This window comes from Arachis stenosperma, chromosome 3 (assembly GCF_014773155.1).
Source record: "Arachis stenosperma cultivar V10309 chromosome 3, arast.V10309.gnm1.PFL2, whole genome shotgun sequence".
Classification (NCBI taxonomy): Eukaryota; Viridiplantae; Streptophyta; class Magnoliopsida; order Fabales; family Fabaceae; genus Arachis; species Arachis stenosperma.
In genome coordinates, this window is record NC_080379.1 from 17,903,183 (window position 1) to 17,975,271 (window position 72,089).

Below are 72,089 nucleotides of genomic sequence, written 5' to 3' on the forward strand. Positions count from 1 at the left end.
TGGTGCACGAAATTGCAATAACACTTTTGCAATCCCGCACAACTAACCAGCAAGTGCACTGGGTCGTCCAAGTAATACCTTGTGTGAGCAAGGGTCGATCCCACGGAGATTGTCGGCTTGAAGCAAGCTATGGTTATCTTGTAAATCTTAGTCAGGAGATCAGAAATTATCAGGATTGATTGTAAAAAGTAAAAGAACATGAAATGGTTACTTGTTTTGCAGTAATGGAGAATAGGTTGAGGTTTGGAGATGCTCCATCTTCCGAATCTCTGCTTTCTTACTGTCTTCTTCATCAAACACGCAAGTCTCATTCTATGGCAAGCTCGTATAGGGTTTCACCGTTGTCAATGGCTACCTCCCATCCTCGCAGTGAAAGCTAATGCACGCACTCTGTCACAGTACTGCCAATCACCGGTTTGGTTCCCTCCCCTACCGGAATAGAATCCCTCTTTTGCGTCTGTCACTAACGCCCAGTAGGTTACAGGTTTGAAGCACGTCACAGTCATTCAATCATTGAATCCTACTCAGAATACCACAGACAAGGTTTAGACCTTCCGGATTCTCTTGAATGCTGCCATCAGGTCCTGCCTATACCACGAAGATTCCGATTAAAGAACCCAAGAGATAACTACTCAATCTAAGATAGAACAGAGGTGGTTGTCAGGCACGTGTTCATGGTTGAGAATGATGATGATTGTCACGGATCATCACATTCATCCGGATTAGGAACAAGTGTTATCTTGGAATCGAAACAAGCATGATTGAATAAGAAACAGTAGTAATTGCATTAATCCATCAAGACACAGCAGAGCTCCTCACCCCCAACCATGGGGTTTAGAGACTCATACTGTGGAGAGAAACGTGTACAAAATGTTATGGGGTCATTAGGTCCGGATACAATGTCAAAAGATCCTATAAGTAGTAAACTAGTGTCCTAAGGTTTACAGAATTGAGTAAATGACAGAAAAATCTACTTCCGGGCCCACTTGGTGTGTGCTTGGGCTGAGCAATGAAGGAATTTCGTGTAGAGACCTTTTCTGGAGTTAAACGCCAGCTTCCATGCCAGTTTGGGCGTTTAACTCCAAATTTTATGCCAGTTCCGGCGTTTAACGCTGGAATTTCTGTAGGTGACTTTGAGCACCGGTTTGGGCCATCAAATCTTGGGCAAAGTATGAACTATTATATATTGCTGGAAAGCCCAGGATGTCTACTTTCCAATGCCGTTGAGAGCGCGCCAATTGGGCTTCTGTAGCTCCAGAAAATCCACTTCGAGTGCAGGGAGGTCAGAATCCAACAGCATCTGCAGTCCTTTTCAGTCTCTGGATCAGATTTTTGCTCAGGACCCTCAATTTCAGCCAGAAAATACCTGAAATCACAGAAAAACACACAAACTCATAGTAAAGTCCAGAAAAGTGAATTTTAATTAAAAACTAATAAAAATATACTAAAAACTAACTAAAAGATACCAAAAACATACTAAAAACAATGCCAAAAAGCATACAAATTATCCGCTCATCACAACACCAAACTTAAATTGTTGCTTGTCCCCAAGCAACTGAAAATCAAAATAGGATAAAAAGAAGAGAATATACTATAGACTCCAAAATATCAAAGAAACATAGCTCCAATTAGATGAGCGGGACTAGTAGCTTTTTGCCTCCGAACAGTTTTGGCATCTCACTCTATCCTTTGAAGTTCAGAATGATTAGCATCTATAAGAACTCAGAACTCAAATAGTGTTATTGATTCTCCTAGTTAAGTATGTTGATTCTTGAACATAGCCAGTGTATGAGTCTTGGCTGTGGCCCAAAGCACTCTGTCTTCCAGTATTACCACCGGATACATACATGCCACAGACACATAATTGGGTGAACCTTTTTAGATTGTGACTCAGCTTTGCTAAAGTCCCCAATTAGAGGTGTCCAGGGTTCTTAAGCACACTCTTATTGCTTTGGATCACCACTTTATTTCTTTCTTTTTCTTTTCTTCCTCTCTTTTTTTTTTTGTATTCACTGCTTTTTCTTGCTTCAAGAATCAATTTGATGATTTTTCAGATCCTCAATAACAGTTCTCTTTCTCCTCATCCTTTCAAGAGCCAACAAATTTAACATTCTTAAAAACAACAAATTCAAAAGACATATGCACTGTTCAAGCATTCATTCAGAAAACAAAAAGTATTGTCACCACATCAAACTAATTCAACTAGTTTCAGAGATAAATTTCGAAACCCTGTACTTCTTGTTTTTTTTTGTGATTAAAGCATTTTTCTTTTAAGAGAGGTGATGGATTCATAGGACATTCATAGCTTTAAGGCATAGATTTTATTAATTATGAACTAAGAACAAGACTCAAATATAGATATAAAACAAAAAAAAATAGGCTCCTAATGATAGAGGTGTTCACAGAGTTAGGACTCAACAACCTTGATTTTGAGAAGTGGATGCTCCCTCAGCTTGAGAGGAGGGCTTTTTGGCGTTTCATCTCTTGAAGTTCACGCCCCTGCTTCTCTTGCTCCTTCCATTGTCTTCTTGGTGATTGGATGTTCAATGGGTATGAATTCATCTTCTTCTATCTTCACCCCAGCCTCTTTACAGAGCAAGGAGATCAAGCTTGGGTAAGCCAATTTGGTTACAGTGGAATTCCTATTTGCAATTGTGTAGATCTCACAGGCAATCAGGTGATGAACCTCCACTTCTTTTCCAAGCATAATGCAATGAATCATCACTGCTCTCTTGATGGTGACCTCAGAACGGTTGCTAGTGGGCAATATGGAACGCCCAATAAAGTCTAGCCAACCTCTTGCAATTGGTTTGAGGTCTCCCCTCTTGAGTTGGTTTGGGATACCCTTAGAATTGGTTATCCACTTAGTTCCAGGGAGGCATATGTCCTCTAGAACTTGATCCAACCCCTTATCTACTCTCACCATCCTCCTATTAAAGGAATCAGGATCATCTTGCAGTTGAGGCAACTTGAAGATTTCTCTTATTTTGTCCAGATGGAAGTATATAACTTTCCTTCTGACCATGGTTCTGTAGGTATGGTAAGCGGTTCCAGTCATTCTCTGCTTATCTGTCAGCCACAGATTAGAGTAGAATTCCTGAACCATGTTCCTTCCAACCTTTGTTTCAGGATTGGTTAGAACTTCCCATCCTCTGTTTCGAATTTGCTCTTGGATCCCCGGATATTCATCTTCTTTCAGATCAAATTTAACTTCCGGGATCACTGACCTCAGACCCATTATTTTATGATAATGGTCTTCATGTTCTTTGGTTAAGAACTTCTCTTCATTCCAAAGATTCTTTGGATTATTCTCTTTCTTGCCTCTTAAATTGGTTTGCTTTCCCTTAGGAGCCATGATATTGATGAACTTTGGCTTAGTGATCACGGAAAAGCACACCAAACTTAGAGGTTTGCTTGTCCTCAAGCAAAAGAGAAGAGAGAAGAGAGGGGGAGGAAAAGAAAATTCGAATGGTGTGGTTGGAAGAGGGGAACAAACGTGTATTTATAAGGTGGGGAGGGGAGTTTTCGAAAAAAAAAGAGGAATTTGAAAGGAGATTTGAGAAAATATGAGAAGAAATTGAGAAAAGGGTGAAATTTTTAAACAATGTTTGTAATTGATTTGAAATAAATTTGAAAAAAAGGTTTTGATTTTTGAAGATTTGAAAGTGAATGATGAATGATTGAAGTGTGATTTTGTAGAAAAGTATGGGTGAGAAAAGGAAAGTTTGAAAAAATCTGATTTGAAAACAAAATTGTGGTCCCCCCACCAAGCTGGCGTTAAACGCCCAGAATGGCACCCATTCTGGCGTTTAACGCCCATTTGTTGCCCCATTTGGGCGTTTAACGCCCAGCCAGGTACTCTGCCTGGCGTTAAACGCCAGAAATTCTTCCTCACTGGGCGTTTTTCTAAAACGCCCAGGATGCTGCACACCTGGCGTTAAACGCCCAGAATGGTGCCCATTCTGGCGTTTAACGCCCAAAATGGCACCATTCCTGGCGTTAAACGCCCAGAATGGTACCCATTCTGGCGTTTAACGCCCAAAATGCCCCTTACTGGCGTTTTTTCGCCAGTAAGCTCATTTTCTCTGCTTTTTTAGCTGAATCCTTCTGTAACTCTGTGAACTCCTTCATTTTTGATACTTGCCTCTGTAAGAACTAATCATACACCTTTCTAATGACTGGGTTGCCTCCCAGCAAGCGCTTCTTTACTGTCTTTAGCTGGACTTTCACTGAGAATCACTCAAGTCTCAGTTTTGAGCATTCCTGCTCAAAATTTCCTTCAAGATAGTGCTTGATTCTCTGTCCATTAACAATGAACTTCTTGTCAGAATCAATATCCCGAAGCTCAACATATCCATATGGTGATACTCCTGTAATCACATACGGACCCCTCCACCGGGATTTGAGTTTTCCTGGAAACAGTCTGAGCCTAGAGTTGAAGAGCAGAACTTTCTGTCCTGGCTCAAAGACTCTGGTTGACAATCTCTTGTCATGCCATTTCTTTGCCTTTTCCTTATAAATTTTTGCATTTTCAAAGGCATTGAGTCTGAACTCCTCTAGCTCATTTAGCTGGAGCAGTCTTTTCTCACCAGCTAACTGTGCATCCATGTTTAGGAATCTGGTTGCCCAGTAGGCTTTGTGTTCCAGTTCCACAGGCAAATGACAGGCCTTCCCATACACCAGTTGGTATGGAGAGGTGCCTATAGGAGTCTTGAATGCTGTTCTGTATGCCCACAGAGCATCATCCAAGCTCTTTGCCCAATCCTTTCTTCGGGCCATCGCAGTCCGTTCTAGGATTCTTTTTAGCTCTCTGTTAGAGACTTCAGCTTGCCCATTTGTCTGTGGATGATACGGAGTTGCCACTTTATGGCTGATTCCATATCTAACCATAGCAGAGTATAGCTGTTTATTGCAGAAATGAGTGCCCCCATCACTGATTAGCACTCTGGGGACGCCAAACCTGCTGAAAATGTTTTTCTGGAGGAATTTCAGCACGGTCTTGGTATCATTAGTGGGTGTAGCAATTGCTTCTACCCACTTAGATACATAGTCCACTGCCACCAGAATGTAAGTGTTTGAGTATGATGGTGGGAATGGCCCCATGAAGTCAATTCCCCATACATCAAACAATTCTATCTCTAATATCCCTTGTTGAGGCATGGCATATCCGTGAGGCAGGTTACCAGCTCTTTGGCAACTGTCACAGTTACGCACAAACTCTCGGGAATCTTTATAGAGAGTAGGCCAGTAGAATCCGCACTGGAGGACTTTAGTGGCTGTTCGCTCACTTCCAAAATGTCCCCCATACTGTGATCCATGGCAGTGCCATAGGATCCTTCGTGCTTCCTCTCTGGGTACACACCTGCGGATCACTCCGTCAGCACATCTCTTAAAGAGATATGGTTCATCCCAAAGGTAGTACTTGGCATCTGAAATTAATTTCTTTCTTTGCACATTGCTGTACTCCTTGGGTATGAACCTCACAGCTTTGTAATTTGCCATATCTGCAAACCATGGAGCTTCCTGGATGGAAAAGAGTTGCTCATCTGGGAACGTCTCAGAGATCTCAGTAGAAGGGAGGGACGCCCCAGCTACTGGTTCTATCCGGGACAGATGATCCGCCACTTGGTTCTCTGTCCCTTTTCTGTCTCTTATTTCTATATCAAACTCTTGCAGAAGCAACACCCATCTTATAAGTCTGGGTTTTGAATCCTGCTTTGTGAGTAAGTATTTAAGAGCAGCATGGTCAGTGTACACAATCACCTTTGATCCCACTAGGTAGGATCTAAACTTGTCAATGGCATAGACCACTGCAAGCAACTCTTTCTCAGTGGTTGTGTAATTCTTCTGTGCATCATTTAAAACACGGCTAGCATAATAAATGACATGCAGAAGTTTGTTATGCCTCTGTCCCAACACTGCACCAATGGCATGATCACTGGCATCACACATTAATTCGAATGGCAATGCCCAATCTGGTGCAGAGATGACTGGTGCTGTGACCAGTTTAGCCTTCAGGGTCTCAAATGCCTGCAGACACTCATTGTCAAAAATGAATGGAGTGTCAGCAGCTAGCAGGTTACTCAGAGGTTTAGCAATTTTCGAAAAATCCTTGATAAACCTTCTATAGAATCCTGCATGCCCAAGAAAGCTTCTGATTGCCTTAACATTGGCAGGTGGTGGTAATTTTTCAATTACCTCTACCTTTGCCTTATCCACCTCTATCCCCCTGCTTGAAATTTTGTGCCCAAGGACAATTCCTTCAGTCACCATAAAGTGACATTTCTCCCAGTTTAAAACCAGGTTAGTCTCTTGGCATCTTTTCAGGACAAGTGATAGGTGGTTAAGACAGGAGCTAAATGAGTCTCCATATACTGAAAAGTCATCCATGAAGACTTCCAGAAATTTCTCTACCATATCTGAGAAGATAGAGAGCATGCACCTTTGAAAGGTTGCAGGTGCATTGCACAGACCAAAAGGCATTCTCCTATAGGCAAACACGCCAGAAGGGCATGTGAATGCTGTTTTCTCTTGGTCTTGAGGATCTACTGCAATTTGGTTGTAGCCTGAGTAGCCATCCAGAAAGCAGTAGTAATCATGACCAGCTAGTCTTTCTAGCATTTGGTCTATGAATGGTAAAGGAAAATGATCCTTTCTGGTGGCTGTATTGAGCCTTCTGTAGTCAATACACATGCGCCACCCTGTGACTGTCCTTGTAGGGACCAGTTCATTTTTTTCATTATGAACCACTGTCATGCCTCCCTTTTTGGGAACAACTTGGACAGGGCTCACCCAGGGGCTATCAGAAATAGGATAAATAATCCCAGCCTCCAGTAATTTAGTGACCTCTTTCTGCACCACCTCCTTCATGGCAGGATTTAGCCTCCTCTGTGGTTGGATCACTGGTTTGGCATTATCCTCCAACAGGATCTTGTGCATGCATCTAGCTGGGCTAATACCCTTGAGATCACTTATGGACCACCCAAGAGCTGTCTTGTGTGTCCTTAGCACTTTAATCAGTGCTTCCTCTTCCTGTGGATTTAAAGCAGAGCTTATAATCACTGGAAAAGTGTCACCCTCTCCCAGAAATGCATATTTCAGGGATGATGGTAGTGGTTTGAGTTCAGGCTTAGGAGGCTTATCCTCCTCCTGAGGGATTTTCGAAAATTCCTTTGCCTCCTCTGGCTCTTCCTGATCAGTTTGAGCATCTTTGAAGATGTCCTCAAGCTCTGATTCTAGGCTTTCAGCCATATTGATCTCTTCTACCAGAGAGTCAATAATGTCAGCGTCCATGCAGTCCTCTGGTGTGTCTGGATGCTGCATAGCTTTTACAGCATTCAACTTGAACTCATCCTCATTGACTCTCAGGGTTACTTCCCCTTTTTGTACATCAATGAGAGTTCGTCCAGTTGCTAGGAAAGGTCTTCCTAGAATGAGGGTTGCACTTTTGTGCTCCTCCATTTCCAGCACCACAAAGTCAGTTGGAAAGGCAAATGGCCCAACCTTTACAATCATGTCCTCTATTATGCCTGATGGGTGTTTAATGGAGCCATCAGCAAGTTGGAGGCATATCCTGGTTGGTTTGACTTCTCCAATCAACCCAAGCTTTCTGATAGTGGATGCAGGTATTAGATTGATGCTTGCTCCAAGATCACATAAAGCTATCTTGGTGCAAGTGCCTTCTAATGTGCATGGTATCAGAAAGCTTCCAGGATCTTGAAGCTTTTCTGGTAAGCTTTTTAGAATGACTGCACTGCATTCTTCAGTGAGAAACACTTTTTCAGTTTCTCTCCAGTCCTTCTTATGACTTAAGATTTCCTTCATGAACTTAGCATAAGAAGGTATTTGCTCAAGTGCCTCTGCAAATGGAATCTTTATTTCAAGAGTCCTTAAATAATCTGCAAAGCGGGCAAATTGCTTATCCTGTTCCGCCTTGCGGAGTTTCTGAGGATAAGGCATCTTGGCTTGATATTCTTCAACCTTAGATGCTGCAGGTTTATTCCTTACAGAAGTGGTTGAAGAAGCCTTGTTGGAGGGATTACTGTCAGCACTCTCAGGTGTCTGATTTTCCCTTGGCGTTTGGACGCCAGGAATGGGTGGAAAATGGGCGTTTAACGCCAAATTTTCCCCCTTTTCTGGCGTTTGAACGCCAGAACTGGGCAAGGAATGGGCGTTTAACGCCAGTTTTCCTTCCCTTTCTGGCGTTTGAACGCCAATATTCCTCTCTGGGCTCTTACTGTCCTCAGAGGGATTTTGAACAGTGGGTTGGTTGTCCTCTGTCATTTGTTCCTTATTTGGCTTTTTGCTCTTTTGAACAGTGTTATTCAAGGTCTTTCCACTCCTCAATTGAACTGCTTGGCACTCTTCTGTTATCTGTTTAGATATTTGCTGTTTTGCTTGATTCAACTGTAGTTCTATGCTCTTATTAGCAACTTTAGTTTCATGGAGCATCTCTTTAAATTCTGCTAACTGTTCTGTCATCAGGAGCAGTTGTTGATTAAGCTCCATCATCTGTTCTTGAGGATTAGAGTCAGTGACTACTGTCATGACTTCCTCTTCTGGAGAGAACTCATTGCTAGAGTACAAATATTGGTTTCTAGCAACAGTGTCTATAAGCTCTTGAGCTTCTTCAATTGTCTTCCTCATGTGTATAGATCCACCAGCTGAGTGGTCTAAAGACATCTGAGCTTTTTCTGTAAGCCCATAGTAGAAAATGTCTAACTGGACCTACTCTGAAAACATTTCAGAGGGACATTTTCTTAGCATACCTCTATACCTCTCCCAGGCATTGTAAAGGGATTCATTATCCTCTTGTTTAAAGCCTTGGATGTCCAGCCTTAGCTGTGTCATCCTCTTTGGAGGGTAAAAATGATTCAGGAATTTGTCTGACAACTGTTTCCATGTCTTTATGCTTGCTGTAGGTTGGTTGTTCAGCCACCTTTTAGCTTGATCTTTTACAGCAAATGGAAACAGTAATAGTCTGTAGACATCCTGATCTACCTCTTTATCATGTACTGTGTCAGCAATTTGTAAAAATTGTGCCAGAAACTCAGTAGGTTCTTCCTGTGGAAGACCGGAATACTGGCAATTTTGCTGCACTATGATAATGAGTTGAGGATTTAGCTCAAAGCTGCTTGCTTTGATGGGAGGTATACAGATGCTACTCCCATATGCAGCTGTAATGGGGTTGGCATAAGACCCCAGAGTCCTCTTGGACTGATTAATTCCACTTAAGTCCATAATGGACAAAAGGGAAATGAGAATGATTGCAAAGAGATAAATTTTGTTTATTATTATTATTATTTTATTATTTTTATTTTTTTTTTGAAATAACCGAAAAAAAAAACAAAATACAATAGAATAAAATAAAAAGAAAATAAAATAGAATTCGAAAATTAAAAATAAAATAAGATCAAAGCAAATTGAGAACTGAATCAATTAGTGAAAAAAAGATTTTGAAAACAGCAATTAAGAAGATATGATTGAAAAATTTTTATGAAAAAGATTTGATTTTTAAAAAGAGGAAAGAGAAAAACAGCAAAAAGACACCAAACTTAAAATTTTTAGGAAATCAAACACTAAATTTTCGAAAATTTTAAGAGAAAAAACACAAAGAGGACACCAAACTTAGAATTTTTATGAATCAAAAAGGGACTAAGATTATAAAAAAAACGAAAATTTTAAAAGAAAAACAAAAGCATGCAATTGACACCAAACTTAGAATATAAAACTAGACTCAACTAAAAGACTCTAAACCAACAAAAAAAAAAGAAAACAGTCCTAATCTAAGCAACAAGATAAGCCGTCAGTTGTCCAAACTCGAACAATCCCCGGCAACGGCGCCAAAAACTTGGTGCACGAAATTGCAATAACACTTTTGCAATCCCGCACAACTAACCAGCAAGTGCACTGGGTCGTCCAAGTAATACCTTGTGTGAGCAAGGGTCGATCCCACGGAGATTGTCGGCTTGAAGCAAGCTATGGTTATCTTGTAAATCTTAGTCAGGAGATCAGAAATTATCAGGATTGATTGTAAAAAGTAAAAGAACATGAAATGGTTACTTGTTTTGCAGTAATGGAGAATAGGTTGAGGTTTGGAGATGCTCCATCTTCCGAATCTCTGCTTTCTTACTGTCTTCTTCATCAAACACGCAAGTCTCATTCTATGGCAAGCTCGTATAGGGTTTCACCGTTGTCAATGGCTACCTCCCATCCTCGCAGTGAAAGCTAATGCACGCACTCTGTCACAGTACTGCCAATCACCGGTTTGGTTCCCTCCCCTACCGGAATAGAATCCCTCTTTTGCGTCTGTCACTAACGCCCAGTAGGTTACAGGTTTGAAGCACGTCACAGTCATTCAATCATTGAATCCTACTCAGAATACCACAGACAAGGTTTAGACCTTCCGGATTCTCTTGAATGCTGCCATCAGGTCCTGCCTATACCACGAAGATTCCGATTAAAGAACCCAAGAGATAACTACTCAATCTAAGATAGAACAGAGGTGGTTGTCAGGCACGTGTTCATGGTTGAGAATGATGATGATTGTCACGGATCATCACATTCATCCGGATTAGGAACAAGTGTTATCTTGGAATCGAAACAAGCATGATTGAATAAGAAACAGTAGTAATTGCATTAATCCATCAAGACACAGCAGAGCTCCTCACCCCCAACCATGGGGTTTAGAGACTCATACTGTGGAGAGAAACGTGTACAAAATGTTATGGGGTCATTAGGTCCGGATACAATGTCAAAAGATCCTATAAGTAGTAAACTAGTGTCCTAAGGTTTACAGAATTGAGTAAATGACAGAAAAATCCACTTCCGGGCCCACTTGGTGTGTGCTTGGGCTGAGCAATGAAGGAATTTCGTGTAGAGACCTTTTCTGGAGTTAAACGCCAGCTTCCATGCCAGTTTGGGCGTTTAACTCCAAATTTTATGCCAGTTCCGGCGTTTAACGCTGGAATTTCTGTAGGTGACTTTGAGCGCCGGTTTGGGCCATCAAATCTTGGGCAAAGTATGGACTATTATATATTGCTGGAAAGCCCAGGATGTCTACTTTCCAATGCCGTTGAGAGCGCGCCAATTGAGCTTCTGTAGCTCCAGAAAATCCACTTCGAGTGCAGGGAGGTCAGAATCCAACAGCATCTGCAGTCCTTTTCAGTCTCTGGATCAGATTTTTGCTCAGGACCCTCAATTTCAGCCAGAAAATACCTGAAATCACAGAAAAACACACAAACTCATAGTAAAGTCCAGAAAAGTGAATTTTAATTAAAAACTAATAAAAATATACTAAAAACTAACTAAAAGATACCAAAAACATACTAAAAACAATGCCAAAAAGCATACAAATTATCCGCTCATCAGTTAGTTCTTTAAGACGTGTTTGTGGATATGGAAGGTTAAGCGGTAGGTGTACAATGTTATGAGAAGTTGTGAAAGTTTCATTTCTCGCGAAAGAGTTTGCAAATGTTAGGCTTGTGACCAGTTATGGAGTTGTGAAGTGATTGATGGAGTTGGAAAGTTGAAGTTTTGAAGTGGGTAAGAGATCTGTGAGCGAACGTTATATCTATTGTTAGATACCAACTTGCTCTGTAGCCTTTTTGCCATGTTAATTACCGCTTTACTTTGTGGACGCCTATCTTGACTTGCACCCTATTTTGTTCCTTCAAGTTTGGTAAAGCCTTGAAACCATATAACTTTTTGCATCGAGCCTATCTTGTATCTTCTGCCTTACACCATACTTTACTCTTATATTTAAATCTTATAGTTATTCGGTATTTAAATATTTATGTGTATATGCCATGATTTCTTACTTTTCTAAAAAGTATTGAAAAAGTAGAGCACTGAGACTATGTACTATCTTATGTATTCCTTTAATTTTCGAGGACGAGAATTTTTCTAAGGTGGGTAGAGTGTTAGACCTAGAACTTTTGAAAAGTCTTATTATGCACTAATTTCAGATTATATAATTATTTACCATTTTAGTTTTAAAAAAATATTTTATTAAAGATAATTAAAGTCAGTTTTGATTAAATGGATTTGAAATAAATTAAGGTTTTTATCCAAATTCTATAATTATGAATTATTTTCATATTTACAATTTAAAGTTTTAGAAATTCAAAAATAGTGAGGTTTAGCTATTCAAATTATAATTTTATCTAATTCTATAATTATTGAATTATTTTTATATAATTAAATACTTTAAGTTTTGTTAATAGAGAAAATTAATTATATTGTATTATATTTTAAATTAGAGTACGTGAATGAAAACTAACTAGTATTTTAATACAATAAATAATATTTTTAAAGTAATTTTAAGGATTCAATTAGTTTTCAGATTAAACCCAAAATTTCAAATTGAAACCCTAACCCTAATTAGCACACATTTTTCCCTTTACCCCAAAAGAAACCCTAGCAACCCTTTCTTATTCAGTAATACACATACATACAACACAACAGCTGCTATTGGAAAAAGAATGAAAGAAAGAAAGAAGGAAAGGGGGAGGAAGAGAGGGAGATCCGAGGGTGAGGGAGCGCCGGTGGAAGGGCGTTGGAGCTGGTGGGTCGCGCCGTTACGTCGCCTTGGCCGCCGTCGGGGAGCAAAGGCACGCGTACGGGAGGAGCGACTGCCACTGCTTCGCGTTCGTCGTTGTCTTCGTGGGATCCTTGTTGCCGCTGTCATCGTCGCCATGAAGCACGTCGCCGCTGCTGCCACTGATCGTGCCGTCGTCGTCGCTGTTCGTCTTTATGATGTCGCCATCATCCTTGAGTTCACGAAGAGAGAGAGAGAGAGAGATAGAGAGAAGCGAGCATGAGCCGGACAGGAAGAAGGTGCCGCCATGCCTTCTGTCGCCGTCGCCGATTAAGGGACGGAGGAGGACGTGCGCAAGGGAGTTGTTGGTGTTGGGTTGATGTCGTCGCTGCTGCTGGGAAATGCGCTGCCGTGGCGGAGAAACCCTGCTGCTGCTACTGAGATCCACTTCCGGTAAGAATTTTAAGTTGGTTTTCCTTTCCGTTGAATTTTCGGGAACTTCATTGCCGCTGCATGTTGTTCAGGTTGCAGCTGTCGCTTGGGTGGCTGCCAAGGCTGCCGCTAGATCTGTTCAAAGATCGTTGCTACTTATTTTTCTTATTTCAGTAAGTGTTTATGTTTCAAAAACCCCTGCATTAGTATTCTGTTATATTGGGTTATAAACTTTGAGGTTCTGGTAACGTAGGATCGTGTTCTTAGCATTGCATGTCGCTTTTAAGTTACTGTGAGTGCTACGAAAGTGATCAGGGACTGAGTTTGCGGTTGTTGTTGGTTTCGGGTTGAGATAAAAGAGTTCTGTTCATGCGTTTGGGTTATGGTTTCAACGAGTCGAGGTAGGGACTTTTCTAAAAACTAATTTATTTTAAATTGGAATTGTTATAAATAAATATGATGTGTGAAATGTATTTCTGGTGATTATGTAAGTCTTATGAACTGTCTGATTTGTCTTGGATGAATATGGTTGTCTGTTTGATTGAAATAATGTCTGATTGTATTAAAATGGAGTTTTCTGATTGTTTCAAATTGAAATGATTTTAATATTTAAAAGTCTGGATTTGGTGCTATTGGAAATTGATTTGGTCTTGAACATGTTGGAAAGAGTTGAGGATTAGTTTGGTTAGGACTCAAAAATGGAGGCAAAGTCCAAGTTTTAGGGGAGATGCTGCCAGATTTTTATGAAATTTAAAATTTTGTTTTAAAATGTGATTTAGAAAAGGATTGGATTTGAGAGGTTTTATGATTCGGTTTAAGGAAAGTTTATGTTTTAAGTTTGATTTAAATGTGAAAGTACCTATATTTTGAAGTTTGGTTAAAGAAGTACCTTTGGAGGAGTTTTAGAGGATTTTAAAAGGAATTGAACTTTGATTAATTAAATTCATATTGCTTTTGAAGTATTCTTTAAATTTTGACTAAACAATTCCGAGCCTTTGGGAAGGTTTCCGATTTAAAAATGAAATGAAATTGGTTTTTGGGCTTAAATAATTTTAGTTTTGAAATTGGTTCAGAACTTTTAGCTTACATGCCTTGGTTTTGATTTTAAATCTTCATTTTAATCGATTTCAATTTAAGTAACTATGATTTCAAAGATTTATAAAGAATTTAAGAAAAGAGGTATGTTATTCTTCTCCTAGAGTCTTGAGTCTTTACCAAGGATTGTTAATTAATTACTCTGATTTAATATAGTTAAACGGATGATTTAAAAGTGAAGAATTTGAGTCTTTTCAAAGAGAATTCCATTTGATATGATATTTGAAAGTCTTTTGGAAATTTTGGGAAATGTTACCTAAGGTAGCTCCGTTTTGAAAGAGAATTAATTTTTGAAGAAAAAGTGGATTATGAGGCTCAGTGAGGACGCTTACTGGAGACCCAAAGGATAAGGCTCAGTGGAGATGGCAATACGTAATGCCTATTGGAGGCCAGAAGGAAGGTTCCCCATGAGGACGACGATATATAACGCTCATGGAAGACACGTTGGCTAAGGTAGGGACGACGATACATAACGCCTACTCAAATACCATTGTCGGGTATTGGGCAATGAACTGACACGGGAGCTCACGGCTTGAATAGGAATAGACATTCATCTTTTGCATCTATGTGACATTGTTTGGGTCTGTATATTATAATTGGTTTGCCTATGTGAATACTTATGTTAATTGCTAAATGTTATACTTGTGGTAATTGCTTTTGATTGTGCTTGAACTATATTAATTGTGATTGTGTTTGATTGGTTGGTTTGTGATAAATTGGTTGATGATTGATTTGTTTGGGTCGGGGGCCGTGTTGGATTGGATGGGCCTAAGGCCGTGGTTGGTATGTTTGAGGTCTAGTTCTGTATAAAGTATCTGACTGGTTCAGCATAGACTTAATGAACTTATGCTTGGAACAGAACGATCATTTATACCGCGTAGGTAACTGCTTTCATGTTTATGTCTTAGTAAAGTATTAAAAATCAAACTGATTAAGCATAGACTTAATGAACTTATACTTGGACATGCTGGTCATTCATACCCTCTAGGAAAGATTTTAAGATTTTTATAATAGAGGAAAAAGTTTTCTAAGCTTTGGATAATTAGCTTATTTCTTCTTTTGAAATGGATTTTTGGATGTTAACTCTTTGGATTTCAAAAAGGCACATAAGACGAGCATTAATCACTGTACTTTAAAAACAGTTTTATTTTCGTATCTTATTATAGCAATTCTGTAACCCTACAGTGAGAACCAGCGAGGACGATGTTCTCACGCCCCTACAGATTTTTCCTTTTCAGAATATGGGCGACGAAGCTTCAGAAAAGTTATATTCATTTTCTGTTTATTTGATATTTTTGTATTATCTTAGTTATTATTTTTCCCTCGCCTTTATCTTTATCAATTTTGTAAGAGGGATAAGAATTTGTGATATGTATGTTTGTAAGTTATCGTTATATATATATATATATATATATATATATATATATATATATATATATATATATATATTAAAGAATTATATCTGGTTTGTATGTATATACATGTTTATGATCTCAATGAAAAAGTGTTTTGGAAGGTTATGCGGTTTTAAGTTTTAAACAGGCTCCTATTTTAGTATTAAATATGTTTAAAATTGTCATAATATCCAAGCTATCAAAGTGGCGCAGCCGGAAGCGTGATGCTCTGATAGTGAGGGTGTTACATACCGGATGTATCGGGTTCTGGCGATTTAACCGACACGTGAGCTCACGGCCAGTAGGAAAGATATGCATCATGTGCATTTGTATCTTTTTTTTTAGTGTGCATTGTCTTGGCTTGCTTAATTGTTTTTTATTCATGTTAATTGCTAATTGCCTACTTGTATATATGCTTTTTGTATGTGCTTGTCTTGTCTGATTTATTTGTCTGTGCACTGGAATTGGAGGATTGGAGAAAAGGCGGAGGAATCGAGGGTTTTAAAATGGTTTTGGTAAGTTTAGAACCTTAGCGGACCACCCCATTTATGGTTTTCATTTTAAATCTTTAATTTTTATAATGTGTCGGAGTTCTAGGATTGCGTCTGGCTTTCCAAGACCTTATATCTTATGTATGCGGCACCACTACCATGTTGAGAACCTCCAGTTCTCATTCCATACGTGCTGTTGTTTTTCAGATGCAGGTTGAGAAGCACCACACTGTGTATTCTGGAGACTCTAAGGAAGCGAAGAACTCTTGGGATTCAGGGTTGTATTTTAATTATATTTATATATGTATATAGATTTTCAACCTTATATTTTATGTTTGTCCCTCTTAGAGGTTGACTCGGAGAAATAGGTTGTCGGTTTTCTGTTTTGGGTTACCTTGGGGTGTTTATATATGTAAATGTATACGCTGGTCGGTCTTTGCTTTGCAGGCCGAGCCTAGAACTTGTTAATTGCATCTTTGGAACTCTGATATTATATATTTATATTATCTCTTCCGTTCAATTTTATCCACCTTTCTACTTTTATCCGACTGTGAGTGTTGCGTTATTCTACTTGTATTTTGTTTAATAACTTTTCTTCAAAGGCTCTTAGATAAAACTTCCATCTATATTATATATGTAATTTTACTTTTAGAGGTCATAATACCTCGCCACCTCAGTTTTATGACTTAAGCATAAGACTCTGTATAGTAGGGTGTTACAATTATAGTGCATGCATTGTATACTTTGGAATTATTATCACAGTATATATCTAGGCAAATTAATGACGACAACTTGAAAAGAGAAATTAGGTGTACTAAGCTAATGACAAGGTTACTAAAATCTGAAAAATGCTGAGATGTCATATGTGTGGACCCTGAAGCATTTAGGTAGTTGTGTCAAAAATTTAGAGGAACTGGTAGAGTAAAGGATTATACTCGCTCTTCAGTTGAAGAGCAAGTCGCTAAATTCCTACATATTATAGGGCATAATGTGAAAAATACATATTCAACAACTTGATAGAGATCCTATTGACTTGAATGACTCGTTTGAAAATATTGGATTTTCTGACATAGATGTTAATGTGGGACATGATACCCTTACGTTTTGTGCTAATTTAGATTCACCAAGTGCTCCTCATAGTCAACCAAATCAATTAGGAGGGACTTCAACTTTAAGAGATACAAAGCATAAGTCTCCTATGAATGATTTTTTGGAGGCACAATATGAGAAAGTTGCGTTGAAAATTACTACCATGACCGATGCTGTAAAAGAGGATAGTTATCTGCCTAGCAAGCTACATGACGTGGCTCAGAGGCAGGTTGAATCAGTTGAGAGACAAGCTTCTGTGGCTGAGAGGCAAGTTTCGATTGCCGAAAAATAAGTCTTGTTAATTGAAAGACAAGTTGCAATTGCTGAAAAAGGGTTAGCTATTATGCAACAAAGTAGGCCTTGCCTTTACAGCGAATCAGATGTATGTGATATGTTGACTGAATTGGGTCTGGTAGGTTCATATCAGATGCAATGTTATCAGTTTTATGTGAAAATGAGCAGAAAAAGTGCTAACTTTTTAGTATCCCACCTGAAATGCGACTGTATGCTCTTTTTCATTTCATGACTGCTGCTAGTGTTCATTTAGAAGATATGATACTTCCAGAAAATATTCACCATTACAGGTATAATTTTAAACGCACTTACTTTCTACTTAATTTGAGGTTATTGTTTTTAACAATTGGTTATGTGTTTCTTATTGTCATAAAGTATGAGTATATATCTTCAGAATTTGAATAAGATATTATTTTCTATTTTATTTATATTAACACATGGTTGTTTATCGCTTTTTGTTGATACTTTGAGATTGACTGGTTGTTTGAATAGAAAGATACTGACAAAATAGTTTATTATGATTAACTCTAATCTTTGTGTTAAATTATATTTGTTGTATATGCTTGTTCTGGAATCATAATACTTGAAAATGTTTTAGAATAATGAGTACGCTGCTTAGTACAAACAGAAATCGATCATGTGTTAATATTTTTAACTAGGAAAAACTTTCTTTTTTTAAGTAGATGTTTAAAGATGGCTCAAGCTATGTAGAATTGATTTTTTTTGAAAGTAGGCGTATGCTAATGACTCTGACCGTGAAGAATGACCCTTTTTGAAACTAGTGTGGTGATAAAATAGTACTCTCCTAAAGTCCTGCTCATTGTTACTCTTTTGGTGTTTTGTTATATGTTTACAAAAGTTGTATATGATTTTTTGTCGCATGTAGTAAGAAAGAAATGTTAGCTACTTCTGATGTTAATATTTTATTTTGTAAAGACGATTTAGTGAAACTTTTTCTTAAATATGATTAAGGAGATTAATGATGTAACGTATGAGTAATTTTTATTATTATTTTATGAAATTATTTGTTTGTATATATTTAAAAAACAATAATACATCTTTTTATTTATGACAGGTAGAAGACAATAAAAAAGAATAAATTCAAAAAAATATTATTGTTAACAAAGTAATATGTTAAAATCCTAAAATACAATTGGGATCACTTTTTTTTATTAGAAAAATGATTTGAATACATTAATATATTATAATTTATTTATAACAAAGGTAAGGGTATTAATGTAATTTCACTCGGGTATAATTTTCTCTCTTCTTACTTTTTCTTCTATCCAAGCAAAAGAAAAATTTCTTTTTATTTTCTTTCCATCCATTTTCTCTTCAACCAAAGAATACACAAAAAAAAAAAACTTTTCTTTCTATTTTCTTTCCTCCCATTTTCCATCTTGCATCCAAACAAAGTGTAAAAGCCAATTTTGTTTACAAAAAAATTTAAGAAAATGTAACTACTTTATTGCTAGTATCAACTTACTGATGATACTGCCAAAACAACATAGCTTTATTCTCTGAGGTGGCTATTTACAATTGCTATTAGAACAAAAAGGCCAAATATTTTAGATTTAGTTTTCCTAAAATTGTTTAGTTACTTTAGAAAAAAAAGTAAATTAATCTACATCATTAAATTATTAGATGGTTATGATTTTATCATATTAAAATCTTTTTATAAAATAATCAAAAGAAGTTAAAAAAGGACTTTTTGATAAAATTGATTTTTCTGATATTGATACTATATTATTATACGACGGCTGCTTCTCATCTTGTAGAGGAATTTCAAATGATTTTTTCTTTTTATTTCATCTTCTTTCTCTTTTATTTTTTTCTTTCTTTTTTCTTCAACAAAAAAGAAAATTATTTTTAATTCTCCTCCTTTTTTACAATATTTAATCCTCTTTTTATATTTTACTGTCATGTTCTTTAACTAATAATTTGATGTTGGTTTAATAGATCTCTAATAAATTTATATTGATATAAATTGAATTAATTTATTTGTATTTTTATGTAATTTTATGTATTTATGATGTTTGTTTTGTGTCTAATATTGTAGTTTAAGTTTAAATGTGTGGCTTGTTAATCCTAATCTAAGTAGCCTATACTTATCATTTTCATTATATTAGTGTAGAATGATAAACATGACTTAAGATTAGAGAAAATATATTATGATAAGAACATACAAATAGTAAAAAGCATAAACAAAATAAAAAATACAAAATCCCTAAAGTCATTCATTATAAATTCTAAAAGAAAAATTGCAAAATTCAAACAAATAATTTTTCATCCTATCAATTAGTTAACTAAATTTGGTGCTATAACTTGACTTTATGATTCATCAGTAATGTCATGGCATGAATAAAGTAGCAAAACAACTTGACTTTAGGGATTCGATGTGAAAATTTCAACAATATAAACACTATTATAAGAAAAGTAATAATACAAAAGAACTTCAATAAGTTTTAAAAATGTTAAGAAAATGATAATAAAAAATAAAAAATATTACAACATGACAATTTTGGGTAGAATGTTTCCTTGTTAATGCCATTTTCTTATTTGATTGCTTTTCTACCCAGATTTTGAGTCTTTTTCTATCTTTTTGTCTTTTTTTTTTCAAGCCTTTCACATTTCCAAGTAGTCTTTCTAATGCAACTCCATTTGAACAACTATTAACAATTTTTTTTACATCATCATCTTAATTGCGTCTACAAAAAGAATTTACCTTCTTACATGCTTCATCTATAACCTGCTCAACAAAACTAAATGTTATTTCAAAATATGATGATTGAGCAGCTAATTTGATTGCTTTAGAACATATATTCTTATACCATCCTGTGACATCCATTCTAATATCATTTTGAACAACTTTTTTATCTGAACAATCATCTCTCTTGCTTTTCTAATCCATCTCTTTGTAATATATTGATCTGAAATTCGCTTCACATCCCAAACATTTAAAATTTTCAAACTATGACAACATAAGAATCCTGTTGTTTCAAATATTCCACAACTATAAGTAATTATCATATATTTCACATTGTCAGACACAGTGTATTCTCATCTTTTTTAAAAATGACAACTTGATATTCACAAATGTGATTATTCTCTTTACGAGAAACCATATAAGTAACAGAACTCCAATCAAATTCATTTTGAAATAAATTAAATGTAATAGGAGTATATACCTGTGCAGCATACTTTAATAATAGCGAGTGAATCATCTTAGGTCTAGGAAACTTTTGTCTTGCATTGTATTCAGCTTGTCATTCCTTATATCGCTTGACACCGACGGTCAAATTGTTTGAGAAAATTATGTCTAAGCTTGACTACATAAAATCTTTCAAGTTACTATTAAAACTTTCACTAAGTTGAGTACTTGGCTTCCTTATAGTATACCCCTTCTTCATATAGCAATATGAGCCCATTTTTTCTTTACTTTATAAGTACTCTTCAACCAGGTATTATCTTCCACTTTGTATCTTTGAAGCAATGCATCCCATGCCCTTGAAAATTGAAACTAATCTTCAGAATTATACATACAAGCTTTGAAATCTTTCAAGATATAAGAACCATCTTTTGACTTATTCCCTAAATGTCTAATATCATTTTGCATAATATGCCAAACACATCATCCATGGTAGGTTTTGATGACATGTCATCATGTCATATTTTTCTATGCTTTTTGAGGATGAAGATACTGAGAAAGTGAAAAGAAGCAGAGGAATCACCAAACAGAGAATGGATGGTGTTGATGACGACCAAGAGGAGAGAAAACACCAAAAAAGTAGAAGAAAACCAAAAGTAGAGGGAGAGCAAGCTTCTAGTGCACTGGATTTGAGCCAAATGCAGAGAGCTATTGAAGAAATGTCTCAGCAATTCATGAGAGCACAGGAGCAACAGCAAGAACAATACTTGAGGCAACAAGAGCAATACTTGAAAGCCCAAGAGCAACAAGAGCATTGGCAACAGCAAATGATGGAGAAGCAAGAAAGCTTCCAACTCAAGATGTTGGAGCAACAAAGAGAGTTTCAAGAAAGAATTTTGGAGGGGCGAAAGGAACAATCAGCAAGCGTTCAAGAATCAGTTAATGGATTGTTCCTACGCCAAGCCAAGTATGGGGAGTACACTTAGAATCTCTATCAATGGAAGAATATATATCATACTATTGGAGAGCATGTGCACGTGGATAGAATGGGGGTATAATATGCAAAATCAAGCAAAGTTGGATTATGTAGTCCATGGCATGCCAACATTGAACCAAGAGATCAAGCCATTTGCTCAATGCCCAGAATTTATGGAGCAGTAGAGAGCACAAGTCAGAAAGAATATAGCACACATGCAGCATGGATTGGAGACAGCTAGACTCTCGGGTCAAGTAGATCAAATTTGGGATCATAGGTGCCCTACTGAAGAACCCCAAGAAAGAAAGAAGAAGGGAAAATCCAGCAGAAGGGAAGAGCATGACAACTAGAGGTGGTGAAGTTCCTTTCATAGTTTTTTATTTAAATAAGGAAGATGCATGTCTGAAACATGATATGCCTCCAATTCTTTCATGTTTTGCACTTTCATGCTTTAATAGAGTTCTTGCTAGCTTGCATTGTGCTTGTTATCAATCATTTGCTTACATTCTATTTTGTTCCCTTTTGCATAAATAAAAGAAAAATGTTTGATACAGAAAGTGATTGTCCAATGTTGTGGGAATTAGAATGAAATTCAATGGTGGTACTTGTTTGATTTAATGATTAGCTCACTAATAAAAGCTGCCTAATAAGATGTTCTTTGTAGTGTGAATTAGTTTGCTGCTATAAAACCTCTCATTAATGAGCATCCCTTGTGAATGAAGCAAAATAAGAAAAAAAAAAGAGAAAGAGAAAAGCTAAGAATTGGCAAAGAAACAAACAATAAGGCTAGACACCAATAGCTTAGACCTTAGGACATATGCCTGTGGTGCTTTTGTACTAGGATATGCTTGGACAAATAGGTTCTAAGGAGTATTTTAAAACTTGGCCACTTGGATTAACTAATCTGGGATTGCCAATCGAAAGTCCATTATCAAGAGCAACCTAGTTACAAAGCATTTAGTGATCCAAAGAGATGCTGGGCATCAATGTTCCTAGGAATAAATTGTGAGCCATGTGTCTGTGGTGAAGTAGTGTGGAGCAAAATTGAGCCAAAAGGGCTGCTGTAACACTTGCCACCAAGCTTTCATTAAGAAATAAGCTTTCTAAGCAAACAGAAAGAAAGAAAAAGCTAACAGGGATCAATCAAAAAGCAAGGCATTATAACAGCAACTCTAGTGAACCATCAAAGAGACATTCCATATCAGATAGCTAAGAATAATTGAGCTACATTTGTCTGCATAAAACCCCATGAACCAAGTTCAATTATCTGCTAAATAAGGACATGTATGCTTCTCTGTTTCATTTCATTTCTCCTTATGTTTAGTGCTTGCTTGGGGACAAGCAAGATTTAAGTTTGGTGTTGTGATGACAAGTCATTGATAAACCACTATTTTATGGTTTATCTTGTGCTCAATTGAGTGGTTTTTATCTACTCTTTACCCACTTATTCATACTATTTGCATGGTTTTACATTTGCCTTCCTAATCATGTGCTTTGATTGAAAACATGTTTCTTTGGACTTATATTTGCTAATATTAATCCTCTCTTATTACCATTAGATGCATTGATATGTGTGTTAAGTGTTTTCAGATATTATAAGGCAGGAATGACTCAGAGGATGGAAAGGAAGCATGCAAAAATGGAAGGAATACAATAAGTTGGAGAAATCGCTAAGCTATCCAGCCTGACCTCTTCGCACTCAAATGGCTATAACTTTAGCTACAGAGGTCCAAATGACGCGGTTTTAGTTGCGTTGGAAAGCTAACGTCTGGGGCTTCGATTTTATATATAATATGCTATAGTTTCCCTGACGCTAGGCGATGCGACCGCGTGATCCATGCGGCCGCGTCGCAGTGACGGAAATCCAGCGTGGTTGAATTCGAGACCAGCGATTTCTGGGCTGTTTTTGACCCAATTTTCAGCCCAGAACACACAGATTAGAGGCTATAAAGTGGGAGAATGCATCCATTCATAAGGAGGCTCTCATAATTCACCTTTCATATTTTAGATGTAGTTTTAGAAAGAGAGGTTCTCTACTCTCTCTCTTAGGATTAGGATTTAGGACTTCTCTTAGTTTTAGGAGTGACTCTCAATCCCAGGTTCTTTATTTTTATTTATCCCAATTTAATTTATGAACTCTTCCATGTTACAGATTACTCTTTTAAATTAATGTTATTTGAGATATTTCAGTTTAATATTGCTTTCTTTTATTTATGTTATTGTTGTTTTCAATCGGAAGACATTTTTATTCCAGTAGCTTCAATTTCCTTTCCTTTTGGTTTTAGTTAAGAAATCAGTAACTCAGGAGTTATCCAATTCAACAGCATAATTGATAATTGTTATCTCCTCTAATTGAATTGAACTTCAATAATCCCAATCTTTTCTTAGGAATTAACTCGGATTTGAAGATCAAACTAATTAGTCACTTGACCTTCCTCTGCTTTAAGTAAGGGTTAACTAAGTGAAATTGAGATTCAATTTTTATTATCATTGATAAGGATAATTCGGTCTGGACTTCCAATTTCTAATACATTGCCAAAAGTTTATGTTTATTGTTATTATTTTATTCCCTCTGCCATTGCTTTTCTAACTTTTTACCTTGATCCAAAAACCCCAAAACATACCTTTGCATAACCAATAATAAGAACATACTTCCCTGCAATTCCTTGAGAAGACGACCCGAGATTTGAATACTTGGTTAACAATTTTTAAGGGGTTTGTTACTTGTGACAACCAAAACGTTTGCACGAAGGGATTTCTGTTAGTTTAGAAGCTATATCTACAACGCGAATATTTTTATAAATTCTTTACTAGCAAAAATTCCAACGTCAAAATGGCGCCGTTGTCGGGGAATTGCAAACGTGTGCCTTATTATTGGTTATTGTAAATATTTAAAATTTTTTTTTTGCTTGTTTATTTATTTTTTTTTAATTTTTACTAATTACTATGAATTCTCACCCCTCTGGTTTCAAGTTTGATTCCAATGTTGTTGTTAGGGATGGAAATTATAATGATAACAGGCATCAAGGTTGGAAGAATCAAAGATGGGAGGAGCCACAAGGATTTACTCAACCCTCATGGCAACAACCGCCTCCAATGGACTATCAACAACCATTTTGTGATGCATATCAAGGCAATGGCTATAGTGAGCGCTCTTTTGATTATCAATTACCACCACCATACGCCTATGAACCCCTCCTCAACATAACTTTGGACCACCAAACTCACAAGCCCCTTTCTGCCATTCACCTCCATATAACCCTAACCCTCAACCACCATACCAACCACCTTATGAGCCATATAAACCATATATAGAACCACCCCAATTCCAACCCAATTACTCACAAGAACCACCACTTCAATATTCACCATCTCCATATCCATCAATCCAAGAGCACTATGATCCTATTTATGAAAGCCGAGTGCATCAAGAGACAAAGGATTGTCTCAAGGAAACAGTGGATCGATGTCAGGTAACCATTCATCAATTGGGGCAAGCAATAATGAGTCAATTAGCTTCCCGACGTTCGGACACTCAAGGAACCCCCATGGCTTCATGTGGATAATCTAATGAAGAACGTAGTATGAAGGAGATACTAGAAACTCCAGTGAACAGTACGGAGCATGACTTTGTACTGGAACAAGTAGAGGAAGCCAGAATTATTGAAGAAGAAGAATTGGTTGAAGACTTAGGAGATGCTGAACATCCATGGGAAAGTCAAAACATAGAGCCTCCTTCCAAGACGGTTGCAATTGATGTTGAGGAGGGTGTACAACCTCCAAGGCATATCACAGTTGAAGACTTGGAAGAGGTTGATCAAGAGATGGAGATTCAAGAAGAAGAAGCACAACCTCTCATGCCCTTAGAAAGCAATGAAGAGAAGATTGAATTGGAAGAAAGCTACCAAGAGGAAGAGGTTGAAATTAAAGAAGCTTGCAAAGAGGTGGTAATTATCAGAAAAGAGCACAAGGGAGTGGAGCTCGCAATTTCATTGAAGATACCTCCCCCTAAGTTGCTGATGAGCGGATAATTTATACACTTTTTGGCATTGTTTTTAGTATGTTTTTGGTATGATCTAGTTAGTTTTTAGTATATTTTTATTAGTTTTTAGTTAAAATTCACTTTTCTGGACTTTACTATGAGTTTGTGTGTTTTTCTGTGATTTCAGGTATTTTTTGGCTGAAATTGAGGGATCTGAGCAAAAATCGGATCCAGAGACTCAAAAGGACTGCAGATGCTGTTGGATTCTGACCTCCCTGCACTCGAAGTGGATTTTCGGGAGCTACAGAAGCCCAATTGGCGCGCTCTCAACGGCGTTGGAAAGTAGACATCCTGGGCTTTCCAGCAATATATGATAGTTCATACTTTGCCCAAGATTTGATGGCCCAAACCGGCGTTCAAAGTCACCTACAGAAATTCCAGCGTTAAACGCCGGAACTGGCACCTAAATGGGAGTTAAACGCCCAAACTGGCACCAAAGCTGGCGTTTAACTCCAAGAAGAGTCTCTACACGAAATTGCTTCATTGCTCAGCCCAAGCACACACCAAGTGGGCCCGGAAGTGGATTTTTATGTCATTTACTCATCTTTTGTACACCTTAGGCTACTAGTTTTCTATAAGTAGGACCTTTTACTATTGTATTTGAAATCTGGGTAGCTACCTTCGTGTTTTATGCTATCTTAGATCATTGGGAGGCTGGCCATTTGGCCATGCCTAGACCTTGTTCTTATGTATTTTCAACGGTGGAGTTTCTACACACCATAGATTAAGGTGTGGAGCTCTGCTGTACCTTAAGTATTAATGCAATTACTATTATTCTTCTATTCAATTCCGCTTGTTCTTTGTCCAAGATATCACTTGTTCTTCAACTTGATGAATGTGATGATCAGTGACACTCATCACCATTCTCACCTATGAACAAGGTGACTGACAACCATTCTTGTTCTACAAGCATCCGAGGCTTAGTGAATATCTCTTGGATTCTTTAACCGGAATCTTCGTGGTATAGGCAAGAACTGATGGCGGCATTCAAGAGAATCCGGAAGGTCTAACCTTGTCTGTGGTATTCTGAGTAGGATTCAATGATTGAATGACTGTGACGTGCTTCAAACTCCTAGCAGGCGGGGCGTTAGTGACAGACGCAAAAGTATCGATGGATATTATTCCGGCCTGACCGAGAACCGACAGCTGAATTCCGCTATGCTGTGACAGAGCATATGCAATCGCTTTCACTGAGAGGATGGGAGGTAGCCATTGACAACGGTGAAACCCTACACGAGCTTGCCATGGAAAGGAGTAAGAAGGATTGGATGAAGACAGTAGGAAAGCAGAGAGACGGAAGGGAAGGCATCTTCATGCGCTTATCTGAAGTTCCTACCAATGAATTACATAAGTATCTCTATCTTTATCTTATATGTTATTTTCGTTCATCACCATTATACATTTGAGTCTGCCTGACTAAGATTTGCAAGATGACCATAGCTTGCTTCAATACTAACAATCTCCGTGGGATCGACCCTTACTCGCGTAAGGTTTATTACTTGGACGACCCAGTGCACTTGCTGGTTAGTTGTGCGAAGTTGTGTAATGCCATGGAATTGAGCTACCAAGTTTTTGGAGTTCATGACCGGGGATTATGAGAGTTGTGAAAAAGTATTGTTCACAATTTCGCGCACCAAGTTTTTGGCGCCGTTGCCGGGGATTGTTCAGTTTGGACAACTGACGGTTTATCTTGTTGCTTAGATTAGGTATTTTTTTTTTCGAAATTCTTGAAGATGAATTCTAGAGTTTCATGATGATTTGTTGAAGTCTGGCTGGCTGAGAAGCCATGTCTAATCTCATTGGACCGAGGTTTCAACTTATCATCACAAGAGCTTGTTGATTTTTATCAATCTTGCTTTTGGAGCAGTGATCTGCTAAGGCTTGGCTGGCCTTTGGCCATGTCTAGTGTTTTGGACCGAAGCTTTCTTTGAAAGCTTGGCTGGCTGTGAAGCCATGTCTAATTCCTGGACCGGAGTCTTAGACTAGCATTGCACTGATTCCTGGAATTCTCATTAAGAATTTTGATACCTTTTTCCACTTAATTTTCGAAAAACACAAAAAAATCAAAAAAATCATAAAACCCAAAAATTTCTTGTTTGAGTCTAGTGTCTCATCTTAAGTTTGGTGTCTTGCATGCATTGTTATTTGATTCTTGTTGCATTTTGATTATTAAAAATCCAAAAATATTTTTTTTAGTTGTGTCTTTTCAAGTCAATAATACAAAGAATTGAAGATTCTGAACATGCTGCAGAGGAATTATACAGAAAAAGCTGGGCGTTCAAAACGCCCAGTGAAGAAGGACAGACTGGCGTTTAAACGCCAGCCAGGGTACCTGGTTGGGCGTTTAACGCCCAAAAAGGGTGCATTTTGGGCGTTAAACGCCAGAATGGATACCATTCTGGGCGTTTAATGCCAGGATGGCAAAGGGGGAAGATTTTGTTTTTCAAATCAATTTTTTTTTCAAGTTTTCAAAGTTTTTCAAAATCAAATCTTTTTCAAATCATATCCTTTCAATCAAATGTTTTCAAAATCAATTTCTTTCCTTTTTCAAAGATACTTGCTAACAATTAATGATTTGATTGAACATCTCAAGTATATTGCCTTTTCTGTTGAGAAAGGTTTAATGTTTGAATCATATCTTTTCTTGTTAGGCAAGTAATTAATCAAATCTTTTTAAAATTGTTTTCAAATCAAATCTTCTTAAAATTATTTTCAAATCATATCTTCTCAATCACATCTTTTTCAAAATAAGTTTTCAATCAAATCTTTTTAATTTCTAATTTCAAAATCTTTTTCAAAAATCACTTGATTTCTTTTCCACTTTGAATTTTCGAAAATTATCAATCAGTTTTTCAAAATGTTTTCAAACTTTTTAATTTAATTTTCGAAAATTCTCTTCCCTCCTTCCCACATCCTTCTATTTATGGAGTACTACTCCTTCTTAATGCACAACTCGAATTCTATCTAATCAAGTTCGAATTCTTCTATTTCCTTCTTCTATTTTTCTTTTCCTCTGACACCTCAAGGAATCTCTATACTGTGACATAGAGGATTCCACATTTTCTTGTTCTCTTCTCTTTCATATGAGCAGGAGCAAAGACAAAGGCATTCTTGTTGAAGCTGACCCTGAACCTGAAAGGACCTTAAAGCGAAAGCTAAGAGAAGCTAAGGCACAACTCTCTGTAGAGGACCTAACCGAATTCTTCAAGGAAGAAGAAGATATGGCAGCCGAAAACAACAACAATGCCAACAATGCAAGGAAGGTGCTGGGTGACTTTACTGCACCTACTCCCGACTTCTATGGGAGAAGCATCTCTATCCCTGCCATTGGAGCAAACAACTTTGAGCTTAAGCCTCAATTAGTTTCTCTAATGCAACAGAATTGCAAGTTCCATGGACTTCCAATGGAAGATCCTCATCAGTTTTTAGCTGAGTTCTTGCAAATCTGTGACACAGTCAAGACTAATGGGGTTGACCCTGAGGTCTACAGACTGATGCTATTCCCTTTTGCTGTGAGAGACAGAGCTAGAATATGGTTGGACTCACAACCTAAAGATAGCCTGGACTCTTGGGAAAAGCTAGTCAATGCCTTCTTGGCAAAGTTTTTTCCACCTCAAAAATGGAGTAAGCTTAGAGTGGAAGTCCAAACCTTCAGACAGAAGGATGGAGAATCCCTCTATGAAGCTTGGGAAAGATACAAACAATTGATCAGAAAATGTCCTTCTGACATGCTTTCTGAATGGAGCATCATAGGTATTTTCTATGATGGTCTCTCTGAACTATCCAAGATGTCTTTGGATAGCTCTGCTGGAGGATCTCTTCATCTGAAGAAGACGCCTACAGAGGCTCAGGAACTAATTGACATGGTTGCAAATAATCAATTCATGTACACTTCTGAAAGGAATCCTGTGAACAATGGGACTAATCAGAAGAAAGGAGTTCTTGAGATTGACACTCTGAATGCCATTTTGGCTCAGAATAAAACATTGACTCAACAAGTCAATTTGATTTCTCAAAGTCTGTCTGGAATGCAAAATGCACCTGGCAGTACTAAGGATGCTTCATCTGAGGAAGAAGCTTATGATCCTGAGAACCCTTCAATGGAAGAGGTGAATTACCTAGGAGAACCCTATGGAAACACCTATAATTCTTCATGGAGAAATCACCCAAATTTCTCATGGAAAAACCAAGAGAGACCTCAACAAGGTTTCAACAACAATAATGGTGGAAGAAACAGGTTTAGCAATGGCAAACCTTTTCCATCATCTTCTCAGCAACAGACAGAGAATTCTAAGCAGAACCCCTCTGACTTAGCAACCATGGTCTCTGATCTAATCAAAACCACTCAAAGTTTCATGACTGAAACAAGGTCCTCCATTAGGAATTTAGAGGCACAAGTGGGACAGCTGAGCAAGAAAGTTACTGAACTCCCTCTTAGTACTCTCCCAAGTAATACAGAGGAAAATCCAAAAGGAGAGTGCAAAGCCATAACCATGGCCGAATATGGAGAGGAAAGAGAGGAGGTGGACGCCACTGAGGAAGACCTCAATGGGCGTGCACCAACCTCCTCTGAGTTCCCCAATGAGGAACCATGGAAATCTGAGGCTCAAAATGAGACCATAGAGATTCCATTGGACTTACTTCTGCCTTTCATGAGCTCTGATGAGTATTCTTCCTCTGAAGAGGATGAGTATGTCACTGAAGAGCAAGTTGCTAAATACCTTGGAGCAATCATGAAGCTAAAAAGTTATTTGGAAATGAGACTTGGGAAGATGAACCTCCTTTGCTCACCAGAGAACTGGATGACTTGTCTAGGCAGAAATTACCTCAAAAGAGACAAGATCCTGGGAAGTTTTCCATACCTTGTACCATAGGCACCATGACCTTCAAGAAGGCCCTGTGTGACTTAGGGTCAAGTGTGAACCTCATGCCTCTCTCTGTAATGGAGAAGTTGGGGATCTTTGAGGTACAAGCTGCAAGAATCTCATTAGAGATGGCAGACAATTCAAGAAAACAAGCTCATGGACTTGTAGAGAATGTTTTGGTAAAAGTTGAAGACCATTACATCCCTACTGATTTCATAGTCCTAGAGATTGGGAAGTGCATGGATGAATCCATCATCCTTGGCAGACCCTTCCTAGCCACAACAAAGGCTGTGATTGATGTTGATAGAGGTGAACTGATCATTCAGGTGAATGAAAAATCCTTGGTGTTTAAGGCTCAAGGATATCCCTCTGTCACCATGGAGAAGAAGCATGAAGAGCTTCTCTCAAATCAGAAACAAGCAGAGCCCCCACAGTCAAACTCTAAGTTTGGTGTTGGGAGGCCACAACCAAACTCTAAGTTTGGTGTTGAACCCCCACATTCAAACTCTAAGTTTGGTGTTGGGAGGTTCCAACATTGCTCTGAGTATCTGTGAGGCTCCATGAGAGCCCTCTGTCAAGCTACTGACATTAAAGAAGCGCTTGTTGGGAGGCAACCCAATGATTATACTTTATATATTTTCTTTTGTTATTTTATGTTTTTTGTAGGTTGATGATCATAAGAAGTCACAAAATCCATTGAAAAAGCAAAAACAAAATGAAAAACAGGAAGAAAAACAGCACACCCTGGAGGAAGAATTCACTGGCGTTTAAACGCCAGTGAGGCTAGCAGTTGGGCGTTTAACGCCCAGTCTGGCACCCTTTTGGGCGTTTAACGCTAGAAAGGGGCACCAGACTGGCGTTAAACGCCAGAAAAGGGCAAGAACCTGGCGTTAAACGCTAGGAATGGGCACCAGCCCGGCGTTTAACGCCAGAAATGACTCAAAACGTGATTTTGAGCAACATTTGGTGCAGGGATGACTTTTCCTTGACACCACAGGATCTGTGGACCCCACAGGACCCCCACCAACCCCACCACCACCCTCTCTCTTCTTCCCCCATTCACCAATCACCTCAATACCTCTTCCCCAAAAACCCTTCACCTATCAAATTCCATCTTTCTCTTCACCACTCACATCCATCCTTCACAAAACCCCACCAACCTCACCCTTCAAATTCAAACCACTTTCCCTCCCAAACCCACCCATAATGGCCGAACTCCATCCCCCTTCTCTCTTATAAATACCCTTCTTCACTCCTTCATTTTCACACAACCTAAACACCACTTCTCCCCTTCTTTGGCCGAATACAAAGCCATCCCCTTCTCCCTCATTTCTTCTTCTTCTACTATCTTCTTTCTTCTTTTGCTCGAGGACGAGCAAACATTTTAAGTTTGGTGTGGTAAAAGCATTGCTTTTTGTTTTTCCATAACCATTTATGGCATCCAAGGCCGGAGAAACCTCTAAAAAGAGGAAAGGGAAGGCAAAAGCTTCCACCTCCGAGTCATGGGAGATGGAGAGATTCATCTCAAGGGTGCATCAAGACCACTTCTATGAAGTTGTGGCCTTGAAGAAGGTGATCCCCGAGGTCCCCTTTTCGCTCAAAAAGGGTGAATATCCGGAGATCCGACATGAGATCCGAAGAAGAGGTTGGGAAGTGCTTACCAACCCCATTCAACAAGTCAGAATCTTGATGGTTCAAGAGTTCTATGCCAATGCATGGATCACCAAGAACCATGATCAAAGTGTTAACCCAAATCCAAAGAATTATCTTACTATGGTTCGGGGGAAATACTTGGATTTTAGTCCGGAAAGTGTAAGGTTGGCATTCAATTTGCCCATGATGCAAGGAGATGAACATCCTTACACTAGAAGGGTCAACTTTGATCAAAGGTTGGACCAAGTCCTCACAGTCATATGTGAAGAGGGCGCACAATAGAAGAGAGATTTAAGAGGCAAGCCGGTTCAATTGAGAAGGCATGACCTCAAACCCGTGGCTAGAGGATGGTTGGAGTTCATTCAACGCTCAATCATTCCCACTAGCAACCGGTCCGAAGTTACTCTAGACCGGGCCATCATGATTCATAGCATCATGATTGGAGAAGAAGTGGAAGTTCATGAGGTTATAGCCCAAGAACTCTATAAAGTGGCGGACAAGTCTTCCACCTTGGCAAGGCTAGCCTTTCCTCATCTCATTTGTCACCTCTGTTATTCAGTTGGAGTTGACATAGAAGGAGACACCCCCATTGATGAGGATAAGCCCATCACCAAGAAAAGGATGGAGCACACAAGAGACCCCTCTCATCAAGAGATCCCTGAGATGCCTCAAGGGATGCACTTTCCTCCACAAAATTATTGGGAGCAAGTAAACATCTCCCTAGGAGAATTGAGTTCCAACATGGGACAACTAAGGGTGGAGCATCAAGAACACTCCATCATCCTTCATGAAATTAGAGAAGATCAAAGAATCATGAGAGAGGAGCAACAAAGACAAGGAAGAGACATTGAGGAGCTCAAGCACTCCATAGGATCTTCAAGAGAAAGAAAGAGCCGCCATCACTAAGGTGGACCCGTTCTTTAATTTCCTTGTTCTTTATTCTTCTGTTTTTTGAATTTTATGCTTATGTTTATCCATGTTTGTGTCTTGTGATCATTAGTGTCTTAGTGTCTATGCCTTAAAGTTATGAATGTCCTATGAATCCATCACCTTTCTTAAATAAAAACGTGCTTAATTGAAAAAGAAAGAATTGCATGAATTTTGAATTTTATAACAGTTTAATTATTCTGATGTGGTGGCATTACTTTTGTTCTCTGAATGTATGCTTAAACAGTGCATATGTATCTTGAATTTGTGGTTTATGAATGTGGCTCTTGAAAGAATGATGAAAAAGGAGACATGTTACTGAGGATCTGAAAAATCATAAAAATGATTCTTGAAGCAAGAAAAAGCAGTGAATACAAAAAAAAAAAAATCGAAGAAAAAAAAAAGAAGAGAAAGAAAAGAGAAAGAAAAGAAAAAAAAAGAAAGAAATAAAGTTGTGATCCAAAGCAAAAAGAGTGTGCTTAAGAACCCTGGACACTTCTAATTGGGGACTTTAGCAAAGCTGAGTCACAATCTGAAAAGGTTCACCCAATTATGTGTCTGTGGCATGTATGTATCCGGTGGTAATACTGGAAGACAGAGTGCTTTGGGCCACGGCCAAGACTCAATAAGTAGCTGTGTTCAAGAATCATCATACTTAACTAGGAGAATCAATAACACTATCTGGATTCTGAGTTCCTAAAGAAGCCAATCATTCTGAGTTGCAAAGGATAGAGTGAGATGCCAAAACTGTTCAGAGGCAGAAAGCTAAAAGCCCCGCTCATCTAATTAATACTGATCTTCATAGATGTTTTTGGAATTCATTGCATATTCTCTTCTTTTTATCTTATTTGATTTTCAGTTGCTTGAGGACAAGCAACAATTTAAGTTTGGTGTTGTGATGAGCGGATAATTTATACACTTTTTGGCATTGTTTTTAGTATGTTTTTGGTATGATCTAGTTAGTTTTTAGTATATTTTTATTAGTTTTTAGTTAAAATTCACTTTTCTGGACTTTACTATGAGTTTGTGTGTTTTTCTGTGATTTCAGGTATTTTCTGGCTGAAATTGAGGGATCTGAGCAAAAATCTGATCCAGAGACTCAAAAGGACTGCAGATGCTGTTGGATTCTGACCTCCCTGCACTCGAAGTGGATTTTCTGGAGCTACAGAAGCCCAATTGGCGCGCTCTCAACGGCGTTGGAAAGTAGACATCCTGGGCTTTCCAGCAATATATGATAGTTCATACTTTGCCCAAGATTTGATGGCCAAAACCGGCGTTCAAAGTCACCTACAGAAATTCCAGCGTTAAACGCCGGAACTGGCACCTAAATGGGAGTTAAACGCCCAAACTGGCACCAAAGCTGGCGTTTAACTCCAAGAAGAGTCTCTACACGAAATTGCTTCATTGCTCAGCCCAAGCACACACCAAGTGGGCCCGGAAGTGGATTTTTATGTCATTTACTCATCTTTTGTACACCTTAGGCTACTAGTTTTCTATAAGTAGGACCTTTTACTATTGTATTTGAAATCTGGGTAGCTACCTTCGTGTTTTATGCTATCTTAGATCATTGGGAGGCTGGCCATTCGGCCATGCCTAGACCTTGTTCTTATGTATTTTCAACGGTGGAGTTTCTACACACCATAGATTAAGGTGTGGAGCTCTGCTGTACCTCAAGTATTAATGCAATTACTATTGTTCTTCTATTCAATTCCGCTTGTTCTTTGTCCAAGATATCACTTGTTCTTCAACTTGATGAATGTGATGATCAGTGACACTCATCACCATTCTCACCTATGAACAAGGTGACTGACAACCATTCTTGTTCTACAAGCATCCGAGCTTAGTGAATATCTCTTGGATTCTTTAACCGGAATCTTCGTGGTATAGGCAAGAACTGATGGCGGCATTCAAGAGAATCCGGAAGGTCTAACCTTGTCTGTGGTATTCTGAGTAGGATTCAATGATTGAATGACTGTGACGTGCTTCAAACTCCTAGCAGGCGGGGCGTTAGTGACAGACGCAAAAGTATCGATGGATATTATTCCGGCCTGACCGAGAACCGACAGCTGAATTCCGCTATGCTGTGACAGAGCATATGCAATCGCTTTCACTGAGAGGATGGGAGGTAGCCATTGACAACGGTGAAACCCTACACGAGCTTGCCATGGAAAGGAGTAAGAAGGATTGGATGAAGACAGTAGGAAAGCAGAGAGACGGAAGGGAAGGCATCTTCATGCGCTTATCTGAAGTTCTTACCAATGAATTACATAAGTATCTCTATCTTTATCTTATATGTTATTTTCGTTCATCACCATTATACATTTGAGTCTGCCTGACTAAGATTTGCAAGATGACCATAGCTTGCTTCAATACTAACAATCTCCGTGGGATCGACCCTTACTCGCGTAAGGTTTATTACTTGGACGACCCAGTGCACTTGCTGGTTAGTTGTGCGAAGTTGTGTAATGCCATGGAATTGAGCTACCAAGTTTTTGGAGTTCATGACCGGGGATTATGAGAGTTGTGAAAAAGTATTGTTCACAATTTCGCGCACCAGTTGCCATCATCATTCACAACATTCAAGTGGGTAAAATTCATATCCCTTAGCTTTCTAATTCCACTTGAATATGGGCTACTGGAGACGGATGATCAACTTAGAGCTCTTTGTGACATTAAGAGTAAAAGGAAGATGGCCAGTGGTAAGAATTGCCCTGCAAGGTTCATTATGGTTGGAAGCTTTAAGTTTAAACACAAAGGTTGGTGTAAAGCTCAACTGAATGGGTCTAGGAAGCTGTTTGGTAGCTGCAATGAGAATTCAAATTACTTATCACCCAGTTGGAAAAATACAGATCCCGACAAAGATGGGTGTAATAGCAAGATTTGGGATCCTGGAATCTGCTCTGACACTTGTTACCCCGGGAGCCTAAGAATCTGTTTGAAGCTTCTTAAGGGCTTTACGTGCTTAGTTTGGGATCCCGGAGGTTACTGAAAGTACAAACACTGGTGGGGATTCCTGGATGAGTTCAAACACAAGCCACCATAACAGGGAGCTCACCAAATGTCCAACTTAAGGACTTTAACTAAAAGTGCTAGGTGGGAGACAACCCACCATGGTATAATCATTCCTTTTTCAATTTTAATTTTATTTAGTTTTGTTTGTTTTTGAATTTTATTTTATTTTGTTATATTGAACCTGGAGTTTTGCATCACATTCATATTAACACTGCATTCTGCATTTTTCAGATTATATATATATAAAAAAGGGGATTTTTGCACGCGACGCATCCGCGTCGTATGTGCATTTGGAAGAAAATAAGGTTGAACAGAGAGTCACGCGAAAGCGTGGCTGGAGGTGCGCTAATGGCATAAATTGATCCACGCGACCGCGTCGCTGACGCGTCCGCGTCACATGAGAAACATGCCTCCCTCGCGACCGCGTCACCCACGCGGCCGCGTGACCTGAAAATCGACGTCAACCAGGTGCATGGCCGAAAGTTGAGCTGGAGTTGGGCTGGACTCGTGTTGGAAGCCCAATCCTCACCACGTGAACGCGTGCCCCATGCATCCGCGTCATATCCCCATGATGGCCACTCACGCGATCGCATGCCCCACGAGATCGCGTCACCCAGATTTTTGGCAAAAAGATTTTGAACAGAGAGTTGTGCGAGCGCGAGGCTGCCCTCGCGCCAGTAGCATAAAACGTGTCACGCGACCGCGTGACCGACACGACCGCGTCGATTAACTTAAAGCGCAAGTCACGTGACCGCGTTCCCCACGCGTCCGCGTCGCTTGCGCCGCACAGCTTATCCATATCAGCCAAAAATCTTATCTTTTCTTCCCCAATCCTAATTTTTCCTCCCTCCTTTCTTATTTACTTCTTCTTCCCTTCTTTCCCTTCTCATTCTTCTTATTTTTCTTTTTTATTTTATTTTGATTTATTTGCATACTTTCATTCATTGCATTATTTTCACTGGTGTTGGAATTTTATTTGGGTCATTGTGGATTATTGCAAAATTGTTTGGTAATTATATTTTTAAAGGGTTGCTTGCATGTTTAATTTAATACTTTCAAATAGCTTATTTACCATACATGCTATGTGTTTGTGAAAAAGCCCATATGGCATTATGCACTTCTCTATTATATTTTACACTATTCAATGCTTGCTTTTCATAAACTCCCGTTACTATTTTAATTGAATATAACTGTCAATACAAACATGGTAATTTATTACAAGTAATGCTTGGTCTATGCTACTCATGCCCTTTTCCGGCATGCCAATAAACACCTTGCATCCACTTATCCTTCGATGCACTGGCTATTTTTCATTGCTGGCTTTTCACATGTACTCGAGAGCATGTGTTAATGTCAATTACATCCTAATGTACATCCATCACCACTCTTCCGTTCTCTTCCTTGCTATATATCTATTTTAATTTAATTTACTTTCTCTTCCCTTCTTCAGGATGGCCACCAAGGAAGGAAAGGAGAAAGCTACTCCCAAACCGCCGGCAAGGAAAGGAACAAAAAGAGCCCAGCTGAGAAACCACAACCCCCATCCACTTGCACATCTTAGCATACACCGAGGACGGTGCAATCTTTAAGTGTGGGGAGGTCGATACTGATCTCCATGGGTTAGTTATTTCCTAATTCAACACCAATATTTTTATTTTATTTGTTATTTCATTGTTGCATTTACATATTTGTTTGATTTTACGCATTTAGTTACTACTTGGTTAAAGTAATAAATTTCTTTTAAGACCCTAGTTTTGAAAAATTTTACTAATTTAAATTAAAAACTAAAATTTTTTATGTGTTAAATTTGTTTAAAGTTGTATTTGGAACATGGTTTTTGAGCCAAAGAACACACAACCTGTGAGATTTTGAGCTTATTTATATGGTTACATTATTTAACCATAATATTTTTATTCCTGTGTGTTTACTTTTCTATAATTGTGATCTTTACTTTGTTTCAGTCTATATGCCCAATATTTAATGTATTTATATGTTTGCATATGATTGAGGTCATTATTTGATTTTAGCTCACTTATCCCAAATAAGCCTACCCTTTACATCACCCTTGTTAGCCACCTTGAGCTTTTTAATCCCCATTTGTTCTATATTTTACCACATCACTAGCCTTAAGCGGAAAATAAATTAATTATCCCAATTGAATCTTTGGTTAGCTTAAGATAGTGTGTTAATTAAGTGTGGGAAAACTGTGGGAACATGGGTTAATAAGGGAATGTATCATGTTTCTAATTTTGAATATTGGAAAATTTGGGTTCCTACTCATGTAAAACAGAAAATTAAAAATTCCATATGCATTGATATGTTACTCTAGTTTTTATGTCTCTAAAAAAAAGAGAAAAAAAAATATAATATAAATAAATAAATAAGGGGACAAAATTATCCCAATGTTAAGTTAATAAAAGATCAATGCATATGTGATAAAATTAAAAGAAAAATTGATACATGAGTATGTAATGCAAATTGAAGACTATGGGTAGCTAGGCATGATTCTAGAGTTATATAGAGTATATGTATGTTAGGTGAAAGCTTAGGTTAATTAAAGATTCAATTTATAAAGCTCACTTAGCCATATACATATATCCTTACCTTTACCTCAGCCCCATTACAACCCTGAAAAGACCTCATGATGTTTGTAATGGTATATTAAATATTGTTGATTGGTTAGATGAAGAACAAGGTTTAGAAAGCATGACTAGAGAAGAATAGAGTGATTGACCCTAGACACTTGAGAATTAGAGTGATATACACTACCAGTAAGGGTTCAATGCTTGATTCTATGTTCCCTGCTTTCATGAGCTGTCTTCTTACAAGTTTACTTGCTTTTATTATATAATTTGAATTAGTGGAATTTGATTTATGTTTGTCTTGGAGAACTTATTTATTTTTAACCAAGTAGGTAGAAGCATTTCGCATGTAGTTGCATTCATATACATAGGTTGCATTTCATAACATCCTACCATTCCTCTTCATCTTTATAGTTTCTCTTGAGCTTAGCATGAGGACATGCTAATGTTTAAGTGTGGGGAGGTTGATAAACCACTATTTTATGGTTTATCTTGTGCTCAATTGAGTGGTTTTTATTTACTCTTTACCCACTTATTCATACTATTTGCATGGTTTTACATTTGCCTTCCTAATTATGTGCTTTGATTGAAAACATGTTTCTTTGGACTTATATTTGCTAATATTAATCCTCTCTTATTACCATTAGATGCCTTGATATGTGTGTTAAGTGTTTTCAGATATTATAAGGCAGGAATGGCTCAGAGGATGGAAAGGAAGCATGCAAAAATGGAAGGAATACAATAAGTTGGAGAAATTGCTAAGCTGTCCAGCCTGACCTCTTCGCACTCAAACGGCTATAACTTTAGCTACAGAGGTCCAAATGACGCGGTTTCAGTTGCGTTGGAAAGCTAACGTCCGGGGCTTCGATTTGATATAATATGCTATAGTTTCCTTGACGCTAGACGATGCGATCGCGTGATCCATGCGGCCGCGTCGCAGTGACGAAAATCCAGCGTGGTTGAATTCGAGACCAGCGATTTCTGGACAGTTTTTGACCCAGTTTTCAGCCCAGAACACACAGATTAGAGGCTATAAAGTGGGGGAATGCATCCATTCATAAGGAGGCTCTCATAATTCACCTTTCATATTTTAGATGTAGTTTTAGAAAGAGAGGTTCTCTCCTCTCTCTCTCTTAGGATTAGGATTTAGGACTTCTCTTAGTTTTAGGAGTGACTCTCAATCCCAGGTTCTTTATTTTTATTTATCCCAATTTAATTTATGATCTCTTCCATGTTACAGATTACTCTTTTAAATTAATGTTATTTGAGATATTTCAGTTTAATATTGCTTTCTTTTATTTATGTTATTGTTGTTCTCAATCTGAAGACATTTTTATTCCAGTAGCTTCAATTTCCTTTCCTTTTGGTTTTGGTTAAGAAATCAGTAACTCAGGAGTTATCCAATTCAACATCATAATTGATAATTGTTATCTCCTCTAATTGAATTGAACTTCAATAATCCCAATCTTTTCTTAGGAATTAACTCGGATTTGAAGATCAAACTAATTAGTCACTTGACCTTCCTCTGCTTTAAGTAAGGGTTAACTAAGTAAAATTGAGATTCAATTTTTATTATCATTGATAAGGATAATTCGGTATGGACTTCTAATTTCTAATACCTTGCCAAAAGTTTATGTTTATTGTTATTATTTTATTCCCTCTGCCATTGCTTTTCTAACTTTTTACCTTGATCAAAAAACCCCAAAACATACCTTTGCATAACCAATAATAAGAACATACTTTCCTGCAATTCCTTGAGAAGACGACCCAAGATTTAAATACTCGGTTAACAATTTTTAAGGGGTTTGTTACTTGTGACAACCAAAACGTTTGCACGAAGGAATTTCTGTTAGTTTAGAAGCTATATCTACAACGCGAATATTTTTATAAATTCTTTACTAGCAAAAATCCCAACGTCAGTCATCTTATGCTAGCTTTTTGGTGTACGAAATTCTAATCTCAATATCAAAATCAAAATTTCTTATGATCTCGTACCACTAACCAGCAAGTGCACTGGGTCGTCCAAGTAATACCTTACGTGAGTAAGGGTCGATCCCACGAAGATTATTGGTTTGAAGCAAGCTATGTTTATTTTATTATTCTTAGTCAGGATATTAATTAAAATTATCAGTTGGAATTATTAGAACAATAAAAGAGTGTGAAATAGTTACTTGTTGTGCAGTAATGGAGAATATGTTGGGGTTTTTGGAGATGCTTTGTCTTCTGAATCCCTGCAACATAATGCTTACTCACTTTCATAAATGCAAGGCTCCTTCCATGGCAAGCTGTATGTAGGGAATCACCATTGTCAGTGGCTACCTCCCATCCTCTCAGTGAAAACGGTCCAGATGCTCTGTCACAGCACGGCTAATCAGCTGTTGGTTCTCGATCATGTTGGAATAGGATCCATTGATCCTTTTGCGATTGTCATCACGCCCAGCAATCGTGAGTTTGAAGCTCGTCACAGCCATTCAATCCTTGAATCCTACTCGGAATACCACAGACAAGGTTTAGACTTTCCGGATCCTCAAGAGTGGCCGCCATCAGTTCTAGCTTATACCACGAAGATTCTGATTAAGGAAGCTAGGAGATACTCATTCAATCTGATGTAGAACGGAGGTGTTTGTCAGGCACACGTTCATGGATTGAGGAATGTGACGAGTGTCACGGATCATCACCTTCTCCATAATTAAGCGCAAATGAATATCTTAGATAGGAACACGCATGTTTGAAAGGAGAAACAGAAACAATTGCATTAATTCATTGAGACGCTGCAGAGCTCCTCACCCCCAACAATGGAGTTTAGAGACTCATGCCGTCAAAGTGTATAAAATTCAGATCTGAAAAATGTCATGAGGTACAAAGTAATCCTCTAAAAGTTGTTTAAATAGTAAACTAGTAGCCTAGGTTTATAGAGAGTAAGTAAACTAAGATAATTGGTGCAGAAATCCACTTCTGGGGCCCACTTGGTGTGTGCTGGGGCTGAGACTAAAGCTTCTCACGTGCTTGGGCTGTTTCTGGAGTTGAACGCCAGGTTGTAACGTGTTTTGAGCGCTGAACTCCAACTTGTAACCTGTTTCTGGCGCTGGACGCCAGACAGCAGCATGAAACTGGCGTTGAACGCCAGTTTACGTCGTCTATCTTCGCGCAAAGTATGGACTATTATATATTGTTGGAAAGCCCTAGATGTCTACTTTCCAACCCAATTGAGAGAGCGTCAATTGGACTCCTGTAGCTCCAAAAAATCCATTCCGAGTGCAGGGAGGTCAGGATCCAACAGCATCAGCAGTCCTTTTTCAGCCTAACTCAGATTTTTGCTCAGCTCCCTCAATTTCAGCCAGAAAATACCTGAAATCACAGAAAAATACACAAATTCATAGTAAAGTCCAGAAATATGATTTTTGCCTAAAAACTAATAATATTTTACCAAAACTAATTAAAACATACTAAAATCTACATGAAATTACCCCCAAAAAGCGTATAAAATATCCGCTTATCACAACACCAAACTTAAACTGTTGCTTGTCCCCAAGCAACTAGATGAATAAGAGAGGATGAAAAGAAATTAAGAAGTTATAATACCTCAGAGTTTTAAGTAAAGCTCAGATTCTAATTAGATGAGCGGGGCTAGTAGCTTTTTGCTTCCAAACAGTTTTGGCATCTCACTTTATCCTTTGAAATTCAGAATGATTGGCATCCATAGGAACTCAGAATTCAGATAGTATTATTGATTTTCCTAGTTAAGTATGTTGATTCTTGAACACAGCTACTTTTATGAGTCTTGGCTGTGGCCCTAAGCACTTTGTTTTTCAGTATTACCACCGGATACACAAATGCCACAGACACATGACTGGGTGAACCCTTTTCAGATTGTGACTCAGCTTTGCTAGAGTCCCCAGTTAGAGGTGTCCAGAGCTCTTAAGCACACTCTTTTTGCTTTGGATCACGACTTTAACCACTCAGTCTCAAGCTTTTCACTTGGACCTTCATGACACAAGCACATGGTTAGGGACAGCTTGATTTAGCCGCTTAGGCCTGGAACTACTTCCTTGGGCCCTCCTATCCACTGATGCTCAAAGCCTTGGATCCTTTTCACCCTTGCCTTTTGGTTTTAAGGACTATTGGCTTTTGTTCCTTCTTTTTTTTTCCAATGATTCCTTGTAAAAAATTTTTTTTTTCACTGCTTTTTCTTGCTTCAAGAATCAAATTCATGATTTTTCAGATCATCAATAACATTTCTCTTGTTCATCATTCTTTCAGGAGCCAACAATTTTAACATTCATAAAATTCAATATCAAAAATATACACTGTTCAGGCATTCATTCAGAAGACAAAAAGTATTGCCACCTCATATAAATAATTAGAATTTTCCTTATTAAGAACTCGAAAAAATATTGCCTCTTTATTCTAAAAATCTACTATTTTATTCATGTTTGATGATGATGAGAAAAATAAATTATAGCTTAATTGGAGATAAAATCAAAATAGACATGCTAATTACTACTACTCCTATATAACTTCTAAGGTAAAATCCTATAATCTACTATCACAGAGTTAAAGATAAAATTAGAACTTAGCAACCTGTATTTTGGGAAGTGGATGTTCCTCTAGTATGTGGGGTGCTTCAGTTCATTCAGTTCACATCCTTGCTCTTCCTGTTCCCTTAGGTGCCATGATCTTAATGAGTTTTAGCTTAGTGATCATGGCAAATCACACCAAACTTAGAGGTTTGCTTGTCCTCAAGCAAAAGAAAGGAAAAGAGAGGAATGGAAGGAGAGGCAATTTCAAAATGCAAAAGATATGAGAAGAAATTAAAAAGATTTGAAAAAGAATTCAAAGAGATAGATGAGTTTTAAAAAAGATTTGAAAAGAAATTAAAAAAATCAAGAAATATGTTTAGGAAATTTTTTTTTTGAATTTGAAGTTGAAAGATGAGAGTTTGTAACATGTTATGCAAGAAATCATGAATTGAAACATGAAAATTGGAAAAAATTTGAACTAAAAACGAAATTACCTCCTTCCCACCATCCTGGCGTTAAACGCCAAAATGCTGCATGTTTTGGGTGTTTAACGCCCAATTGCTGCTTCTCCTGGGCGTTCAACGCCCAGCTGTTGCTTCTTTCTTGCGTTGAACGCCAGGAAGTCCTTTGTCACTAGGCGTTTTTCTGAACGCCCAGGATGCTGTCAATCTGGCGTTAAACGCCCAGAAGGTGCTTCTTTCTGGCGTTCAACGCTCAGAAGATGCTCCTTTCTGGCGTTTAACGCCCAGATGGCTACCCTTACTGGCGTTGAACGCCCAGTGGGTGCTTCTTTTGGGCGTTCAACGCCCAAAATGTTTCTTATTGGCTTTTTTTTCGCCAGTGAACTTTCCAAATTCCCCTGTAACTCTGTGAATTCAAGCAATTGCTATTTTACCTTGAAGATACTCTGACATATATCTGTAAAAATCAATTAATTATCAAAAACAAATAAAATTAAATTTTGTGAATGGCTGGGTTGCCTCCCAGCAAGCGCTTCTTTAATGTCGTTAGCTGGACTATTACTGAGCTTTTAATCAAGTCTCAGTTTTGAGCATTCTTGCTCAAAATTGCTTTCAAGATAATGTTTAACTCTCTGTCCATTAACAATGAACTTTTTGTTAGATTCATTATCCTGAAGCTCTACGTATCCATATGGTGATACACTTGTAATTACATATGGACCTCTCCACCGGGATTTTAATTTCCCGGGAAATAATTTGAGCCTAGAATTAAATAGCAGAACTTTCTGCCCTGGCTCAAAGACTCTGGATGACAATTTCTTATCATGCCATCTTTTCGCTTTCTCTTTGTAAATTTTTGCATTCTCGAAAGCATTGAATCTAAATTCCTCTAGCTCATTTAACTGGAGCAATTATTTTTCTCCAGCTAACTTGGCATCAAGGTTTAGGAATCTGGTTGCCCAGTAGGCCTTGTGTTCCAGTTCCACTGGCAAGTGACATGCCTTTCCATACACAAGCTGGTATGGAGAGGTCCCTATAGGGGTCTTGAATGCTGTTCTGTATGCCCACAGAGCATCATCCAAGCTTCTTGCCCAGTCCCTTCTACGGTTAATTACAGTCCATTCTAGGATTATTTTGAGTTCTCTATTTGAGACTTCAGCTTGCCCATTAGTTTGTGGGTGATATGGAGTAGCTACCCTGTGGCTAACTCCATAACGAACCAAAGCAGAGTAAAGCTGTTTATTGCAGAAATGAGTGCCCCAATCACTGATTAATACTCTAGGGGTACCAAATCTGTTGAAGATGTGTTTCTGGAGGAATTTTAACACTGTTTTGGTGTCATTAGTGGGTGTTGCAATAGCCTCCACCCATTTGGATACATAATCCACTGCCACCAGAATATAAGTGTTTGAGTATGATGGTGGGAAAGGTCCCATGAAGTCAATACCCCATACTTCAAACAACTCAATCTCCAAGATCCCTTGTTGAGGCATAGCATGACTGTGAGGCAGATTGCCAGATTTTTGGCAACTGTCACAATTAAGTACAAACACTCGGGAATCTTTATAGAGAGTAGGCCAGTAGAAGCCACTTTGGAGGACTCTTGTGGCTGTTCGCTCACTTCCAAAATGTCCTCCATACTGTGATCCATGGCAGTGCCATAGGATCTTCTGCGCTTCTTCCTTAGGCACACATCTACGGATTACTCCGTCTGCACATCTCTTGAAGAGATATGGTTCATCCCAAAGATAGTACTTTGCATCTGTGATCAATTTCTTTGATTGCTGCCTACTGTACTCTTTGGGTATGAACCTTACTGCCTTGTAGTTTGTAATATCTGCGAACCATGGCACTTCCTGGATGGCAAAGAGTTGCTCATCCGGAAAGGTTTTAGAGATCTCAGTAAGAGGGAGGGACGCCCCTTCTACTGATTCTATTCGGGACAGGTGATCTGCTACCTGATTCTCTGTCCCTTTTCTGTCTCTTATTTCTATATCAAACTCTTGCAGAAGCAACACCCATCTTATAAGTCTGGGTTTTGAATCCTGCTTTGTGAGTAGATATTTAAGAGCAGCATGATCAGTGTACACAATCACTTTTGATCCTACTAAATAAGATCTGAATTTGTCAATGGCGTAAACCACTGCAAGTAGCTCTTTTTATGTGGTTGTGTAATTCTTCTGTGCGTCATTTAGAACACGACTGGCATAGTAAATGACGTGCAGAAGCTTGTCATGCCTTTGTCCCAACACTGCGCCAATGGCATGGTCACTGGCATCACACATTAGTTCAAATGGCAGTGTCCAGTTTGGTGCAGAGATGATTGGTGCTGTGACCAATTTAGCTTTCAGAGTCTCAAATGCCTGCAGACACTCCTTATCAAAGACAAATGGCGTGTCAGCAGCTAGCAGGTTGCTCAGAGGTTTGGTGATTTTTGAAAAATCCTTTATAAACCTCCTATAGAATCCTGCATGCCCCAGAAAGCTTCTGATTGCCTTAACATTGGCAGGTGGTGGTAATTTTTCAATTACTTCAACTTTAGCTTGATCCACCTCTATTCCCTTGTTTGAAATTTTATGCCCAAGGACAATCCCTTCAGTCACCATAAAGTGACATTTTTCCCAGTTTAAAACTAGGTTGGTCTCTTGACATCTTTTCAGAACAAGTGCTAAATGGTTAAGGCAGGAGCTGAATGAGTCTCCAAATACTGAAAAGTCATCCATGAAGACTTCCAGAAACTTCTCTACCATATCAGAGAAGATAGAGAGCATGCACCTTTGAAAGGTTGCAGGTGCATTGCACAAGCCAAATGGCATCCTTCTGTATGCAAATACTCCAGATGGGCATGTGAATGCCGTTTTCTCTTGATCCTGGGGATCTACTGTAATTTGATTATAACCTGAATATCCATCCAGGAAGCAGTAGTATTCATGACCTGCTAGTCTTTCTAGCATCTGGTCTATGAATGGTAAAGGAAAATGATCCTTTCTGGTGACTGTATTGAGCCTTCTATAATCAATACACATACGCCACCCTGTAACTGTTCTTGTAGGAACCAGTTCATTTTTTTCATTATGAACCACTGTCATGCCTCCCTTCTTAGGGACGACTTGGACAGGGCTTACCCAGGGGCTGTCAGAAATAGGATAAATAATCCCAGCCTCTAGTAATTTAGTGACCTCCTTCTGCACCACCTCCTTCATGGCTGGATTCAGCCGCCTTTGTGGTTGAACCACTGGCTTGGCGTCACCCTCCAGTAAGATCTTATGCATGCATCTGGCTGGGCTAATGCCCTTGAGATCACTGATGGACCACCCAAGAGCTGTCTTGTGTGTCCTTAGCACTTGAATCAGTGCTTCCTCTTCCTGTGGCTCTAAGGTAGAGCTTATGATTACAGGAAAGGTATCACCTTCTCTCAGGAATGCATATTTTAGGGATGGTGGTAATGGTTTGAGCTCGGGTTTAGGATGTTTCTCCTTTTCCTGGGGGATTTTCAGAGGTTCTATTATTCTCTCTGATTCCTCCAGATCAGGCTGAACATCTTTAAAGATGTCCTCTAGCTCTGATTCGAGACTCTCAGCCATATTGACCTCTCTTACCAGAGAGTCAATAATATCAACACTCATGCAGTCATTTGGGGTGTCTGGATGTTGCATGGCTTTGACAACATTCAACTTGAACTCCTCCTCATTGACTCTCAAGGTTACTTCCCCTTTTTGAACGTCAATGAGGGTTCGACCAGTTGCTAGGAAAGGTCTTCCTAGAATGAGAGTTGCACTCTTGTGCTCCTCCATTTCCAGCACCACAAAGTCAGTAGGAAAGGCGAATGACCCAACCTTGACAATCATGTCTTCAATCACGCCTGATGGGTATTTAATGGAGCCATCAGCAAGTTGAAGACATATCCGGGTTGGTTTGATTTCTTCAGTTAAACCAAGCTTTCTGATAGTGGATGCAGGTATTAGGTTGATACTTGCCCCAAGATCACATAAAGCTTGCTTGGTACAATTATCCTCTAATGTGCATGGTATCATAAAGCTCCCGGGATCTTTAAGCTTCTCAGGTAAGCTTTTCAGAATAACTGCACTGCATTCTTCAGTGAGGTAAACTTTTTCAGTTTCCCTCCAATCCTTCTTATGACTTAAGATCTCTTTCATGAACTTAGCATAAGAGGGTATTTGCTCAAGTGCTTCTGCAAATGGAATCTTTATTTCAAGAGTCCTGAGATAGTCTGCAAAGCGGGCAAAGCGGGCAAATTGCTTATCCTATTCTGCTTGGTAGAGTTTTTGAGGATAGGGCATTTTGGCTTTATATTCCTCAACCTTAGTTGCTGCAGGTTTATTACCTACAGAAGTGGGTTGGGAAGCCTTTTTAGAAGGGTTGTTATCAGCACTTGTATGCGACTGATCCCCCACTGGCATTTGAATGCCAGGGGTGGAAGCTGGAGTGGCATTAGACGCCACCTCTTTATTTGTTACTGGCGTCTGAACGCCAGAACTATGCTCCCTTTGGGCGTTCAACGCCGGATTCATGCTTGTTTCTGGCGTTGAATGCCAGGAATGAGCATGGGCTGGGTGTTCAGCGCCAGCCTTATTCCCCTCTGGGCTCTGATTGTCCTTAGAGGGATTTTGAGTAGCCATCTGTTCATTTCTTGGCTTCCTGCTGCTTTGAAGTGAGGTATTTAATGTTTTCCCACTTCTTAATTGAACTGCTTGGCATTCTTCTATTATTTGTTTTGATAGTTGCTTTTCTGTTTGCTTTAACTGTACTTTCATATTCCTGTTAGCCATTCTTGTTTCCTGGAGTATTTTCTTGAATTCGGCTAGCTGCTGGGTTAGAAAGTCCAGCTGCTGATTGAATTCATTAGCTTGATCTACCGGATTGAGTTCAGCAGTTACTGTTTTAGCTTCTTCTTTCATGGAGGATTCACTGTTTAGGTACATATGCTGATTTCTGGCAACTGTATCAATAAGCTCTTGAGCTTCTTCAATTGTTTTTCTCATATGTATAGATCCACCAGCTGAGTGGTCTAGAGAAATCTGAGCTTTTTCTGTAAGTCCATAGTAGAAGATGTCTAATTGCACCCATTCTGAAAACATTTCAGAGGGGCATTTTCTTAGCATCTCTCTGTATCTCTCCCAAGCATCATAAAGGGATTCATTATCTCCTTGTTTGAAGCCTTGGATACTTAGCCTTAGCTGTGTCATCTGTTTTGGAGGGAAATAGTGATTTAGGAATTTTTCTGACAGCTGTTTCCATGTCTTTATGCTGTTCTTAGGTTGGTTATTTAACCACCTCTTAGCTTGATCTTTTACAGCAAATGGAAACAGTAATAATCTGTAGACATCCTGATCTACTTCCTTATCATGTACTGTGTCAGCAATTTGTAAAAATTGTGCCAGAAACTCTGTAGGTTCTTCGTGTGGAAGACCGGAATACTGGCAGCTTTGCTGCACCATGATAATGAGCTGAGGATTCAACTCAAAGCTACTAACTCCAATGGAGGGTATACAGATACTACTCCCATATGAAGCAGTAGTGGGGTTAGTATATGACCCCAGAGTCCTCCTGGACTGTTCATTTCCACTTAATTCCATGATGGAACAAGGGAGACGATATGTATGTTGATATTATTTATTTTATAGCAATGGAATAAATAAAAACGGAATAAAAAAAATTTGAAAATATTTTGTGAAGATTTTCGAAAAAATTTTGAAATTGAAATTTGAACTTTTTTATATAAAAATTTCGAAATTATTATTTAAAATTAGTTAGAAAATATATTTTTTTGAATTTTGAATTTTATGATGAAAGAGAAAAACACATAAAAGACACAAGATTTAAAATTTTTAGATCTAATGCTCCTTATTTTCGAAAATTTTGGAGGGAAAACACCAAGGAACACCAAACTTAAAAATTTTAAGATCAAAACACAAGAAAAACTCAAGAACGCCTTGAAGATTCACAAGAACACAAGAACAAAAGAAAGAACACCAAACTTAAAATTTTTAGAAAACTTTACTAAATTTTCGAAAATTAAAGAAAGATCAACAAGAAAACACCAAACTTAAAGTTTGGCACAAGATTAAATTAAGAAAAATTATTTTTGAAAAAGGATTTTAAAAAGAAGGTGCCCAATTGCCAAGAACATAAGCCAACGCTATAACCAACTAAGTTAAAAATGTAACGTATTTTAAAGATGTATTATTTTTATGGATAAAATAAATTTTTGAAAACTAATGTTTTGAAAAAGCACAAGAAAAACAAGAAAAGACACAGAACAAGAAAAATTAAAGATCAAACAAGAAAAATAAACAAGAACAACTTGAAGATCAAGGAAGAACAAAGAACACTAACACGAAAATTTTAAAGAAAAATATAAAATATGCAATTGACACCAAACTTAGAACAAGACACTAAACTCGCTAAAAAAAATTAAAAATTGATAAAGAAAAATAATATTTTTGAAAAAAATTTTAAAAAGGGATAATAAAAGATGCAATTCTAGTAAAAAAAAGAGGATAAATTCTTCCTAATCTAAGCAACAAAATAAACCTTTAGTTGTTCAAACTCGAATAATCCCCGGCAACGGCGCCAAAAACTTGGTGTACGAAATTCTAATCTCAATATCAAAATCAAAATTTCTTATGATCTCTACCACTAACCAGCAAGTGCACTGGGTCGTCCAAGTAATACCTTATGTGAGTAAGGGTCGATCCCACGGAGATTATTGGTTTGAAGCAAGCTATGTTTATTTTATTATTCTTAGTCAGGATATTAATTAAAATTATCAGTTGGAATTATTAGAACAATAAAAGAGTGTGAAATAGTTACTTGTTGTGCAGTAATGGAGAATATGTTGGGGTTTTTGGAGATGCTTTGTCTTCTGAATCCCTGCAACATAATGCTTACTCACTTTCATAAATGCAAGGCTCCTTCCACGGCAAGCTGTATGTAGGGAATCACCATTGTCAGTGGCTACCTCCCATCCTCTAAGTGAAAACGGTCCAAATGCTCTGTCACAGCACGGCTAATCAGCTGTTGGTTCTCGATCATGTTGGAATAGGATCCATTGATCCTTTTGCGTTTGTCATCACGCCCAGCAATCGCGAGTTTGAAGCTCGTCACAGCCATTCAATCCTTGAATCCTACTTGGAATACCACAGACAAGGTTTAGACTTTCCGGATCCTCAAGAGTGGCCGCCATCAGTTCTAGCTTATACCACGAAGATTCTGATTAAGGAAGCTAAGAGATACTCATTCAATCTGATGTAGAACGGAGGTGTTTGTCAGGCACACGTTCATGGATTGAGAAAGGTGACGAGTGTCACGGATCATCACCTTCTCCATAATTAAGCGCAAATGAATATCTTAGATAGGAACACGCATGTTTGAAAGGAGAAACAGAAACAATTGCATTAATTCATTGAGACGCTGCAGAGCTCCTCACCCCCAACAATGGAGTTTAGAGACTCATGCCGTCAAAGTGTATAAAATTCAGATCTGAAAAATGTCATGAGGTACAAAGTAATCCTCTAAAAGTTGTTTAAATAGTAAACTAGTAGCCTATGTTTACAGAGAATAAGTAAACTAAGATAATTGGTGCAGAAATTCATTTCTGGAGCCCACTTGGTGTGTACTGGGGCTGAGACTAAAGCTTCTCACGTGCTTGGGCTGTTTCTGGAGTTGAACGCCAGGTTGTAACGTGTTTTGGGCGCTGAACTCTAACTTGTAACCTGTTTCTGGCGCTGGACGCCAGACAGCAGCATGAAACTGGCGTTGAACGCCAGTTTACGTCGTCTATCTTCGCGCAAAGTATGAACTATTATATATTTCTGGAAAGCCCTGGATGTCTACTTTCCAACCCAATTGTGAGCGCGTCAATTGGACTCCTGTAGCGCCAAAAAATCCATTCCGAGTGCAGGGAGGTCACGATCCAACAGCATCAGCAGTCCTTTTTCAGCCTAACTCAGATTTTTGCTCAGCTCCCTCAATTTCAGCCAGAAAATACCTGAAATCACAGAAAAACACACAAACTCATAGTAAAGTCCAGAAATATGATTTTTGCCTAAAAACTAATAATATTTTACTAAAAACTAATTAAAACATACTAAAATCTACATGAAATTACCCCCAAAAAGCGTATAAAATATCCGCTCATCACTTTTCAAGCATTTTTCACTTGTTTCATTAGGTTTTATGCACTTTCTTGCACAATAAGTAAGTGATTTAGAGTGAATTTTCATGATTATGTTAAATCAATCAAACATCATGTATTTTACACAAATTCATAAGTTTTATGCTAGAATTAATTGATTTTATAAATGATGCAAAGATCTAGTGATTTTGATGGAGCTTTGATTAGTTGTTTGGTTGCTTGTAGGTGAAGAAATGGTGGAAAAAAGGAATTTTTGTCACACTTTTGAAGTTTGAGCACGTTTTGGACATTAGGCCACGCTTTTTGAAAATAAAGCGTGGGGCTCTTAAGCTTGGAAGCAAGGCATCCAAGGCTGGCGTTCACTTAGTGAGCATTATGCTCACTCTAGTGAGCATTTTCATGGTCATCAACTAAGGAAGGCAGTGCAGCACTCAACAAGACAAGGCAACAAGGATAGCGCTTAAAGAAGTGAGCATTATGCTCACTTGAAGTGAGCATTGTCGTGCTTTTGCCAAGAGAGAAAAAGAAGCACAGCATGGAAAAAGTGGGCTCACCAAGGCTCGAAAGGGGAGGCGCGCATCAACACAAGACACAGCGCTCAAAAGAAGTAAGCGCTATGCTCACTTGAAGTGAGCATTTTCGTGCTTCACCAAGGAAAATTAAGGAAGCAGCATGCAAAAAGTGGGCTCACCAAGGTTCGAAGAGGAGGACGCACTCAACACAAGACATAGCGCTCAAATATTAAGCACAACGCTCACTGGTGCACGAAATTATGATCTCAATGGCGCCAACAACTTGGTACGCACAATTGTAATCTCAATTCTTTTTCACAACTTCACACAACTAACCAACAAGTGCACTGGGTCGTCCAAGTAATAAACCTTACGTGAGTAAGGGTCGATCCCACAGAGATTGTCGGCTTGAAGCAAGCTATGGTCATATTGTAAATCTCAGTCAGGCGGATTCAAATGGTTATGGAGTTTTGATAATTAAAAGATAAATAAACATAAAATAAAGATAGAGATAATTATGTAATTCATTGGCGGAAATTTCAGATAAGCGTATGGAGATGCGTTATTCCTTCTGAATCTCCGCTTTCCTACTGTCTTCATTCAATCATTCATACTCCTTTCCATGGCAAGCTGTATGTAAGGGGATCACCATTGTCAATGGCTACCGTCTATCCTCTCAGTGAAAATGGTCCAGTTACGTGTTACGTAAGGCTAATCATCTGTCGGCAAGGTTGCAGGAACCGAAAGAACCTTTGGAATGACTTCTGCAGAAAAACAGGGAGCAGTAAGATTAACAACATTTAGTACATGAAGGACCTCCAAAAGTTACAGTTTCAAAACTTTATCTTCTTTGGAATCACCAACAGTCCTTGTACCGATCAATTTTATCACCAAAGCAATGCCACTTTTAAGCATTGACAAAACTAACTTGCTAGCATCCTTAACAACTTTAGAGGAATGAATAGACCGGAAAACCTTCTCAAGAGACTCTTGAGCACATCTTTGTACCTAAATCAAACAAACCATACAGCAACAGCAACATAAAAATTCACCACGATAAATGGAGAAAAAATCATGGAATTATTACAATGCAAGGGAAAATGTCCACAAACAGAAAAACTATAACCAAATTCAAAATGTATTGCATGGGAAAATATCAACAAATCAATCACAAAGCACTAGGTTAAACGAAATGCAAAACCATAAAAAGAAAAACATAAGATAATTTTACCTTTGGGCGTTTGTCAACTGCAAACTTCAGCAATGTTTCAAAACCTAATTTAATAGAGTCCCAATTTTCCAAATCACAAAACCCAATTAAAACCCCCAAGCACTTCACTGCGGCCCTTATGGTCGACATACCCAACCCCTTCCCATCTCCCTCCCTGTCCAGTAGAGCGACAAGAATAGCAGCTGTGTCGCACGCCTTCGGAGCGGCGATACCACCCTGCGGAACCAAGGGAAGACCAATGGCCATGAAGGACAGCAGGGCAGAGAGCGCCGTTGGGTCAAGCGCCTCAGCAGCCAAGTCGTCCGCGAGCTCAGAGATGGCAGCAGCAAAGTACGCGGGCAGCGTGAGAGGGAGGGACTCGGCGTTAAGGTTGGAGCGCAGGGCGGCGGCGGTGGCGACGAGATGGCGGTGCTGCGGCGCGGAAGAGTTGGCGTAACGGTCCATTAGCTGCTGGCAGAGGTCGGAGCCATCTTTGGTGAGTGGCTCAATGAATTCTTCTTCCATAGGTTGTTTGTTTGCTTACTGTGTTCGGACGATTTTGGTGCAGCTTGCAGAGCGGGAGGAGGGTTTAACCTTTTAAGTAAGGGTTTACGGCTCCAGCGACATTATTTATTCCACTTCACGCAAATTGGACTAATCTTGATAAAAAAAAATAGTGTTTTAAGATTAAGAATACATGGTTTTATTTTTATTGTCTAAAATTAAATTTTTAGAATTAAAAGCTCACATTCTCGGAATTAATCATCTCCTTTCAAATATTGTTGATGTATTAGACACCAAAAAAAAATATTGTTGAAGTATTATTATCTAATCTAACCTAATTTTAATTCTATTTTAATGAATAATCTAATTTTAATTTTAATTCTAACAAATATATTAACACAGTGTTTGGTTTAATAGAATATGGGAAGAAAGAAAATATAAGAAAAGAAAATGAAAAAAGTCAAATTTTTTTTGTTTGGACCACCAAAGAAAATTAAGCAGAAATAAAAAAAAAGTGGAGTGAAGTTCAGCCAAAAATTTTCTCTTTCTCATGAGATGAAAACAGGTGAAGAAGGAACAAATAATGATACAATTATATATTTGCTCTTTACTTAACAGAGAAATCAAAATTTCCCATTTCACTTTCTTCCGAATTTGAAAATTCATCTCTTGTCTTTTCTCAATTTTTACTGTCATCAGTGCCACCGAAGTCTCATCCTCATTGTCTACAACGCCATCGCGGCATCATCGTCGTCGTCACAGGTCCATCGCAACTACATCTCTTCCTTCTCAAGACGAAGGTGAAATTTTTTGTCGTTCTCGTCATTTTCCGAAATTAGGGTAATTCATTTGAATCGATGCTTTACTTTTTCAACTGAAGTTGTACATGTTTGCTATTATTTTTCTGTTATTCATAATTATGGTTTCTTTTTGAATTCGAATTGGCTTAAATGGATCGTAGTAGGAAGCGGTAATGCAAACCCATTTTTGTTTTTTGGAATGCAATTTTTGCGTTTCCTTTTAGTTGGTTCATTGTTTTTTACGGTGTGTGAGAGAGGTCTGTGTTAAGTTCAATTCATGATGCAACTGCTTTTGGTTGCAAAAAATGAATTCCCCTAATGATGTGAAATATGGCAAATTGGTACCGGTTGTGTACAATGCTTCATTGGTTGTTCGAGACAAATTTGCTACTAGTTATAATGATATAGCATTTCAAAAATTGTGAACTGTGATCAACTAGGCTACGTTTGTTTACAAAGATAGGGTACTGAAACAAGGACAGAGACACAAAATCGTGTTTGACAGAAGAGACATGGACAAAGACAATATGTCCAAACATTGTTGTCAAACTCGCGAGTTAACTCGTAAACTCGTACGAGTTTACGAGTTTAGGTAGTAGAATCAAGTTAACTCGGACACAAACTCATTTCTGGGTAGACTTGGGTAGACTCGGGCAGAATCGGTTAAACTCGCTAGTTTGAAGATGAGTTAGTGAGTTTGATTTGGGTGTCCATTTTCGCCAAAACGGCGTCATTTTGGGCCAAAAAAGAGACAAAAGGCGTCGTTCATGTAATGTAATCCTAATCCCAAATGGCTAACACAGAACACTCTCTTTTCTCTTCACTCTCTTCTCCAACCTCATCATTCTTCCCCACCATTGTCTGCATCGCCACGCCAGAGGCCCGACGGATCCACTGCCGTCTTCTTCCTCGTGGTACAGCGCCGCCAGTCCGCCATCTTCTTCCTCGTGGTACACCGCCAGTTCCTCGATGAAGCTAAAGGCTGATGCTGAAGGTTCCTCGATGGTCGATGCCATCTTCTTCCTCGTGGTACGCTGAAGGCTTCACGGTACGTTGTTTCTCGGCTTTGGTCTGTGTTCCTCGCCTGACGCCTCTGTTCTCCGGTTCTAAAATTCTGCACTGCCGATCTACTTCTGCTTCACTTTCGGTTGCCTGAGCAGCTGAGCTGCCTCTCTTCTTCTTCAGTTCTACCTGAGCTTCTTTCTCCAAGGTAATTTTTTTGAACAAATTTAAATATCAATAATTTTGGTAATTGGTATGAATTCTGCCATTTTGGTTCTGAAATTAACTTTTTAAATTTTTTTAGTTTGAATTCTGGTGTGATGAATGATGAAATATAGATTAAGAAGTCATACACAAAATTGGTTATTGAAATTTGATGGACAAAAAAATTAAACTGATGCTTTAGTAAGTTTATAATGTATCAAAAAAACTAACATGTGTGGTTAAGTGGTTTAATTATTTTTTCTAAATTACTGATATCAATAGACAACAGGTTGATTGGTTCTGGACTTGTTAGTTGTTAGACGTTAGTGTTAGATACTTAGGCTGTTACTTACTTAGTTAGTTGTTTTTTTGTTAATGATTCTAAATATTTGAAATACTGAAACTCTGAAATATTAGTGTTAGTTTAGTTTGTTCTTAATAGCTGCTTCTTATAATTTGTAGTTGTTACTTGTTAGTGTTGTTTATGAATTTATCAACTTTGATAGCGGTCTAGTGGATAACTTCATAACTTGGCAATTGAAATCTGAAATCTGAATTTATTATTTATCAACTTTGATAACTTTGCAAGTTGCAACTGAATCTGAAACTCTGTATTTTAGTGGATAACTCTAAAAAAATAATTTCTAATCTAAAACTTGTGAAGGATTTAAATGTGTGGTCTAGAGTACTTGTTATAATTATAGTATTGTATTAATTTATTATGTGTTTTGATGTTAAAATTGTTAAGTTTGAATGCATATATTTGAGTAAACATATATATTATACATGATATATATATATATATATATACTTTTATAAAAAATTTATAAAAGGTAAACTCGTACAAGTCTACGAGTCGAGTCTAGGTCAGCTCCACGAGTTTACCTAGACTCGCGAGTTTGACAACCTTGTGTCCAGAGACACTGGATTAGTATATTTTGTGTCCATCCTGACAAGAAGGACACGAAGACACTAACAATGGATACAACTTATTTTTCATTTTTTCTTACATTATTCTTGTTAGTTTTTTATAATTATATATTTTTATTGTTATATTTTTCATCTCAAATCTTTTGAATGAAAAAAATGAGAATAAATTGGAATTTCATAATTTGTTCTAGTTTATCACCAAACAAAATATAAGAGCACAAAATTGTGTCTCTTTCCCTTTTGTCTTGTTGTCAGTGTCTTATCTTATCCTGTTCTCAGAAACAAATGCAGCCCTAGTTTGAAATGAAAATTCCCTCACAGCAATAATAGCTATTATTTGATCATTTCCTCATTTCTTCCTTTTCAAGATATAGGTGACAAGCTTAAGAAGAGTTATATTTATTTTCTGTTTATCCGATATTTTTATATTATCTTAGTTATTATTTTTCCCTCGCCTTTATCTTTATTAATTTTGTAAGAGGGATAAGAATTTGTGATATGTATGTTTGTAAGTTATCGTTATGTATATATATATTTTAAAGTATTGTATCTGATCTATATGTATATACATGTTTATGTTCTCAATGAAAAAGTGTTTCGGAAAGTTATGCGGTTTTAAGTTTTAAACAGGCTCCTATTTTAGTATTAAATATGTTTAGAGTTGTCATGATATCCAAGCTATCAGAGTGGCGCAGCCGGAAGTGTGACACTCTGATAGTGAGGGTGTTACATTTTATGGTATCAAAGCAGTCTTTCCTATAGATCCTGAGGAATTGACTAGCTATGCTTTGATTGCATACTCTAAGCGTCTGTCATGCAATAGTCTTGTCAAATGACGAGAATTAGAGCTTTATGCACATAACGGTCTATTGATTAATGATGTTAGTCTTGCATTGCATAATTCTTGGTATTAAGTTTGGCCGGCTTAAAACTAGTGAATTATGCATATGGGAGTACTAATGGGTTATCATAGACGATATACAAGTAATAGGTAACGCTTATCGTGGGTTTTGGGAACGTTAGAAACTATTTCTCGAGGTTACTTAGTTATGTGTCTTGAATTCTGTTGGAGTCATGTGCCTTATTCTTTCCTAACCTATCTTGAAGTTCTTGTCACCTTTTCTTTTGCAAAGTAGTTTGGTTTTTCCAATCCTATTTTTTTGTTCATATGCATTCTTGTTTGATCTTAATTGCATATGCCTGCTTGAAATCCTTAGTGTATCTGCCTTTCTCTATCTAGATTCTTCTTTTTGAATTCATGTATTCTTTGATATGACTTTGAACTTGTCTTGATGTAGTAGGCCTTTTTAAGTCCTTATTCCGAGTCTATTTTTAAAGAAATTGTGATTAAGATTTTCTCTTATTTGACTGTATTTACAACCAATTTTCAAATTTTTATAAAATCGCTTTTGATTCAATATACACTTATCTATATAAAACTTTTAAAATTCCTTATGCAATTTAAAAACTATTTATTTCTAATACCTCGCATGTTCTTTTACTGGTTTATGAAATTATACATACTCTAAATATAACTTGATTTTATAATAATTTTACTACAGTTTTTATACATATCTTTATTTGATTATGTACTTAGGTATTTTTCAAAATTTTGGAAACAACGGATTTTTTGCTTTTATTCTTGTTGATTTTCATTTGATAAACTTCACTTAAATTATTTTAATTTAAGCTTGGTTTAGCATAACATATTATTTATGCAAATGTTGTTCTTTTGAAAATTTGGACTCATTTCTCTCCTTTTGAGAACGAACCAATTCCTTCTTAAGCTTTTCATTTCTATGAATGTCATACTTGATCCTGTTTTTAATTATTCTTTTACATCTTGTGAGCATTACCATTGATCTTAGTTTCCCATTTTCTTGTGAATCTCATTCTTATTTGAGTCAGCTTGATTTGTTTCAACTTAGTACATTGTTGATACTCTTATTGTTTTTACCAAAGTTCTTTAGTCAAAAGTTCTTTTTTGAGAATTTACTATTGATGGAGTTGTCTTTCGTTGCAAGTTTTGTATTCTTTTGGATCGATTGAAAGCTTGTTCGATGTCTCATGCCTAGCGGATCTTGTTTGAACTCCCTTGATTTAAGATCCTTTCTTGTATGGCTTGACTCCTTTTTAAGTACATCATAATCTTCTTGAATGTTCTTGTGAGGTGGTGATTTCAAGTATACTCTCGGAGTTTTATTTTGAACCTTTTAAAAGAAGATTTGATTTCTCTTTAAAGAAATTGCAAATTAAATTTTTCTTTTACTCTATTGTAATTGAAACTATTCTTTAAGTTTTGATAAAGTTGTTTTGAATTTAGCAAATGCACTTCTCTATATCCTTAAAAACATGTGTATTTCAAAACCTTGCTTAGAAGTTTCTTTTATGAATTTTTGGGTTATTTTTTATGGTCAAAATGTAATTAAAATGATTTTGGATGAGGAATGTGATAACTTTGAGTTTAAAGGTTTTTGATAAAAATGGATTTTTGCCCAACTTTGACGGATCATAACTTGAGTCTGAGTTTTGAAATCGAATGAAATTAGTCTTAAATTAAAGACTATTTAGAGAGCTTTAAGACGGTATATATTTTGTAGAACTTTAAACTTTGTAGGCAAAGTTATGAATGTTGAAAGTTAGTGTCAAAAATCTGAATTCTGTGATGTTGCAGAAATTGTGAGTGTTGGTTTGTCTGCACACGCACACTATTGCGCATGTGCTCTGAGCAGGGGCCATATTTTCACTTGTGCATATGCACACTTGTGTGCGCACACACATCTTGTCAATTCCAGAAAAATGTGCGTACGCACACTCTGGTGCGCACGCACACATAGAGATATGCCTACTGTTGAGAGCGTTCGCACACTCTGGTGCGCACACAAACCCTGTGAATTTAACAAGTTGTGCGTACGCACAAGTTGGGAAGTGCTTTCTGTTGAGGGCATCCGCATGTATTCTTGCGTGCACACAAAATAGAAAATTTTACTTTGCGTGCGTACGCACGACCTCATGCGTACGCACAAGCTGAGAAAAATCTACTGGTTCGTGCGTACGCACAACTCCTATGCATACGCACAAGCCCTATTTTTTCAAAAATAAATTTCTATTTTTAATTGTTGTACCTTCCCGGCAAATTTATTAAACATTGTGTGTGTCATCTCTGACTTAGTTAATCTTCTTCTATGATTTTATACTTTTTAACTTATCTTGATTTTGTTTCCAACTACTGCCTTGCTTTTCCTTTTTACTGTTCCTATCAATTATCTCTGATTCGGGAGTCCTCCTTGAGGTTGTTAAACTGAATTTCTTTCCAGTACTCTTCATCGATTGTACATCCTTATTTACTTTCATAAGTCATTTCAAGACTCATATGATGATTATCTTTGTTGTCTGTCCTTCTTTTTCAAAGTCTTATATCCTTTTGAATAAACTCGAGAATTGTTTTGATGTCACGTGCGACCTTTAGGTATAGTAATGCGATGCGTTAGTTCTTTAAGACGTGTTTGTGGATATGGAAGGTTAAGCGGTAGGTGTACAACGTTATGAGAAGTTGTGGAAGTTTCAATTCTCACGAAAGAGTTTGCGAATGTTAGGCTTGTGACCAGTTATGGAGTTGTGAAGTGATTGATGGAGTTGGAAAGTTGAAGTTTTGAAGTGGGTAAGAGATCTGTGAGCGAATGTTATATCTATTGTTAGATACCAACTTGCTCTGTAGCCTTTTTACCATGTTAATTATCGCTTTACTTTGTGGACGCCTATCTTGACTTGCACCCTATTTTGTTCCTTCAAGTTTGGTAAAGCCTTGAAACCATATAACTTTTTGCATCGAGCCTATCTTGTATCTTCTGCCTTACACCATACTTTACTCTTATATTTAAATCTTATAGTTATTCGGTATTTAAATATTTATGTGTGTATGCCATGATTTCTTACTTTTCTAAAAGGTATTTAAAAAGTAGAGCACTGAGACTATGTACTATCTTATGTATTCCTTTAATTTTTGAGGACGAGAATTTTTCTAAGGTGGGTAGAGTGTTAGACCTAGAACTTTTGAAAAGTCTTATTATGCACTAATTTCAGATTATATAATTATTTACCATTTTAGTTTAAAAAAATATTTTATTAAAGATAATTAAAGTCAGTTTTGATTAAATGAATTTGAAATAAATTAAGGTTTTTATCCAAATTCTATAATTATGAATTATTTTCATATTTACAATTTAAAGTTTTAGAAATTCAAAAATAATGAGGTTTAGCTATTCAAATTATAATTTTATCTAATTCTATAATTATTGAACTATTTTTATATAATTAAATACTTTAAGTTTTGTTAATAGAGAAAATTAATTATATTGTATTATATTTTAAATTAGAGTACGTGAATGAAAACTAACTAGTATTTTAATACAATAAATAATATTTTTAAAGTAATTTTAAGGATTCAATTAGTTTTCAGATTAAACCCAAAATTTCAAATTGAAACCCTAACGCTAATTAGCACACATTTTTCCCTTTACCCCAAAAGAAACCCTAGCCACCCTTTCTTATTCAGTAATACACATACATACAACACAACAGCTGCTGCTGGAAAAAGAATGAAAGAAAGAAAGAAGGAAAGGGGGAGGAAGAGAGGGAGATCAGAGGGTGAGGGAGCGCCGGTGGAAGGGCGTTGGAGCTGGTGGGTCGCGCCGTTACGTCGCCTTGGCCGCCGTCGGGGAGCAAAGGCACGCGTACGGGAGGAGCGACTGCCACTGCCTCGCGTTCGTCGTTGTCTTCGTGGGATCTTTGTTGCCGCTGTCATCGTTGCCATGAAGCACGTCGCTGCTGCTGCCACTGTTCGTGCCGTCGTCGTCGCTGTTTGTCTTTACGATGTCGCCATCATCCTTGAGTTCACGAAGAGAGAGAGAGAGAGAGAGAAGCGAGCATGAGCCGGACAGGAAGAAGGTGCCGCCATGCCTTCTGTCGCCGACGCCGATTAAGGGACGGAGGAGGACGTGTGCAAGGGAGTTGTTGGTGCTGGGTTGATGTCGTCGCTGCTGCTGGGAGATGCGCTGCCGTGGCGGAGAAACCCTGCTGCTGCTACTGAGATCCACTTCCGGTAAGAATTTTAAGTTGGTTTTCCTTTTCGTTGAATTTCCGGGAACTTCATTGCCGCTGCATGTTGTTTAGGTTGCAGCTGTCCCTTGGTGGCTGCCAAGGCTGCCACTAGATCTGTTCAAAGATCGTTGCTACTTATTTTCCTTATTTCAGTAAGTGTTTATGTTTCAAAAACCCCTGCGTTAGTATTCTGTTATATTTGGTTATAAACTCTGAGGTTCTGGTAACGTAGGATCGTGTTCTTAGCATTGCATGTCGCTTTTAAGTTACTGTGAGTGCTACGAAAGTGATCAGGGACTGAGTTTGCGGTTGTTGTTGGTTTCGGGTTGAGATAAAAGAGTTCTGTTGATGCGTTTGGGTTATGGTTTCGACGAGTCGAGGTAGGGGCTTTTCTAAAAACTAATTTATTTTAAATTAGAATTGTTATAAATAAATATGATGTGTGAAATGTATTTCTGGTGATTATGTAAGTCTTATGAACTATCTGATTTGTCTTGGATGAATATGGTTGTCTGTTTGATTGAAATAATGTCTGATTGTATTAAAATAGAGTTTTCTGATTGTTTCAAATTGAAATGATTTTAATATTTAAAAGTCTGGATTTGGATGCTATTGGAAATTGATTTGGTCTTGAACCTGTTGGAAAGAGTTGAGGATTAGTTTGGTTAGGACTAAAAAATGGAGGCAAAGTCCAAGTTTTAGGGGAAATGCTGCCAGATTTTTATGAAATTTAAGATTTTGTTTTAAAATGTGATTTAGAAAAGGATTGGATTTGAGAGGTTTTATGATTTGGTTTTTTGATTTATTAAGAAATAGGTATTTCGAGTTTGATTGGTTTAAGGAAAGTTTATGTTTTAAGTTTGATTTAAATGTGAAAGTACCTATATTTTGAAGTTTGGTTAAAGAAGTACCTTTGGAGGAGTTTTAGAGGATTTTAAAAGGAATTGAACTTTGATTAATTAAATTCATATTGCTTTTGAAGTATTCTTTAAATTTTGACTAAACAATTCCGAGCCTTTGGGAAGGTTTCCGATTTAAAAATGAAATGAAATTGGTTTTTGGGCTTAAATAATTTTAGTTTTGAAATTGGTTCAGAACTTTTAGCTTACATGCCTTGGTTTTGATTTTAAATCTTCATTTTAATCGATTTCAATTTAAGTAACTATGATTTCAAAGATTTATAAAGAATTTAAGAAAAGAGGTATGTTATTCTTCTCCTAGAGTCTTGAGTTTTTACCAAGGATTGTTAATTAATTACTCTGATTTAATATAGTTAAACGGATGATTTAAAGTGAAGAATTTGAGTCTTTTCAAAGAGAATTCCCATTTGATATGATATTTGAAAGTCTTTTGGAAAATTTGGGAAATGTTACCTAAGGTAGCTCCGTTTTGAAAGAGAATTGATTTTTGAAGAAAAAGTGGATTATGAGGCTCAGTGAGGACGCTTACTGGAGACCTAAAGGATAAGGCTCAGTGGAGATGGCAATACGTAATGCCTATTGGAGGCCAGAAGGAAGGTTCCCCATGAGGACGACGATATGTAATGCTCATGGAAGACACGTTGGCTAAGGTACGGACGGCGATACATAACGCCTATCTCAAATACCACTGTCGGGTATTGGGCAATGAACCGACACGGAAGCTCACGGCTTGAATAGGAATAGACATTCATCTTTTGCATCTATGTGATATTGTTTGAGTGTATATTGTAATTGGTTTGCCTATGTGAATACTTATGTTAATTGCTAACTGTTATACTTGTGGTAATTGCTTTTGATTGTGCTTGAACTATATTAATTGTGATTGTGTTTGATTGGTTGGTTTGTGATAAATTGGTTGATGATTGATTTGTTTGGGTCGGGGGCCGTGTTGGATTGGATGGGCCTAAGGCCGTGGTTGGTATGTTTGAGGTCTAGTTCTGTATAAAGTATCTGACTGGTTCAGCATAGACTTAATGAATTTATGCTTGGAACAGAACGATCATTTATACCACGTAGGTAACTGCTTTCATGTTTATGTCTTAGTAAAGTATTAAAAATCAAACTGATTAAGCATAGACTTAATGAACTTATACTTGGGCATGTTGGTCATTCATACCCTCTAGGAAAGATTTTAAGATTTTTATAATAGAGGAAAAAGTTTTCTAAGCTTTGGATAATTAGCTTATTTCTTCTTTTGAAATGGATTTTTGGATGTTAACACTTTGGATTTCAAAAAGGCACGTAAGACGAGCATTAATCACTGTACTTTAAAAACAGTTTTATTTTCGTATCTTATTATAGCAATTCTGTAACCCTACAGTAAGAACCAGCGAGGACGATGTTCTCACTCCCCTACAGATTTTTCCTTTTCAGGATATGGGTGACGAAGCTTTAGAAAAGTTATATTCATTTTCTGTTTATTCAATATTTTTGTATTATCTTAGTTATTATTTTTCCCTCGCCTTTATCTTTATCAATTTTGTAAGAGGGATAAGAATTTGTGATATGTATGTTTGTAAGTTATCGTTATGTATATATATATATATATTAAAGTATTATATCTGGTTTGTATGTATATACATGTTTATGATCTCAATGAAAACGTGTTTTGGAAGGTTATGCGGTTTTAAGTTTTAAACAAGCTCCTATTTTAGTATTAAATATGTTTAAAGTTGTCATAATATCCAAGTTATCAAAGTGGCGCAGCCGGAAGCGTGACGCTCTGATAGTGAGGGTGTTACATACCGGATGTATCGGGTTCTGGCGATTTAACCGATACGTGAGCTCACGGCCAGTAGGAAAGATATGCATCATGTGCATTTGTATCTTTTTTTTAGTGTGCATTGTCTTGGCTTGCTTAATTGTTTTTTATTCATGTTAATTGCTAATTGCCTACTTGTATATATGCTTTTTGTATGTGCTTGTCTTGTCTGATTTATTTGTCTGTGCACTGGAATTGGAGGATTGGAGAAAAGGCGGAGGATTTGAGGGTTTTAAAATGGTTTTGGTAAGTTTAGAACCTTAGCGGACCACCCGATTTATGGTTTTCATTTTAAATCTTTAATTTTTATAATCTATGTGTCAGAGTTCTAGGATTGCGTCTGGCTTTCCAAGACCTTATATCTTATGTATGCGGCACCACTACCATGTTGAGAACCTCCAGTTCTCATTCCATACGTGCTGTTGTTTTTCAGATGCAGGTTGAGAAGCACCACACTGTGTATTCTGGAGACTCTGAGGAAGCGAAGAACTCTTGGGATTCAGGGTTGTATTTTAATTATATTTATATATGTATATAGATTTTCCACCTTATATTTTATGTTTGTCCCTCTTAGAGGTTGACTCGGAGAAATAGGTTGTCGGTTTTCTGTTTTGGGTTACCTTGGGGTGTTTATATATGTAAATGTATACGCTGATCGGTCTTTGCTTCGCAGGCCGAGCCTAGAACTTGTTAATTGCATTTTTGGAACTCTGATCTTATATATTTATATTATCTCTTCCGTTCAATCTTATCCACCTTTCTACTTTTATCCGACCGTGAGTGTTGCGTTGTTCTACTTGTATTTTGTTCAATAACTTTTCTTTAAAGGCTCTTAGATAAAACTTCCATCTATATTATATATGTAATTTTACTTTTAGAGGTCGTAATACCTCGCCACCTTAGTTTTATGACTTAAGCATAAGACTCTGTATAGTAGGGTGTTACAGTTATAGTGCATGCATTGTATACTTTGGAATTATTATCACAGTATATATCTAGGCAAATTAATGACGACAACTTGAAAAGAAAAATTAGGTGTACTCAGCTAATGACAAGGTTACTAAAATCTGAAAAATGCCGAGATGTCATATGTGTGGACCCTGAAGCATTTAGGTAGTTGTGTCAAAAATTAAGAGGAACTGGTAGAGTAAAGGATTATACTCGCTCTACAGTTGAAGAGCAAGTCGCTAAATTCCTACATATTATAGGGCATAATGTGAAAAATACATATTCAACAACTTGATAGAGATCCTATTGACTTGAATGACTCGTTTGAAAATATTGGATTTTCTGACATAGATGTTAATGTGGGACATGATACCCTTACGTTTTTTGCTAATTTAGATTCACCAAGTTCTCCTCATAGTCAACCAAATCAATTAGGAGGGACTTCAACTTCAAGAGATACAAAGCATAAGTCTCCTATGAATGATTTTTCGGAGGCACAATATGAGAAATTTGCGTTGAAAATTACTACCATGGCCGATGCTGTAAAAGAGGATAGTTATCTGCCTAGCAAGCTACATGACGTGGCTCAGAGGCAGGTTGAATCAGTTGAGAGACAAGCTTCTGTGGCTGAGAGGCAAGTTTCGGTTGCCGAAAAACAAGTCTCGTTAATTGAAAGACAAGTTGCAATTGCTGAAAAAGGGTTAGCTATTATGCAACAAAGTAGGCCTTGCCTTTACAGGGAATCAGATATATGTGATATGTTGACTGAATTGGGTCTGGTAGGTTCATATCAGATGCAATGTTATCAGTTTTATGTGAAAATGAGCAGAAAAAAGTGCCAACTTTTTAGTATCCCACCTGAAATGCGACTATATGCTCTTTTTCATTTCATGACTGCTGCTAGTGTTCATTTAGAAGATATGATACTTCCAGAAAATATTCACCATTACAGGTATAATTTTAAACGCACTTACTTTCTGCTTAATTTGAGGTTATTGTTTTTAACAATTGGTTATGTGTTTCTTATTGTCATAAAGTATGAGTATATATCTTCAGAATTTGAATAAGATATTATTTTCTGTTTTATTTATATTAACACATGGTTGTTTATCACTTTTTGTTGATACTTTGAGATTGACTGGTTGTTTGAATAGAAAGATACTGACAAAATAGTTTATTATGATTAACTCAAATCTTTGTGTTAAATTATATTTGTTGTATATGCTTGTTCTGGAATCATAATACTTGAAAATGTTTTGGAATAATGAGTACGCTGCTTAGTACAAACAGAAATCGATCATGTGTTAATATTTTTAACTAGGAAAAACTTTCTTTTTTGAAGTAGATGTATACAGATGGCTCAAGCTATGTAGAATTGATTTTTTTGAAAGTAGGCGTATGCTAATGACTATGACCGTGAAGAATGACCTTTTTTGAAACTAGTGTGGTGATAAAATAGTACTCTCCTAAAGTCCTGCTCATTGTTACTCTTTTGGTGTTTTGTTATATGTTTACAAAAGTTGTATATAGTTTTTCGTCGCATGTAGTAAGAAAGAAATGCTAGCTACTTCTGATGTTAATATTTTATTTTGTAAAGACGATTTAGTGAAACTTTTTCTTAAATATGATTAAGGAGATTAATGATGTAACGTATGAGTAATTTTTATTATTATTTTATGAAATTATTTGTTTGTATATATTTAAAAAACAATGATACATCTTTTTATTTATGACAGGTAGAAGACAATAAAAAAGAATAAATTCAAAAAAATATTATTGTTAACAAAGTAATATGTTAAAATCCTAAAATACAATTGGGATCACTTTTTTTTATTAGAAAAATGATTTGAATACATTAATATATTATAATTTATTTATAACAAAGGTAAGGGTATTAATGTAATTTCACTCGGGTATAATTTTCTCTCTTCTTACTTTTCCTTCTATCCAAGCAAAAGAAAAATTTCTTTCTATTTTCTTTCCATCCATTTTCTCTTCAACCAAACAATACACAAAAAAAAAAAAAAAAACGTTTCTTTCTATTTTCTTTCCTCTCATTTTCCATCTTGCATCCAAACAAAGTGTAAAAGCCAATTTTGTTTCCAAAAAAATTTAAGAAAATGTAACTACTTTATTGCTAGTATCACCTTACTGATGATACTGCCAAAACAATATAGCTTTATTCTCTGATGTGGCTATTTACAATTGCTATTAGAACAAAAAGGCCAAATATTTTAGATTTAGTTTTCCTAAAATTGTTTAGTTACTTTAGAAAAAAAAGTAAATTAATCTACATCATTAAATTATTAGATGGTTATGATTTTATCATATTAAAATCTTTTTATAAAATAATCAAAAGAAGTTAAAAAAGGACTTTTTGATAAAATTGATTTTTCTGATACTGATACTATATTATTATACGACGGCTGCTTCTCATCTTGTAGAGGAATTTCAAATGATTTTTTCTTTTTATTTCATCTTCTTTCTCTTTTATTTTTTTCTTTCTTTTTTCTTCAACAAAAAAGAAAATTATTTTTAATTCTCCTCCTTTTTTACAACATTCAATCTTCTTTTTATATTTTACTATCATGTTCTTTAACTAATAATTTGATGTTGGTTTAATAGATCTCTAATAAATTTATATTGATATAAATTGAATTAATTTATTTGTATTTTTATGTAATTTTATGTATTTATGATGTTTGTTTTGTGTCTAATATTGTAGTTTAAGTTTGAATGTGTGGCTTGTTAATCCTAATCTAAGTAGCTTATACTTATCATTTTCATTATATTAGTGTAGAACGATAAACATGACTTAAGACTAGAGAAAATATATTATGATAAGAACATACAAATAGTTAAAAACATAAACAAAATAAAAAATACAAAATCCCTAAAGTCATTCATTATAAATTCTAAAAGAAAAATTGCAAAATTCAAACAAATAATTTTTCATCCTATCAATTAGTTAACTAAATTTGGTGCTATAACTTGACTCTATAATTCATCAGTAATGTCATGGCATGAATAAAATAGCAAAACAACTTGATTTTAGGGATTCGATGTAAAAATTTCAGCAATATAAACACTATTATAAGAAAAGTAATAATACAGAAGAACTTCAATAAGTTTTAAAAATGTTATGAAAATGATAATAAAAAATAAAAAATATTACAACCTGACAATTTTGGGTAGAATGTTTCCTTGTTAATGCCATTTTCTTGTTTGATTGCTTTTCTACCCAGCTTTTGAGTCTTTTTCTATCTTTTCGTCCTTTTTTTTCAAGCCTTTCACATTTTCAAGTAGTCTTTCTAATGCAACTCCATTTGAACAACTATTAACAATTTTTTTTACATCATCATCTTAATTGCGTCTACAAAAAGAATTTACCTTCTTACATGCTTCATCTATAACATGCTCAACAAAACTAATTTTATTTCAAAATATGATGATTGAGCAGCTAATTTGATTGCTTTAGAACATATATTCTTATACCGTCCTGTGACATCCATTCTAATATCATTTTGAACAACTTTTTTATCTGAACAATCATCTCTCTTACTTTTCTAATCCATCTCTTTGTAATATATTGATCTGAAATTCGCTTCACATCCCAAACATTTAAAACTTTCAAACTATGACAACATAAGAATCCTGTTATTTCAAATATTCCACAACTATAAGTAATTATCATATATTTCACATTGTCAGACACAGTGTATTCTCATCTTTTTTTAAAAATGACAACTTGATATTCACAAATGTGATTATTCTCTCTACGAGAAACCATATAAGTAACATAACTCCAATCAAATTCATTTTGAAATAAATTAAATGTAATAGGAGTATATACCTGTGCAGCATACTTTAATAATAGCGAGTGAATCATCTTAGGTCTAGGAAACTTTTGTCTTGCATTGTATTAGCGCTTTCATTCCTTATATCGCTTGACACCGACGCTCAAATTGTTTGAGAAAATTATGTCTAAGCTTGACTACATAAAATCTTTCAAGTTACTATTAAAACTTTCACTAAGTTGAGTACTTGGCTTCCTTATAGTATACCCCTTCTTCATATAGCAATATGAGCCCATTTTTTCTTTACTTTATAAGTACTCTTCAACCAGGTATTATCTTTCACTTTGTATCTTTGAAGCAATGCATCCCATGCCCTTGAAAATTGAAACTAATCTTCAGAATTATACATACAAGCTTTGAAATCTTTCAAGATATAAGAACCATCTTTCGACTTATTCCCTAAATGTCTAATATCATTTCGCATAATATGCCAAACACATCATCCATGGTAGGTTTTGATGACATGTCATCATGTCATATTTTTCTATGCATTTTGAGGATGAAGATACTGAGAAAGTGAAAAGAAGCAGAGGAATCACCAAACAGAGAATGGATGGTGTTGATGACAACCAAGAGGAGAGAAAACCCTAAAAAAGTAGAAGAAAACCAAAAGTAGAGGGAGAGCAAGCTTCTAGTGCACTGGATTTGAGCCAAATGCAGAGAGCTATTGAAGAAATATCTCAGCAATTCATGAGAGCACAGGAGCAACAGCAAGAACAATACCTGAGGCAACAAGAGCAATACTTGAAAGCCCAAGAGCAACAAGAGCATTGGCAACAGCAACTGATGGAGAAGCAAGAAAGCTTCCAACTCAAGATGTTGGAGCAACAAAGAGAGTTTCAAGAAAGAATTTTGGAGGGGCAAAAGGAACAATCAGCAAGCGTTCAAGAATCAGTTAATGGATTGTTCCTACGCCAAGCCAAGTATGGGGAGTACACTCAGAATTTCTATCAATGGAAGAATATATATCATACTATTGGAGAGCATATGCACGTGGATAGAACGGGGTATAATATGCAAAATCAAGCAAAGTTGGATTATGTAGTCCATGGAATGCCAACATTGAACCAAGAGATCAAGCCATTTGCTCAATGCCCAGAATTTATGGAGCAGTAGAGAGCACAAGTCAGAAAGAATATAGCACACATGCAGCATGGATTGGAGACAGCTGGACTCTCGGGTCAAGTAGATCAAATTTGGGATCGTAGGTGCCCTATTGAAGAACCCCAAGAAAGAAAGAAGAAGAAGAAGAAGAAAGGAGAATCCAGCAGAAGGGAAGAGCATGACAACTAGAGGTGGTGAAGTTCCTTTCATGGTTTTTTATTTAAATAAGGAAGATGCATGTCTGAAACATGATATGCCTCCAATTCTTTCATGTTTTGCACTTTCATGCTTTAATAGAGTTCTTGCTAGCCTGCATTGTGCTTGTTATCAATCATTTGCTTAAATTCTATTTTGTTCCCTTCTACATAAATAAAAGAAAAATGTTTGATACAGAAAGTGATTGTCCAATGTTGTGGGAATTAGAATGAAATTCAGTGGTGGTACTTGTTTGATTTAATGATTAGCTCACTAATAAAAGTTGCCTAATAAGATGTTCTTTGTAGTGTGAATTAGTTTGCTGCTATAAAACCTCTCATTAATGAGCATCCCTTGTGAATGAAGCAAAATAAGAAAAAAAAGGAGAAAGAAAAAAGCCAAGAATTGGCAAAGAAACAAACAATAAGGCTAGACACCAATAGCTTAGACCTTAGGACATATGCCTGTGGTGCTTTTGTACTAGGATATGCTTGGACAATTAGGTTCTAAGGAGTATTTTAAAACTTGGCCACTTAGATTAACTAATCTGGGATTGCCAATCGAAAGTCCATTATCAAGAGCAACCTAGTTACAAAGCATTTAGTGATCCAAAGAGATGCTGGGCATCAATGTTCCTAGGAAAAAATTGTGAGCCATGTGTCTGTGGTGAAGTAGTGTTGAGCAAAATTGAGCCAAAAGGGCTGCTGTAACACTTGCCACCAAGCTTTCATTAAGAAATAAGCTTTCTAAGCAAAAAGAAAGAAAGAAAAAGCTAACAGGGATCAATCAAAAAGCAAGGCATTATAACAGCAACTCTAGTGAACCATCAAAGAGACATTCCATATCAGATAGCTAAGAATAATTGAGCTACATTTGTCTGCATAAAACCCCATGAACCAATTTCAATTATCTGCTAAATAAGGACATGTATGCTTCTCTGTTTCATTTCATTTCTCCTTATGTTTAGTGCTTGCTTGGGGACAAGCAAGATTTAAGTTTGGTGTTGTGATGACAAGTCATCTTATGCTAGCTTTTCAAGCATTTTCACTTGTTTCATTAGGTTTTATACACTTTCTTGCACAATATGTAAGTGATTTAGAGTGGATTTTCATGATTATGTTAAATCAATCAAACATCATGTATTTTACACAAAATCATAGGTTTTATGCTAGAATTAATTGATTTTATAAATGATGCAAAGATCTAGTGATTTTGGTGGAGCTTTGATTAGTTGTTTGGTTGCTTGTAAGTGAAGAAATGGTGGAAAAAAGGAATTTTTGGCACACTTTTGAAGTTTGAGCACG

At 37.1% G+C, this 72,089-nt stretch overlaps 2 protein-coding genes and 1 non-coding gene across 5 annotated transcripts; 1 reads left to right on the plus strand and 2 right to left on the minus strand.

Annotated features, from left to right (window-relative positions):
* Positions 1–20,996: 20,996 nt before the first annotated feature.
* Positions 20,997–21,467, plus strand: LOC130965623 (uncharacterized). Its single transcript, XM_057890392.1, has one exon. The coding sequence runs from the start codon at positions 20,997–20,999 to the stop codon at positions 21,465–21,467; it is 471 nt and encodes a 156-aa protein (XP_057746375.1).
* Positions 21,468–29,125: 7,658 nt separating this feature from the next.
* On the minus strand, positions 29,126–29,233 carry LOC130972585 (small nucleolar RNA R71). Its single transcript, XR_009083745.1, has one exon. It is a non-coding gene; the product is annotated as a small nucleolar RNA R71 (small nucleolar RNA).
* Positions 29,234–52,632: 23,399 nt separating this feature from the next.
* On the minus strand, positions 52,633–53,955 carry LOC130970682 (uncharacterized). Of its 3 annotated transcripts, none has more exons than XM_057896840.1 (3): positions 53,421–53,955; positions 53,165–53,197; positions 52,633–52,953 (listed from the first exon to the last, which is right to left on the minus strand). In XM_057896840.1, the coding sequence occupies exons 1-3, from the start codon at positions 53,922–53,924 to the stop codon at positions 52,891–52,893; spliced, it is 600 nt and encodes a 199-aa protein (XP_057752823.1). In that variant the 5' UTR covers positions 53,925–53,955; the 3' UTR covers positions 52,633–52,890. The 3 variants fall into 3 exon arrangements, with proteins under 3 accessions (XP_057752823.1, XP_057752822.1, XP_057752824.1); XM_057896839.1 differs by having other exon boundaries at positions 53,065–53,197; XM_057896841.1 differs by lacking the exon at positions 53,165–53,197.
* Between the last annotated feature and the right edge of the window lie 18,134 nt (positions 53,956–72,089).

Excerpts from the sequence above, each read along its gene's own strand:
- LOC130965623 (XM_057890392.1), top strand. The coding sequence starts at position 20,997 with ATGTCATATTTTTCTATGCTTTTTGAGGATGAAGATACTGAGAAAGTG.
- LOC130970682 (XM_057896839.1), bottom strand. The coding sequence starts at position 53,924 with ATGGAAGAAGAATTCATTGAGCCACTCACCAAAGATGGCTCCGACCTC. Across the intron at positions 53,198-53,420 it reads CAGTTGACAAACGCCCAAAG|GTACAAAGATGTGCTCAAGA; the intron begins GTAAAATTATCT and ends TGTTTGATTTAG. Across the intron at positions 52,954-53,064 it reads TTTGGTGATAAAATTGATCG|AAGTCATTCCAAAGGTTCTT; the intron begins GTACAAGGACTG and ends GTTTTTCTGCAG.